Below are 64,821 nucleotides of genomic sequence, written 5' to 3'. Positions count from 1 at the left end.
TGTGTGTGTGTGTGTGTGTGTGTGTGTGTGTGTGTGTGTGTGTGTGTATTCTGAGAAAATAAAGGGCTTCCCAGGTGGCACTAGTGGTAAAGAACCTGCCTGCCAATGCAGGAGACATAAAAGAGGTGAGTTTAATCCCTAGCTCCCCTGGAGAAGGGCATGGAAACCCACTCCAACATTTTTGCCTGGTTAATTCCATGGACAGAGGAGTCTGGCGGACTCCAGTCCACGGGATTGCAAAGTCGGACATGACTGAAGCGACAGCGTGCACGCGTGAGGAGATAAAGTACAGCAGAGATGCTATGTGGAGTGAAAGTCATTCTGTTACTTTCTAGTCTGGAATTTGAACTGCCTCAAATATTCTCTTTCTCTCTCCATGCTGGATTGTCTGTAGTTATTTAGGGATATGTGACTCACATGAAGGCAGTGGAGAAAGGACATCAGAAGTTAGGATGACGTATTGGTCTACTTCTGTACCCTGGTCAAGACTCCAGAAATCCCTTTGTATCACTCAGGCTAGCTAAAGAACCCCCCACTCAAAATGACCCCCAACCGTTTTAACATTGGATGGTCTGAGTAAGCAATTAAGTCAGAGATTTGGCTAGCATGATTGGAAACCTGATTTCTGGCTCTCCTGAGTGGCACCATTAGGCCTGAGAATATTTTGGGAGATTCAGGGAGGAGAGATAACCCTAAGGATCAGTAATTTCTAAGACAATAACTTTATCTTGTTTCTTATCTCCTTTGGGACAGTTCATCACTTTAGGGACATGCTTAAGGGCTACGAACCAAGACTCTCCTCTGGTTAGAAAATCCAGTAACTAAAACAAAGGGAAAGGTGAATATATTGAGCTTGAATAATTTGCCTTAATCCTATCTTCTATTAATTCCTGATACAGTATCCACTTGTGTTCCCAGCGTATGCCAATAAACAGGAGAAAAGCACACACTTTTTTGCATTAGCTGTTTGGAACAGAATACAATATTCTGAATTTATGTCTTTGTACAAATATTTTCCCTCCTTAAAAATACCATTTTTAACTCTAATTTCAGCTAATCATTCAATGACAATATCAATTTCTCCTTCCTCTTGAATTCTATTAGTAATAAAGAATCTCTCCTTATAGATTAGACAATAGCAGAAAAAAGATTTAAAGTTCAAACTCTGCAGTTAAATTGACTATGGTTCTAATCTTTTTTACCAGTTTACAGACTCATACCCATGGGCACATTACTTAATGTTCCTGAACTTCACCTTTTTCATCCGTATGTGGAAATAATAGTAAGTTCCTCACCAAAGAACCATGGTGACAGTTTAAAGAGATTTTTGCTGAGTCCGCTGCTGCTGCTAAGTCACTTCAGTCGTGTCCGACTCTGTGCGACCCCAGAGACGGCAGCCCACCAGGCTCCTCTGTCCCTGGGATTCTCCAGGCAAGAATACTGGAGTGGGTTGCCATTTCCTTCTCCAATGCATGAAAGTGAAAAGTGAAAGTTAAGTTGCTCAGTCGTGCTGAGTCTAGTTTATAGTAAATGCTCAAAATATGTTAGCTATTTTTCATAGTGAATTTTGTTTCTTCACCTTCCTCAAGGTGAAGCAAGGATAGGGCTTCCTTGGTGGCTCAGACGGTAAAGAATCTACCTGCACAGCAGGAGACCCGGGTTCGATCCCTGGGTCAGGAAGATCCCCTGGAGAAGGGAATGGCTATCCACTCCAGTATTCTGGTCTGCACAATCCCTTGACCTGATGAGGTTGGCAGGCTACAGTTCATGGGGTCCTAAAGAGTTGGATATGACTGAACTACTAACACTTTCACTTTCATTTTCATTAAGAATAGGACCAGAACAATAAATGTGTGCTGGATTGTGTGGATCCAAGTAAGGGACCTTGTAGGTACACAGATATTTGAAATAGTGTGGAAGGAAAGCATCAAGATGCAACTAAGCCAGTACACTTAAACAACGTGTTTTATTTAAAGATGTGTCCCTAGGGAAGCCTCACATATTCAACTCTTCATGGTGAAGTGTCTTCACTTCTCACTGCTCCCCAGACTAGCTCCCTCTCTTCCTCTGCAGTAGTTTCCGTGGATTCTTATGAAATCTGAGTGTTTGCCTTTTCTGTATACATTTGCTAACTTTTCTTTGAATACAGCCCATTCTCTTTTGCTTGTCTTCCATTCAATTGACAGAATAATCCATAGAACTTTGTAGCTCAACTATGATATCTTTTTAATACTTTATTTTTATCATCAGTTATTAGAATAAAGAATGGTGATTGTGGATTTCACAAGCTTTATTCTCTAATTTCTAGAAAGAAAGCAACCAGGAAATAATAGAAAATTTCCTTAGAATCACCCTGCTGCTCAGAATCCACACTGGCTACATGCTTTTGTGTTCCCTCTTCTTGGGGGGTGAGGAGCTTTATTAGCCATTGTCAATTGCCTTATTCTATTCAGCAGACTAGCAGCTTTATAAATTAACATACAGAATTCTAAAGGAGAGAGGGAGAGGAAGAGAGCAAGAGAGATCCAATAAACTTTTATTTCTGCATTTCATCTATGTTGGAAGCTTATTTTATTTGGATTTCAGTTGCACCAGTGTTCATTTTTAATTGCTTTGTTGAATAGAGTCCATATTTTTTCATGGTCCAGCTGATAAATCTTCACAGTATGTTAGGTTTTGCGAAGTTGTAAATGGCTAATTTATTTTACATTCATTTTTCTGCCAGGGTTGAAAGGACATATCTGAGTCTTGACATGAACTTTTAGCACCTTTTCAGCTATAGCATTTATTCTCCTCAATGATGTTGACTCCGTCGGAAAGCTCATGAATCGTATAAGGTAGACAGCATTTGGTAGTTGAGTTTATCCTCCATTGAGGTAGTGTGTGCAGGGGTACACCTCCCCAGCCATCTCTCAGAACAAAAGAGTTTGCCTCAGCTGCCAAGAATACTGATGACTAACAGCAAATAGCAGAATCCCTTTCTGGGTGATGCTCTCAGCCAAAGAGTTGCTTCAAAGCCCAAGGACAAGCCCCTCTCTAGGGCCTGAATGCACCCTACCCTAATCAATATATGGTTATGAAACCTGGGCCCCTTGCCTTAAAGGGAACCACATGGAAGGATCATCCCACTTCTTCCCATTTCTGTGGAGTTGACTCAGGCCTTTCTTGGGACTCAATCATAGGTAAATCCTCTCTCTTTCCAACTTTATTTCTATCTCTTCATCAAATGTGTTTATCTTGAGAGCATTTCTCAAAGAACTGCTGTGGGGTTTTTCGTTTAATTGTTTGGGCACACCTCGCAGCTTGTAGGATCTCAGTTCCCCAACCAGGGATTGAACCCAAGGGCACAGCAATGAAAGCCTGGAATCCTAACCACTAGGCTACCAGGGAACTCCCAAATAACTGCTGTTTTCATAGAGATTTTATTATGATTTAGGTATGGTAGGGCCAACAGTCAGGAATTGATTGCCATTAAGAAGATAGTTTGTTACCTACAGGCTTAGTATTGGCTGTCTTGTGAAAATTTTAGCGGGTTCTGGGTCATAGAGGCTGCCCTTTATTGCCTGGTACCTGACCCTGGTGGTTAGAACAAGTAGTCAGAGGTATGGGTTCTGGATTGTTAGGTTTGCACTTTTTATTGTCTTTAGAAACTGGGTAGCCCTTCCAGTGTTGGCAAGGCCAGAGATATAAAAGCATTAAACTACAGAAAATAAAAGATGTGGTTAATACAACATCCTATAAAAATCTTCACCTCAGGGTCTGTGCCCCCAGAGACCAGATCAAATTCTGTCTCAACATCCACAGCTCATAGTGTTTTAGACTCACAGTACTCCAAATATAGTGGTAAATATTCAATAGCTGATTTTCCAAAGGAAAAAAAAATCCCTGATCTATAACATTTGCCAATTTCCATGGTATATGATGGGTATGCTCCCATCACAGCTGATTTCAAGCTGTCAATATGATGTCACTGAAACTGAAGTTGGGAAGAATGCACACACATCAGTATACCACCACCTCCTGCTTAAGGAGAATAAAGTCATTTTTGTGAAGTGTATTTGCCAACTAGAGTATAGCCAAATGCTCCATAACTAGAATTCAATCAGTGAGCATGCCCTACTAGGCCCTTTCCAAACATTTCCCACATGTTACTGGTTTGTAATCTGATTTTCTCTGGACTTCCAGAATAGGAATTAGACTGGCAATAATAATCTGTACTCCAATAGTCTTGCCAATACTTCTTTAGGATCCTTAGCAGAAAACTACAGTTTCCTTAAGTATTTTTAGAGACTCTATGTGGTGAATTAGAGCTGCTTAAGAACATCGGCTCTTAGAGGATAATGTCAGTGAGATGAGAGAATAAATGAGTCTTAGAGTTTCCTTCCACCCATAAACATGCTGATTCAACAACCATCCAGAGAAAAATTCCCTTGGTGGGAAATCCAGAAGCTAGTTGAGAGGTTCCTACATCTTGGGAAAGTGTAAAATCAGACCCATTGAAACCAGAAGAGAAATCCAAGACACCTTCTTGCCAAATCCCTACCTCTGGTACAGTGCCAGCTGACCAGAGGGAAACACTGCAGCTCTTAGCTTCTCACTGGAGAAGGAAAGAGTTGGATTATAGCCTATTGCTTCAACTTTTCCAGGAGATCCTGAAGGACTAGCTTGTGTTTTGCTGGTCATGTAACCCTTAGGGGACCTGGGATGCTCTAGCTGCAAGAACGGGAACACAGATGGTGATTTGGGCTAGCACTCTGCATAACCTCTCTTTCTGGCGTAGCACAGAGTAAGGGCATGCAAAAGCCCAACTCATAGCTTTTCCCTGGGAAGGGAAAAAGAGTTGGACCACATGGCAGCTGCACCAACTTTTAGAGGAGCTGCTTAAGGGCTGGCTTTTGTCTTGTTTGTCTCAGTATGCCAAACATAGTCTAAAAAGAACCAAACACAGTCTAGCCACCGGAAGGTTGGTAAGAACAGAGATGGTGGTTTGATGTAGCATGTAGCTCATTACTGCAGCCCTTCTAGCACACACACAAAAAAAGTGAAAGGCCTCAATTCCTGGCTTCTCCCTGGAGAGGGAAAGAATTGGCAGGAATATCCAGTGGTCCAACCTTCCTGGGGACTGCCTGGTCTCACTTGTTTCAGTGCACTTTCAGGATCTCACATACTCTAAGTGCCTGGAGGCTACTAAGAATGAACAGGTGTGAGCAAGGCCCTTCTTCCCTGAAACATGGAGGAGAATCTCTGCTTGCTTGTCCCTACCTTCTGATGGGTTTCTGTCCATCCTTGACATTCACTGGCTTGTGGATACATCACCCCAGTTCTCTGTATCACATCCTTTCTGTATGTCTCCACAGTGTCTTCCCTCTGCGCCTTCCTGTCTGTGTGTCCACATTTCTACTTTTGATAAAGATATCATACTTGATTAGAGCCCACTCTAATGACCTTATTTTAATGATTACCTCTATAAAGACCTTATTTCCAAATACGGTCACATTCTGAGTTACTTAGTGTTAGGACTTCAATGTGTCTATTCTTGTAGGGCAAAATTTTACTTATAGCAATGAAAATAATCACTAATGATGCGAAATACTTGTAACAAGAAATATGAAAGAACCTAAACCAAGGTGCATTGTAATCAAGTTGTTTGAAACTAGTGAAGAAAGACAATCTTCTGATGCAAATAGACATGTTATATCCAGAAGAGCAAAAATAGGTTTTTTCATATTTCCTTTTAAATTTTTTATTTACTTATTTATTTATAATTGGGGTATAGTTGCTTTACAATGCTGTGCTAGTTTCTGCAGTGCAAAAAAAAAAAAAGGAATCAGCTAAAAGTATACATATATACCTCCTACCCACCTAGGTCATCACAGAGCACCAAGCTGAGCTCCCTGTGCTATCCAGCAGGTTCTCACCAGCTATCTATTTTACACATGGCAGTGCCCATACATCATGCTTAGGTTTTGTTGAGCTTCTCGAATCTGCGGGTATACATTTTCTATCAACTCTGCAAGATTTTGAGCTATTTTTTTCTAATACATGTTTCTTTTTTCCTTTTTTTTTACTCTCTTCTCTGTGGAGACTAATTCTAAATGTTTATATACAAAGGTACATGAAGTTGTCCCACTGCTCACTGATGCTTTTTATTTTTTCCAGTACTTTTTCTCTATTTTATTTGAAATAATTCATATTGCTATATCTTCAAGCTTAGTAATCTGTTTTTAAATTTAATATCCAATTTAAGTTTTAGAAACCTTAATGAGAAATATAACAGGATCAAAACATTTAAAACAAGTACACTTACTAATCATTCCAGTAATTCATTGTAGTCATGTTGACTATAGAATATGAAAAATAAATACAGAAGTTCAATTACTTTAAAACACACTGCTTCTACTGTTGCCAAATTTTACATTTATGTATATAATCCATAGTGGAAGCAGAATTTCTCTCTAAAAAACATTATCTCTTAAAACTCTTGGCATATTAGAGCCATAAGCAATTTCTATCATATAAAATTGCATTCCAAATTTGATGTCTCAGTGGTAGGATATCACAGCCAGCATATATAATCACTATGTAGTGACTTGGCTTTCTAGTCACAGCCATTATTTTCTTTAATGTAGAAAGATTAATATGCATTCTACAAGAGGCATCGAGGTTAGTAATTCTATTGGATATGTCCTGACATAATTTTCAAACTGTGCATGACACAGTTTTGTTAAGGCCATATTTTATTTGCTGGCTAACGGGCAAAAGGCAATAATTTAGTTTCATTATTTTCTTAAAAGTTTGTATTCCTAAAAATCATGAAAAAGTTGGAAAGATTGCTAAAACATTGAAACTTTAAATATATCTTATAAAATCTTGCTTGTACAAAAATATAAGTTAAATATAAACATGAAGCAGTTGTGATAATTTTATGCAAGTCTATTTTATAGTCTTCAGTTATATACAGAAATTTTTCAGCTCTGTTACTTGTAAAAAGATCAATACTGGATTGAATTACTATTTATTGGCAAAGGCCAAAAAGCTTACTTTAGCATTAATCTTTTACATGATTAAATGTAGAACTTCCTGATTTGAGATCACCTAAACATTGAAGGGAAAATGAAAGGGCAATATATCCATAAACTAATGAATAATTTCACTGCAATGTATCACAAAATACAAAGAAACCACACAGATCCACGCATGTGTATGTGTATCTGTATTCACACACATATATATCCAGTCTTAAAGCCTAATTAGATGCTGTTTCTAATTCCATATTGAGCTTTGCATTTTTTCTTACTCCACCAAATGGATAGCTTTTTGTTGTCATTTTATTCTTGAAGACAATATGGAGAAAATCTTGACCTCATTCTTCAGGGTAGCCTTTACTTATTTTGGAAATGCAACAAAATGCCCTGCTGGTGTCCTTTGCAAAGATAATTTGGGTCATTTATTGGAATCAGCAACTGGATCCTTAGAGACATTAATCCTAAGCCCAAGTAATTAAAAATGACTATACTTGAAGGAAAAATTCAAGTATTTTACCTTGCTATTTTCTGTAGCAAAGCTTCCACCAAAACCAAAGAAAGCATTTTCAATACTCCATTTTTTTTTTAATTCCACCTTCCTTTATTTCACCTTCCATAGTCTCTTTTAAGCTACTATATTTGTACCATCCCATTGGCCCTGATGTGGGAAAGATTGAGGGCAGGAAGAATAGGGGGTGACAGAGGATGAGATGGTTGAATGGCATCATTGACTCAATGGACATGAGTTTAAGCAAACTCCAGGAGGTAGTGAAGGACAGAGAAGCCTGGCATGCTGTAGCTAGTTCATGGGATTGCAAAGAGCTGGACATGACTTAGTGACTGAACAAAAACAAAACAACAGATTGACTAATTCTAAGATGAGGTTGGAAGCAACCTACAGCTCTTGGAGTTCTCAGTAGTGGAACTTCCTACCTAAAATATCCTAGTCTTTAGTACCAGGGTCAAGAAGATTTCAAGAACCAGTTATGATTGTTAATGGTGCTGCTGCACACTTCGGTAAAATTAAATGTCTTAGATTCTTAACTATTATTTTCTTTCACACATTATAAATGTTACAGCTATTGCAGACCACAGATCTAGGTACTGATAAAAACTCTTTCTCTATGTTCAAAGCATCCTTTTATGATCTTCACCTCAAGCTGTTACAGTACTGTGTTCTACCACTAGAACAGAATAGCCTGTAACAGAATCTTTTGTTCCATAATATTTTTAATTAAAGCAATTCCTGCTACTCCGTCTATTCCTTTGACATTAACGAAGTGAGCAGAAGCTCCAGTGCTGGCAGTCCTTTAAAAAGAGACTCCTCTGTAGCCAAAGTCACATAACTCGTATACCATACCTTCTAGATTATCAGAAGTTTACAATAAATATTTGGCCCATATTTTTTTCTGCTCTCTAGCATTTGTAGCCACTGTGATTAGATTTCAGGACTGAACAAGAATCGTTTCAATCTAGTTCTTTAGCCAGTAACACTCTGAATCTGTGTTTTCTCCTGTGAAGAGAACTCTTCCTCTGGGAATGACAAAGTCTGCAGGAACAGTTTTTACCTCTATTGGAAGATGTCCATCATATTTCTCAAGAGTGTAGTTCCATCCCTTTCATCATCTAGAAAGTTCATCTCTTTTTACTCTGCAATGTCTATTCTACTGTTCATCCTATCTAGTGAATTTTTTATTTAAGACCTTAATTTTCATCTTTATAAATTTGATTTATAAATCAAACTCTGAACAACAGTGAATGACAGGGAAGCTTGGTTTGCTGCAGTCCATGGGATCGCAAAGAGTTGGACACAACTGAGTCACTGAACAACAACAACAAAGTTTGATTTGGGTCTCTTTTATATTTCCCTTGCTTCTACTCAGCACATGCAGTCTTTCTCCCAGTGTGCTAACTATACAGAATGTCTAGAGTGCTGGTAATGTTGTGTTTATTAACTTAGGTGGGGGATACCTGATGTTTACATATTTGGTAGATGTTACATTTATGTTTTACATACATGTATATTATATTCCAAAATGAAAATTAGGTGATTCAAGAAATCGTATTAGCTCTGCATGTAAAGCATCCGAAATCCAACCATTTCCCACCAGCTTCATCACTGCCACCCAAATCCATGCCTCCATCACTCATAGACTTGTTAATAGCAACACCCATCCCACTGGACTTCCTTCTTCTGCCCTTTTCTGCCCTAGTCTACTTTCAGCTCAATGGCTAATGTCTTTCTTTTAAAATAAAAGTTCAATGATATCACCTTTTCCTCAAATTCCTGTGGCTTCCCATCTCACTCAGAGTCAAAGTCAAAGACTTTTTTTTTATGGTTTATAAAACCTTACATGATTGGGCATACTCTTATTTGACTCCTTTCTTAAAGTTTATTCTATGTTAGCCATAGAAGCCTCCCATCTATTCTTCAAATTTACTGGACATTCTCCTAACACATTGCACTTAACACTTTTCCTTGCCTATAACACTGTTGCCACTGACATCCCCATGGCTCACTTTCTTATCTTTATCAAATCAACATTCTAATTTGTATCTTCCTAGTAGGACTTTCCTGATCTTAAGTCAGTCTCTTTTCTTCTTGGTCCCATCCTTCCTTCCATCCTTTCTTAGTACTCATCACAATCTATCATACTCTACATTTCATATTTATTTAATCTTTGTTTGTCTTCCTCAAACATAAACTCTGCAAGGGAAATGATTTTTAGCACTTAAAAAAAAAAAAAACTTGTTGCTTGAATCTTCAGTGCCTGTATCAGTATCTCACACACATGAAGTATGTACTCAATAAATATTTGTTGAATAAATACTGCTAAGCAATTGTTCTCTACTTTCAGGTAATTTTTCCTCCTTGAAATTAAAACCTGTTATTTATTTCAGTAGCTCGTACATACTGTGCAGTGATAGCTATTTGTTAAATGAATGACTCTGTGCCTCACTAGTGGCAGTGTAGTCCTGTAATCCTAATGGTTACAGATGGGACGTAGGAGTCTGCACTCTGATGGTCTATTCTTGGCTCTTTCTGTGATTGCATTCATCATACCTGAATATTCATTAGTTGTTTATTTGGGGACCTACATATCAAACACATGTTGGTATGGAAAACACTGGACAAGTCACTGCAAGTTAAAATAAAGACTGAGTTTTCTTCCAGGCCCTCAAAATAATGTCTGCAAAATGAAATGTGTCCCAGCGTACTACGGTGTTGCTAAACGTGTATTTGCATATGCAGATGCAAGATTCTGCCAACAGATTAGCTAATTGGCAATACAAAGCAGCCACTGAGGACCTATTTACTTCTCTTATAAAGGCCAGTACAGTTGTGTGAGCCACAAATGAAATGCGTGCTGTTGGATTTGCAGGAATGGTTTCTGAGATTGGAAATGATTACCTTTTAGCTGAAATAGATTAGGGAGCTGTTGCTGTCAGTTCTAAAAGTCCCTGCTTTCTCAGATAGAAAATATCACTTGTCTTCCATGAAATATGCTGCTGGTTAGAAGAATCTACCTCCGTGCTTCAACCATGGCACATTTGGAATGGCAGCCCTCACTCACCCATCTTTAATTATGCCTAGAAGAGTGCTGAAAGCCAGGGAAGGACCCAAGTGCTCTTGACTGGCTGTGGTGCTGACCAACTTTGACTCTATTCCACAGAGTGAAAGTCTCTTTGAAATACAGTAGCCAGCACTGCAAACAATTAGTCTTACTGAACTAATATTGCCTATATTGTGGGGGTCTATTTCAAACACTTGCAAAATGTTACAGTGGGCATCTGATCTAATACCATCTCTTTACAAATGGAATTACATAGACCAAAAAGGTAAAGTAAATTGTCCATTGCAGGGTGGGATTAAAACCCAGGTCACCTGATTTATGACATCACAGTCTTTCTACTGTATTATTCTCAAAATCATGAGCCTACCTGTTAGCCACACCAATTCTCAAATAGTACCATTTTTAAAAAGTCATCTTTGGAGTAAATTAAAAATTAAGATCTTTGGAAATTGCTTTCTTGGTGGCTCAGATGGTAAAGAATCTGCTTGCAATGTAGGAGAACTGGGTTCAATTTTGGGTTGGAAAGATCCTTTGGGGAAAGGACTGGAAGCTACCCCAGTATTCTTGCCTAGAGAATTCCATAGGCAGAGGAGCCTAGTGGGTTACAGTCCATGGGGTCACAAAGAGATGGACATAACTTAGTGACGAACACTTTCACTCACTTTATCTTTTTTATCCCAGAGACTCTAATTTGGAAAGTGAGTAAAAGACTGTAGAAATTGTGCTTTAGCATGTACTCGTGGGTGAGCCTGATATAGATGGCATCAGGCACAATTTGAAAAATTCTGAGATGTGTCAAGGATATGGAGAAAGTATATAGATTACCGTCATCACCATGGAGCCAAAGGATCTGTACATATAATCTCATCTTTGCTATTTACTTCAGTTCAGTTCAGTCGCTCAGTTGTGTCAGACTCTTGGCGACCCCATGAATCGCAGCACGCCAGGCCTCCCTGTCCATCACCAACTACTGGAGTTCACTTAGATTCATGTCCATCAGTCAGTGATGCCATCCAGCAATCTCATCCTCTGTCATCCCCTTCTCCTCCTGCCCCCAATCCCTCCCAGCATCAAAGTCTTTTCCAATGGGTCAACTCTTCGCATGAGGCGGCCAAAGTACTGGAGTTTCAGCTTTAGCATCATTCCTTCCAAAGAAATCCCAGGGCTGATCTCCTTCAGAATGGACTGGTTGGATCTCCTTGTAGTCCAAGGGACTCTCAAGAGTCTTCTCCAACACCACAGTTCAAAAGCATCAATTCTTCGGCACTCAGCCTTCTTCACAGTCCAACTCTCACATCCATACATGACCACAGGAAAAACCATAGCCTTGACTAGACGGACCTTAGTCGGCAGAGTAATGTCTCTGCTTTTCAACATGCTATCTAGGTTGGTCATAACTTTTCTTCCAAGGAGTAAGCGTCTTTTAATTTCATGGCTACAATCACCATCTGCAGTAATCTTGGAGCCCCCCAAAATAAAGTCTGACACTGTTTCCACTGTTTCCCCATCTATTTCCCATGAAGTGATGGGACCAGATGTCATGATCTTCATTTTCTGAATGTTGAGCTTTAAGCCAACTTTTTCACTCTCCTCTTTCACTTTCATCAAGAGGCTTTGTAGGACCTCTTCACTTTCTGCCATAAGGGTGGTGTCATCTGCATATCTGCGGTTATTGATATTTCTCCTGGCAATCTTGATTCCAGCTTGTGTTTCTTCCAGTCCAGCGTTTCTCATGATGTACTCTGCATAGAAGTTAAATAAGCAGGGAGACAATATACAGCCTTGACATAGCTTTTCCTGTTTGGAACCAGTCTGTTGTTCCATATGCAGTTCTAACTGTTGCTTCCTGATCTGCATGCAGGTTTCTCAAGAGGCAGGTCAGGTGGTCAGGTATTCCCATCTCTTTCAGAATTTTCCACAGATTATTGTGATCCACACAGTCAAAGGCTTTGGCATAGTCAATAAAGCAGAAATAGTTGTTTTTCTGGAACTCTCTTGGTTTTTCCATGATCCAGCAGATGCTGGCAATTTGATCTCTGGTTCCTCTGCCTTTTCTAAAACCAACTTGAACGTCAGGAAGTTCACGGTTCACATATTGCTGAAGCCTGGCTTGGAGAATTTTGAGCATTACTTTACTAGCATGTGAGATGAGTGCAATTGTGCAGTAGTTTGAGCATTCTTTGGCAATGCCTTTCTTTGGGATTGGAATGAAAACTGACCTTTTCCAGTCCTGTGGTCACTGCTGAGTTTTCCAAATTTGCTGGCATATTGAGTGCAGCACTTTCACAGAATCATCTTTCAGGATTTGAAACAGCTCAACTGGAATTCCTTCACCTCCACTAGCTTTGTTCGTAGTGATGCTTTCTAAGGCCTCTTGACTTCACATTCCAGGATGTCTGGCTCTAGGTGAGTGATCACACCATCGTGATTATCCGGGTCATGAAGATCTTTTTTGTACAGTTCTTCTGTGTATTCTTGCCACCTCTTCTTAATATCTTCTGCTTCTGTTAGGTCCATACGATTTCTGTCCTTTATTGAGTCCATCTTTGCATGAAATGTTCCCTTGGTATCTCTAATTTTCTTGAAGAGATCTCTAGTCTTTCCCATTCTGTTCTTTTCCTCTATTTCTTTGCCTTGATCACTGAAGAAGGCTTTCTTATCTCTTCTTGCTATTCTTTGGAACTCTGCATTCAGATGCTTGTATCTTTCCTTGTCTCCTTTGCTTTTTGCTTCTCTTCTTTTTGCAGCTGTTTGTAAGGCCTCCGCAGACAGCCATTTTGTTTTTTGCATTTCTTTTCCACAGGGATGGTCTTGATCCCTGTCCCCTGTACAATGTCACGAACCTCATTCCATAGTTCATCAGGCACTCTATATCAGATCTAGGCCCTTAAATCTATTTCTCACTTCCACTGTATAATCATAAGCGATTTGATTTAGGTCATACCTGAATGGTCTAGCGGTTTTCCCTACTTTCTTCAATTTAAGTCTGAATTTGGTAATAAGGAGTTCATGATCTGAGCCACAGTCAGCTCCCGGTCTTGTTTTTGCTGACTGTATAGAGCTTCTCCATCTTTGGCTGCAAAGAATATAATCAGTCTGATTTCTATGTTGACCATCTGGTGATGTCCATGTGTAGAGTCTTCTCTTGTGTTGTTGGAAGAGGGTGTTTGCTATGACCAGTGCATTTTCTTGGCAAAACTCTATTCGTCTTTGCCCTGCTTCATTCTGCATTCCAAGGCCAAATTTGCCTGTTACTCCAGGTGTTTCTTGACTTCCTACTTTTGCATTCCAGTCTCCATAATGAAAAGGACATCTTTTAGGGGTGTTAATTCTAAAAGGTCTTGTAGGTCTTCATAGAACCTTTCAACTTCAGCTTCTTCAGTGTTACTTGTTGGGGCATAGACTTGAATTACCGTGATATTGAATGGTTTGCCTTGGAGATGAACAGAGATCATTCTGTCGGTTTTGAGATTGTATCCAAGTACTGCATTTGGGACTCTTTTGTTGACCATGATGGCTACTCCATTTCTTCTGAGGGATTCCTGCCCGCAGTAGTAGATATAATGGTCATCTGAGTTAAATTCACCCATTCCAGTCCATTTTAGTTCACTGATTCCTAGAATGTCGACGTTCACTCTTGCCATCTCCTGTTTGACCACTTCCAGTTTGCCTTGATTCATGGACCTGACATTACAGGTTCCTATGCAATATTGCTCTTTACAGCATCGGACCTTGCTTCTATCACCAGTCACATCCACAGCTGGGTATTGTTTTTGCTTTGGCTCTATCCCTTCATTTTTTCTAGAGTTATTTCTCCACTGATCTCCAGTAGCATATTGGGCACCTAATGACCTGGGGAGTTCCTCTTTTGGTATCCTATCATTTTTCCTTTTCATACTCTTCATGGGGTTCTCAAGGCAGAATACTGAAGTGGTTTGCCATGCCCTTCTCCAGTAGACCACATTCTGTCAGACCTCTCCACCATGACCCGCCCATCTTGGGTTGCCCCGCGGGCATGGCTTAATTTCATTGAGTTAGACAATGCTGTGGTCCTAGTGTGATTAGATTGACTAGTTTTCTGTGAGTATGGTTTCATTGTGTCTGCCCTCGATGCCGTCTTGCAACACCTACCATCTTACTTGGGTTTCTCTTACCTTGGGTGTGGGGTATCTCTTCACGGCTGGTCCAGCAAAGTACAGCCATTGATCCTTACCTTGCATGAGGGGTATCTCCTCACCACCGCCCTTGTACATTTGAATGATTTCCTTATTTAGGCTCTCTCAGTGTCAATTATCCTCCCTGGGAAATGGAAACTCACTGAGCTGAGTTCAGTTCAGTCCCTTAGTCATGTCCAACTCTTCATGACCCAATGGACTGCAGCATGCCAAGCTTACCTATCGATCACCAACTCCCAGAGCCTGATCAAACTCATGCCCATCAAGTTGGTGATGCCATCCAACCATCTCATCCTCTGCCATCCCCTTCTCCTCCTGCTTTCATTCTTTCCCAGCATCTGGGTCTTTTCCAGTGAGTAAGTTCTTTGCATCATGTGGCCAAAGTATTGGCTTTTCAGCTTCAGCATCAGTCCTTCCAGTGAATATTCAGGACTGATTTCCTTTAGGATTGACTGGTTGGATCTCCTTGCAGTCCAAGGGACTCTCAAGAGTCTTCTCCAACACCACAGTTCAAAAACATCTATTCTTCAGCACTCAGCTTTCTTTATAGTCTAACTCTCACATCCATATATGACTACTGGAAAAACCACAGCTTGGTTGACAAAGGAATGTCTGATTTTTAATATGCTGTCTAGGTTGGTCATAGCTTTTCTTCCATGGAGCAAGTGTCTTTTAATTTCATGGCTGCAGTCACCATCTGCAGTGATTTTGAAGCCCAAGGAAGTAAAGTCTGTCACTGTTTCCATTGTTTCCCCATCTATTTGCCATGAAGTGATGTGATCAGAGGGCATGTCTTCATTTTTTGAATGCTGAGTTTTAAGCCAGTCTTTTCACTTTCCTCTTTCATCCTCATCAAGAGGCTCTTTACTTCCTCTTCACCTTCTGCCATTAAGATGGTGTCATAAGCATATATTGGAGAAGGCAACGGGAACCCACTCCAGTACTCTTGCCTGGAAAAATCCCATGGATGGAGGAGCTGGGTAGGTTGTAGTCCATGGGTTTGCTATGAGTCAGACATGACTGAATGACTTCACTTTCACTTTTCACTTTCATTCATTGATAAAGGAATGGCAACCCATTCCAGTGTTCTTGCATGGAAAATCCCAGAAATGGGGGAGCCTGGTGGGCTGCTGTCTATGGAATCGCACAGAGTCAGACACAACTTAAGTGACAGCCGCAGCAGCAGCATAAGCATATATGAGGTTATTAATATTTCTCCTGTCAATCTTGATTCCATTTTAGCTTCATCCAGCCTGGCATTTTTGCATGATGTACTCTTCATATAAGTGAAACAAGCAGGGTGACAATATACAGCCTTGACACTCACTTCCCAATTTTGAACCAGTACATTGTTCCATGTCCAGTTCTAACTGTTGTCTCTTGACCTGCATCCAGTTTTCTTGTGAGGTGGTGGGGGCAGGCAGGTAAGCTTGTCTGGTATTCCCTTCTCTTTGAGAATTTTCCACAGTTTCTTGTGATCCACACAGTCAGAGGCTTTAGTGTAGTCCATGAAGCAGAAGTAGTTAATTTTCTGGAATTCTCTTGCTTTTTCTATGATCCAGTGGATGTTGACAGTTTGATATCTGGTTCCTCTGCCTTTTCTAAATTCAGCTTGTACATCTAGAAGTTCTCGGTTCACGTACTGTTAGATCTTAGCTTGAAGGATTTCGAGCATTACCTTGCTAGCATGTGAAATGAGGACAATTGTATGGTGCATTATTCGGCATTGCCCTTTTTTGGGATTGGAATGAAAACTGACCTTTTCCAGTCCTGTGGCCACTGCTAAGTTTTCCAAAATTTTCTGGCTTATTGAGTGCAGCACTTTCACATCATCTTTTAGGATCTGAAATAGCTCAACTGGAATTCCATCACCTCCAGAAGCTTTGTTTGTAGGAATGCTTCCTAAGATCCACTTGATTTCACACTCCATGATGTCTGGCTCTGGTTGAGTGATCACACCATCATGGTTTTCCTGATCATTAAGACCTATTCTGTACAGTTCTTCTGTGTGTTCTTGCCACCTTTTCTTATATTCTGCTTCTGTTAGGTCTACACTATTTTCTGTACTTTATTGTGCCTATCTTTGCATGAAATGTTCACTTGGTATCTCTAATCTTCTTGAAGAGATCTTTAGTCTTTCCCATTCTTTTTTTTTTCCCCCTCTATCTCTTTGCATTGTTCACTTAGGAAAGCTTTCATATCTCTCCTTGCTATTCTTTGGAGCTCTGCATTCAGATGGATTTATCTTTCCTTTAATATGTATATTATATAACATACTGTGTATAAAAATATAAATATATTTTTCCTTTGGCTATCCCTAGTCTCCTTGTTTTTTCTCTCTCAGTTCTACCAAATTTACAACCGAAAATGCCTGTCTGAGGGTGCAGGTATGAGAGCAATAAGATTATTCATCTAGTCTTTAAAATGTATTTTCCCTTTCCTTTCAATGAGCCTTAACTAAAATGGCCAATTGCATTCAACAAGCCTGGTGAGAACTCACATTTCTGGTTGAGAGGAAATATGATTAAGTAATTTAGACATTTCAGAATGCTTATTTCCACCCAGGCTAGAGGTCTTTTGGTCCAGTGAGCTTGTCAAGTGCAGTGAAAATATACTCAACCCAGGTTGTCATTTATATGTATAGTTTATAGGCTACTGAAAAAGTCTACCAAGAGATAAATAGGTGCCTCAAATTATCCAAAATCCTGACTTGAGTAGTACTTTATCATCAATTGTCTAAAATAACTTGATTGCAAAGATTCTAGGATAGACAGTGGAAATAAAATCAACTGTGAACTGACAGCTATGCCAGGAAAACCGAGAATTCCAAGTGGCTTTGGGGCTATTTGAATGTTTTAGATAACACATATCATCCTGCATCCAGACACCCTGTGATTGACTTCAAGTTTTGTCATTAAAAAACTGTTGGGAGTGACAAACAGCTTGGCAACAGTGATGCATCTTATTGTTGAAAATGTTCCTAAACATCACATTCTAGTTGGTGGTGATAGTGGTGGTGATTCCAGTGAAAATAGTAGTGTGGAGGGTCATTATATTTTTTTCTTCTAAAAATCTGGGTAGATGTTAGAGCACACTGGATGAAAGTAGAATCTTAATGTTGAATAGACCGATGTTTGAATCCAGTTTGATACTTCATAGCTGTGTGAAGTAAGGCAAATTGCTTACAGTCTTTACATTTCAGCTTTGTCATCTGTCAAACAAGAACAAATTATGGACCTCAAAGGAGTGCTTATTCAATTAAATTAATTTATATAAATATATATGAAGTACTTTATAGGTAATTTAATTATAGAAAGTACCTCAATCCTAAGAGATGGTCAACAAATGCTTTCCACTTCACAGTAGTATCAGTAGTATTAAAAGTATTAGAAATAGGGTGTTTTTTAAATGATGTAGCCTAATTCTACTTTAATCTGATGTCTAAACCTAATATGTATATTGTTTGAATGCCATCCTGCTCAAAAATGAATTTTCACAATGTAAATGAATAAAGGATGAACAAGTCTAAGAAGACGGAAGAGACACAATAATCCAGGTTATTTTAAATGTATAATGAAAACAGAATTACGTGCCAGAGCCTAGGCAATATATGAATGTATCTCAGATCTGTATTTACTATTACATTTAAGGTTCAGTTCAGTTCAGTTCAGTCGCTCAGTCGTGTCCGACTCTTTGCAACCCCATGAATCGCAGCACGCCAGGCCTCCCTGTCCATCACCATCTCCCAGAGTTCACTCAGACTCAAGTCCATTGAGTCCGTGATGCCATCCAGCCATCTCATCCTTGGTCATCCCCTTCTCCTCCTGCCCCTAATCCCTCCCAGCATCAGAGTCTTTTCCAATGAGTCAACCTCTTGGAATGAGGTAGCCAAAGTGGAGGTAGCCAAAGTAGTGGGAAGTAAAGTGTCCATCTGAATCTGCATAAAACTAAATAATAACTTACAAACACTTTTATCCATTGATAAAGTTGTTAAATGCCAGGACCTGGAGAAGAGTTGTTACATTACTAAATTGCTTCTCCCTAGACTGGTCAACTTCTCCCTGTTGCTGCTGCTGCTAACTTGCTTCAGTTGTGTCCGACTCTGTGTGACCCCATAGACGGCAGCCCACCAGGCTCCCCCATCCCTGAGATTCTCCAGGCGAGAATACTGGAGTGGGTTGCCATTTCCTTCTCCAATGCATGAAAGTGAAAAGTGAAAGTGAAGGCGCTCAGTTGTGTCCGACTCCATGGACTGCAACCTACCAGGCTCCTCTGTCCATGGATTTTCCAGGCAAGAGTACTGGAGTGAGTTGCCATTGCCTTCTGTGCTCCTTCTCCGCAACTTCTCCCTAGATTGGTAAAATGTGAAAAGTCACAGGTTCCCACGTGCAGAATGAGCGCTGAGTGCGCTGAGTGCGCTGAGTGCACTTCACCTTCCTGATGGGGATTCTGTTGTCCTATGAGGGAGAATCTTTTATAGCCATAAAACTTCTGTTTCTGGAAGGAGTCAGTGAGTTTATTTAAGCTTAAATGAAAACGCTCTTACTGCTTTTTAAATTCTCTTCTCTAGGAAATACTTTTGCAGGGTTGAAGATGAATAAATCTCTAGTTATAGGATGTCAAATATTAGCAAGTAGATGAGGGATAAAGGAATAGCTATCTTTTTGGATAAGGTAATCATAATTTTAGCTTTTTTCTGTATCTGGAAAAAGTCACACTCATTGAGAAACATTTGGAATATACAGAAAGCCACAAAAATGAAAATGTATCACAAGTATATTTAACATTCAGACTTAAAAATAAAATTTTATTAAGTTTAAGAATTCAGTGTAAACTATTTCAAACTTTTTTTTAATAAATAGCCATTTTTCACATGCATGCACAGAAGTGATATTCCATATAATTATTTTTACACTGTCTTTATATCTTGACCATTTCCATTTCATTATATTTCAGTATCCTAATTTTAATAGCTGTGAGTTATTTCATCGTATAGATGGACCTTACCATTTTAACTTATGTTCTCTGGTTCTAAGTTTATGCTTCTCAGAGCCAAATGTAAATGAATATTCTTACAGATTAAACCTTTCAGAGTTTCATGATGAATTTTTTTTTAGGTTCTAGCAATAAAATTGTATTCCATGGTATGCAGATTTTAGTATATAATGGTAGATTAATAAATTTGCATAGAGTTAATATCAAATTTAAAAAGAATCAACATTTTCTTCTAATCTCACTATCACTGGTATCATTATTAACAATAATGAAGTGCACATACAGATTCACAGCACATATTTCACTTGGATGTATGACAATCTGACCCCAGTGATGGAGTAAGTATCACTGCTTACTCTGTTGACTCTTCCAGTCGCCTTTTTGTTTCCAGCTATGCTCATTTCATAGCTAGAGTTAGCAGCTACGAACATCTGCAAGTTTGATAAGAGAAACCTAAAAGGGTGATGAAGTAAGCATGCTCATATTTTCTGTCCATACTAACAAAGAAATAATTTAACAGTTTCTAAGGGCCAATGAAATGGCATAACCCAGTGAGTTTCATTTAAAAAGGAAACAACACATGTGTGTATCTTTCTGCTTTAACAAAGGCAATAAACACTCACAAATAATGTTGTGATGCTGCTAGAATTGGAATGATTCAAGGATAGTGCCTGGACCAAATGTCAATAAGTACAAAAAATCCAATCATCACTATAATCAGATAAGGCCTCTTTTTCCCTATGGGCAATAGATTGTTTTTAAAGATACCTTTGTTGTTGTTGTTGTTGTTGTTAAGCTATGAAAAGCAAAATCAATTCTTGCTTTATTTTTATCTAAAATACTTATGAAAACATTTCTCTCCTTCTGTAATTTGAAGTGGAAAAAAAAAAAACAACTGCAGTTGCTTTTTTTTTTAATGAAAGCATATATGATTAACAATTGCCCAAAGTTGTACTGTAATTTAGAGATCTGTGGTTTCAGAGGCCTCTGTTTTTTTTAAAAAAGCAAATTGTCAGGAGGAATAGGATACAAACTCATATCATTTCATGTGAAATAATAGGAAAATTTTTAAAAAAGACAAGTAAAATTTTTAGTTAGTTAACTTTCCATTCTTGGCCATGGTCTCTTCCTACTTTGTACGCTTTTTCATAGCAATCCCAGTCACATGCAAAGCGCCAATCCCTATCTGTTTGCTAATGACCCTCAAATTTATGTATCTAACCCAGAGTTCACTTTTTGAGCTCCATGTGTATTCAGTTGTCTTCTTGATTTCTCAACTTGCAGCTCCCCAGTGCCCATAAAACATGAGAAGTCCATAAGCATCTCCCTCAAAATGAGTCTTCTAATAGCAACTCTGAGTGATGGTACAGAGAAATAGCCACATTCATCTCTGATTCCCCCATCAGCAAATCTTATGCTTTTATCTTCCTAAATATGTCACACAGCACAGGTAGCTTTTTCTGTCTCCCTGACCCTTTTCTGGATTCAGCTGGCCTTCTCTCCCTTCTCTCCCTACCTGCAGGCCATTGCACTCCATCTTCTTGAGTCCAGATCTTCCTTCCCTGTCCCCGGCCCAAGCACTTTCCAACATGTTCTTTCCAAAATAAGTATTTTTACAACTCAAATATGATCATACCTCCTCCAACTTATAACTCTTTGAGGCAGGGGTCCCCAGGCTCTGGGATCTAATGCCTGATGATCTAAAATGGAACTGGTGCAGCAATAACATAAATCAAATGCACAATAAATGTAATGCACTTGAATAATCCTGACCCCAACCCTCCACCCAGTCTGTGGAAAAATTGTCTTCCGTGAAACCAGTCTCTGGTACCGAAAAGTTGGGGACCACTGCTTTAAGGGGTTCTCAGTGATCTGTAAAACTAAAAGATGTCTTTAATGAGGTCTGCAAAGGCGTGGCTATTCTTCCTAGTTTACCAGTCTTATTTTACATTTTGCCCCTCCCATTCCCCTTGTTAAAGCCACACTTCCTTTGTTTTGGTATATCTCAGTTGCATCCTGTGTCAGTTAACAAAGGCCTCCGAAGGTGCTGTTACCACATCACCAGCTCCCCCAACCTGTGACATGCTCGTCTTGCTTTTTCTCTGTTTCCTCCTCATCGCTCTTCATCTTCCACCTCAGCATCATTTCCTCATGAAAACTTTATCTGATCCACCAGCCTCAGAAAGATTCGTCTAGTGCTCTCATTGAATTGCATTTCTTTGTTTCATATTTCTGAGTTCAATTTTGTAATTATATGCTTCTTATTTTTAATTATTTGATTAATGTCTGGCTGATAAGCTTATGAATTAGGACTATAGTCATTCACTGTGCATGCTGAGTTACTTCAGTTTTGTCTGACTCTTTGCAGCCCCTATAGACTGTACCCCGCCAGACTTCTTGGTCCATGGGGTTCTCCAGGCAAGAATACTGGAGTGGGTTGCCATGCCCTCCTCCAGAGGCTCTTGCCTTGATCTCCCAGGGGTCAAACTCGTGTCTCCTGTCTCTTGCATTGGCAGATGTGTTCCTTACCACTAGCACCACCTGGGAAGCCCATACTAGGGCACCATAAAAATGAATGGTGTAAACAACAGAAACGTGTTGTATCACTGATCTGGAGGCTGGAAGTCTGAGATTAAGGTGTTGGCAGGGTTGGTTCCTTTAGATGACTGCGAGTGAAGAATCTTTTCCAGGCCTCTCTCCTTGGTTTGGAGTCAGCCATCTTCTCCATGTGTCTCTTCACATCATCTTCTTTCTGTGCATAGGTGTCTGTGTCCACATTTTCTCTCTTTATAGGGATACCTGTCATCTTGGATTAAAGCTCATCCTTATGACCTCATCTTAACTAATTATGTATGCATTGACCCTAGTTTGAGATAAAGTCACCTTCTGGTGGGCTGGAGACTAGGACTTCACCATATTAATTTGGGGTGGAGACAGAAATCAGCCTACAACATGGACCTGTTTTGTCCCCCTGTTGTTTCCAGTACAGGTAGTGCTAGGGGGTTTAGTTACTAAGCTGTGTCCCACTCTTGTGACCCCATGGATTGTAGCCTGCCAGGCTCCTCTGTCCATGGGATTCTCCAGGCAAGAATACTGTGGTGAGTTGTTATTTCTTTCTCCAGGGGATCTTCCCGACCCAGGAATTAAACCCAGGTGTCCTGCATTTCAGGCAGATTATTTACTGATGTAGCTACATAGTAGCCCTAGGTAGTATAAGAGCTGTCAATAAATAAATGGTTGCTTCTTATCATTCATTAACCAAAATTACCAGAAGTAGGGACTAACTCCTTAACATGGCAGGGTTGTTCCTGTATTATTTATTCTATTCCATATTAACCACAATTGTTTTCCTTCTTCTAAAAAAAAGAGTAACTATCTGTTAAAAGAGAACATTTTAGTACAACATGGTGTTCAGTTCAGTTCAGTTCAGTCTCTCAGTCATGTCTGACTCTTTGCAACCCCATGAATCTCAGCACGCCAGGCCTCCCTGTCCATCACCATCTCCTGGAATTCACTCAAATTCAAGTCCATCGAGTCGGTGATGCCATCCAGCCATCTCATCCTCTGTCGTCCCCTTCTCCTCCTGCCCCCAATCCCTCCCAACATCAGAGTCTTTTCCAATGAGTCAACTCTTCACATGAGGTGGTCAAAGTACTGGAGTTTCAGCTTTAGCATCATTCCTTCCAAAGAACACCGCGGCTGATCTTCTTCAGAACGGACTAGTTGGATCTCCTTTACAGTCCAAGGGACTCTCAAGAGTCTTCTCCAACACCACAGTTCAAAAGCATCAATTCTCCGGGGCTCAGCTTTCCTCACAGTCCAACTCTCACATCCATACATGACCACAGAAAAAACTATAGCCTTGACTAAACGGACCTTTGTTGGCAAAGTAATATCTCTGCTTTTCAATATGCTATCTAGGTTGGTCATAACTTTTCTTCCAAGGAGTAAGCGTCTTTTAATTTCATGGCTGCAGTCACCATCTGCAGTGATTTTGGAGCCAAAACAGATAAAGTCTGACACTGTTTCCACTGTTTCCCCATCTATTTCCCATGAAGTGATGGGACCAGATGCCATGCTCTTCGTTTTCTGAATGTTGAGCTTTAAGCCAACTTTTTCACTCTCCTCTTTCACTTTCATCAAGAGGCTTTTGAGTTCCTCTTCACTTTCTGCCATAAGGGTGATGTCATCTGCATATCTGAGGTTTATTGATATTTCTCCTGGCAATCTTGATTCCAGCTTGTGCTTCTTCCAGTCCAGCGTTTCTCATGATGTACTCTGCATATAAGTTAAATAAGCAGGGTGACAATATACAGCCTTGATGTACTCCTTTTCCTATTTGGAACCATTCTGTTGTTCCATGTCTTGTTATAACTCTTGCTTTGTGACCTGCATATAGGTTTCTCAAGAGGCAGGTCAGATGGTCTGGTATTCCCATCTCTTTCAGAATTTTCCACAGTTTATTGTGATCCACACAGTCAAAGGCTTTGGCATAGTCTATAAAGCAGAAATAGATGTTTTTCTGGAACTCTCCTGTTTTTTCCATGATCCAGCAGATTTTGGCAATTTGATCTCTGGTTCCTCTGCCTTTTCTAAAACCAGCTTGAACATTTGGAATTTCATGGTTCACATATTGCTGAAGTCTGGCTTGGAGAATTTTGAGCATTACTTTACTAGTGTGAAGTAGAGATGAATGCAATTGTGTGGTAATTTGAGCATTCTTTGGCATTGCCTTTCTTTGGGATTGGAATGAAAACTGACCGTTTCCAGTCTTGTGGCCATGCTGAGTTTTCCAAATTTGCTGGCATATTGAGTACAGCACTTTCACAGCATCATCTTTCAGAATTTGAAATAGCTCAACTGGAATTCCATCATCTTCGCTAGCTTTGTTCAACTAGCCCCATTATCTGAATTCAAGGATGTGACTATTACAGAGAGGCTACCCATTTGTAGGCACTCAATCAAGTTTGGTGGAAGAGAAACCGGGAGGGGGAATTATAGAAACAGAGAAGAAATACTATACCTGAAGACTTTAAGGATTTGAAATGCAATCTGGAATGTAAATAGAGAGTAGGAATGCACCCTCCATCCATGAGACAGCAAATGGGACATATTGTGTTTTCTGAAGATAGTTGTCATATTGCTTGTTCCAGCACTCTTCTGCAATGTGGTTTTGTCACTCCTCCACAAAAATAAGAGTCTCACTTTGTACCCTGAAATCTGAGCTGGCCCTGGGACTCCTTAGAATGTTATAATACAGCTGAATAGATGTTGTGCCAGTTTTGAGGGGAGACTGGCCCCAGCACTGATGCTTTTGAATTCTGGTACTGGAAAAGACTCTCATTGAGAGTCCCTTGAACTACAAGATCAAACCAGTCAATCCTAAAGGAAATCAACCTGAATATTCATCAGAAGGACTGATATTGAAGCTAAAGCTCTAATACTTTGGCCACCTGATGTGAAGACCCAACTCATCAGAGAAGACACTGATGCTGGGAAAGATTGAAGGCAAAAGGAGAAGAGGGGAGCAGAGGATGAGATGGTTAGGTAGCATCATCGACTCAAAGGACATGAATTTGAGCAAACTCTGAGAGATAGTGGAGTCCAGGGAAGCCTGATGTGCTGCAGTCAGTGGGGTCATGGAGTCAGGCATGACTTCTTGAAGTAACAACAAATTCAGCTGGCCCAGCAGCTTCATTCTTCTCTCTTGTAAGTCAAGCACCATGGAAGAAGTGTGACTATTTGCTTTCTTAAGCCTACAATCGTGTCAGAAGACCATACGTATGGAGAGGCCCACAGAAGAGTTGAGATTGTGTAGAGAGAAGGAAAGAGGAAACCCTGGGAAGCCAGATCTGTGAGGGAGGAAGCCTTCTTGGCTTTGAACCAAGATGAGCCTCAAGGTGACTCCAGTGCTCACTGCCATCTGACTGCAGTGTCATGAGAGACCTTTAGTGAGAACTGTCCAAGTGAGCTTAGTCAACCCTCGGGACTGAAAGGGACAATAATGCATTATTGTTTTCAGATATTCAGTTTTAGGGTGGTTTTGTATACAACAGTAAGTAACTAGAACCACCCCATCAAAGTTTTTTTTAAATATAAATTTATTTATTTTAATTGGAGGTTAATTACTTTGCAATATTGTGTTGGTTTTGCCATACATCAACATGAATCCGCCACAGGTATACATGTGTTCCCCATCCTGAACCCCCCTCCCTGCTCCCTCTCCGTACCATGCCTCTGGGTCATCCCAGTGCACCAGCCCCAGGCGAAGCATATAGCAGGTAAGAAATGTCTTGTTGTTGAATGGACACATTTATCTTCCAGGTCCAACAGGAATGAACATAAAGAATTCAGAGAAATGGGCCTTATGAGAAAGATATGAAAAGTCCCCTCTTACAAGTTGCTGTCAGAATACTTTTTCTGGAAAGCCTCCACTGGAAGGCTTGCAAAACACCACAAAGTTGACCAAAATGTGAGGTCAGGCAACCAGCTCAGACCTCAGGAACTGAGGAGGTTTGAGACAGGGAGTTCTTGATACTGACTGGAGGTGTGAAATGACTCCTTGCTTGGCAGCTGGTAGCTGAGAATTTTACTCTTAGAAAGTGTTAAGATTTGAAGAGAAGACATTTAGTCACTTCTGTTCAACAGCTCGTTAAAGTGTTACCATCTTCATTTTGTCCCCCTCTCCCAAACCAAACCTCAGTCTGAATTATTTGACTAAACGCAGTGCTTTGTACAACTGATTTGAACGTGAACAAACTTTAGTTGGAAATTGACTACTGGCAAATTAGTCAGCCTTTAGTTGCCTTTAGTCTCTTTAGTTTAAGAGACTAGGGTAATAAAGAGAGACAGTTATTTCTTTATTGATCAACTTTGCATAGGATTAAAGGAGCTTCATGTATCAAAATAAATTGTGGCTGTAAAAGTAAGCAGATCTCAGATCTTTAAAACATTAAACACTTCTCATACCTTAATGCCTAGTTTTCTAGGTATAAGATCCATCCTTATGTTGAAGCTCTCAGAAGTGTATTTCTGATGCTTATGTGTGTATAGACACACATACATCTACACTTTGATTAAATACCCAGAGCTTACTCACATACTGTTCATGTACACACAAATACAAACATGCACACACATACAAAGAAGTGCACGTATACACAACTGCTCAGAGGTTAGACTTCAGATTTTCTAACAACCATTACATTGTCCAATTTCAATCTCTTATTTCTTTAAAAAATTAAACTGATGTGCTTTCAAGAGCCATGTAAGTTACACACTATTTATTTCCACTCTGGGTAGTTTTCAAACAAGTGCACCAAACTTGTATTTATAAGATTATCTCCTGAGAAGTGCTGAATAGCTTATAATTTCTACACAAGCATTTTTTTTTTCAAAATTGTTAGACTGAGCATAAACTACAAAACTTAAATAGCTATAATCAAAGTCTCATTGTCATCTAGACCATTTTATTATTGTTGTTTGCATCTTAGAAACCATCAATGTGCAAGTGTCTAACTTAGGAAAGTATTTAGAATTGTCTCATGTTGCTTCAGTACAAACATGTAATGCTTTAATCTTTTGAGACCATTGGATCACTGAGGCCCAAGAGGAGGAGTTTTGTCATACCATACTTAAACAAACAAACAGAAACTAGGCTTATTTAAAACAAATGATGAGAATTAGTGGACAAAGGAATGGAACTTTCAGAAGCAGATATTCTGCAAATTTCTAAGTGCATCTCTGTATGGATGAATGCATTTTTAACTAGATAAAGAATTTCTTTTTTTTTTTTTTTTGCTTTTTATTTTTTTTTTTTTTGAAAAATAAAGTTTGCTTTATTTCTGAGGCCGACAACTTGGGGGGTAGGGGGCACACTTCTAATCAGAAAGGCCAGCCATTGTCAAGTTTAGCTCATCATCCTTGGGATATAGTCAGCAAAATAACCAAAGGAAAGTTATAAAGAGCCCGTAAAGTCTGACTTTGAATCTAAACTAACCAGTCAATATGGACTCCACTTATACATAAAGCATTATATGATACTGAATTCCTTATTTCTCTCTCTGCTGAAGGCATTCAGAAGAGTGGCAATGAATGTGATTTTTAGAGAGTAACTATACAGGGGTAGTTTTTTGGACTACTCACATGGAGAGTATTCTCTTTACTATAAACAATATATTGGTGAAAGCATGTTACTGTCAGAATGCAGCTGTCATTACAGCATATTCTTGGCAGTTTTAGACACTGCTCAAAATCAAACCTTTCTTTAGAGACTCCCAACCAGTTACAGAAAATGCACTTCTTAAGGACTTTTGTTGTTATTTAGTAGCTGAGTCTTATCTGACCCTTTTGCAACCAACCCCATGGACTAGAGTCTGCCAGGCTCCTCTGACCATGGAAATTCCTAGGCAAGAACACCAGGGTGGATTGCCATTTCCCTCTCCAGGGGATCTTCTCAGCCCAGGATCTGAACCCAGCTCTCCTTCATTGTAGGTGATTCTTTACCAATGAGCTTTCTTGAAAGCCCTCCTAAGGGTTTAGGTGTTCCTAAGGAGAGTAAAGCTGAAACTCTAATACTTTGGCCTCCTGATGCAAAGAACTGACTCATTTGAAAAGACTCTGATGCTGGGAAAGATTGAAGGTGGGAGGAGAAGGGGATGACAGAGGATGAGATGGTTGTATGGCATCACCGACTCAATGGACATGAGTTTGAGCAAACTCCAGGAGCTGGTGATGGACAGGGAGGCCTGGCGTGCTGCAGTCGATGGGGACGCAAAGAGTTGACACGACTGAGCAACTGAACTGAACTGAACTGAACTGAGAGTGAGGGTGAAAGTGTGGACTGGCCTGAGAATGGGACACTGCAGTATAGCACAGCATCCCCAGGCTTCTGGGAGGAGAATGGGATGCCTTACATAGATATTATGCTATGCAGCTTCATCATTTTCATTAAGAAAATAGATCTGACAGCTGTAGACCTGAGCAAACAAGAATTGTTGTCCCTTCTCTATTAAGCACTCTTTTCATGCTTACTATTTGGTGACTCTACCAACTCTATCCAAAAGAAGTACAAGAAATTTATGGGCTTGAATTCTGGAAAATGTCTATTGGTTTTGCACTCGTTTACTTGATTTGGGACATGGTTTAATATGATAGTGAATATGAGGCCATGAGCTTTGACAGCAAAGAGAGTAAGGTTTGACTCTCAGATGTGCCCTATCTGTAAAATATGGATAATAAAATTTTCCCTAAAGTAATGTGCTTTGGATTGAATATAATATACAGAGGGCTTAGCATATACTAAGTCAATCAAATATTACAATTGTTGATTTTCATTGCCATTACCACTGTTGTAGACTTGTAATGTTCTTCTATTAGAAGAAAATATTTTTGTGCTGTCAAAAATACCAAATTACCTATGCAAACATAGAACAACATCAGTAGTAAGATGCTTACAAAATAATCTAAATGCAGTATTTGCCCAAAGTAGAAAAAGTCAATTAATGTTTTCTAATTATAAGGTTAATATATGCTTGTGGTAAAATATAGGAGAAAAAGTTAATATGATAGAAAGTATATCCTTCTCATAATTTTATACCTCTATGATTTGGCATTATTCTTTTAGACTTATTTAAATTTTTACCTACCTCTGTGTATATAGGTATGTAAATATGTATTTTTAATTTTATCTGATTCAGCTTAGCTCAACAATATGACCTAGAGATTTTTACATGTCATTACACAGAGAACTCATTATTCTTTAAAATTCTACACAGTGTTCCATTACTTTAATAAACTATACTTTTATATATTATAATGTTGGACATTAAGATTATTTCAAATTTCCAGCAAACACAAATAAACAGATGCTACATACCAGAAAATGGTTGCCAAAATTTTTTTTCTAATCTTCAGACAGAATTAATAATGGATATTTAGCTGGTTTGGTATTATAATTCTTTTTATATTAATAATGAACCATATAGCATTTTGAACTTCTTAAAGCCACTTAAATGCTAGTACATATCTTAAAGGCCAGAGTGTTCTTTGCCCACATCACAGCAAAAGCTTAAGCACATATTTGCAGGATGTACCTTGAAAAGGAGAAATGTGTCAAAATGAGATAAATGAAGATATTTCAATGACATTTATCATCAGATGAAGTAGACATTACAGTGGATGTAGGAAAAATTGGAAGCACTCAAGGCGTATAATTTAGGAATTTAAGGCAAAATAAAGTGACTCTAGTCAGCCTTTGGGGGTTTCCTTCTTAGCTCAGTGGGTAAAGAACCAGCCTGCAATGCAGGCACCCGGGTTCAAGTCCTGGGTCACGAAGATCCCCTGGAGAAGGACACAGCAACCCACTCCATTCTTGCCTGGAGAATCCCATGGATAGAGGAGCTGTCGAGCTACAGTCCATGGGGTTGCAAGAGTCAGAAAGGAGAAGAGACTAAACTACCAGTCAGTCTTCATGATACTCTTAAGAAGAATATAGTAGGAGAAGTTCTCAAAGGAAAATGAATTCTATTTTGGTAGATGGTTTTGTCTTCTTTTAATTCTTACATATAGCGAAATACAATTCAGAATGTGTGAAGAGCATTCCAAAATAGACAAGTTATCAGAACTTGAATATAAATTAGTTTTGTGCCAGTTTTCTTAGAAAAAAATATAATTTCAAAATTTAAAGACCAACAAACCTAATCTTGATCACAAAAGAAAAGTTACAAGTTGCTATTTACTGCTCGGCTTGTGAGTGTACAGGAAAGACCCCAGTACCTGCTAGATACCCATGGAGATCTACTATGGACAAATCATACTTATTAACAGTCTAATTTTCAAGTTGTTTTTCCAAACTTGCAAATGATATTTCATCAACATGGTTTAACAGAAAAAAAAAGCAGTCAATAATTTTGACAAATTCATTTTTGCTGTGTCTGTGGGTAAGGTGATGTGTACTTTAAAAAGTACCAGTTTTTTTAAGTTCTTTTGAAAAATGTCTCTAAAGTCATTCCTTAGTGGTTTGTGTTTATAAAGTTTTTATCAGTTACTTGGACAAAAGCTATGTTTTTCAGATGACTCAGCACTAGGGAGGACAAATGAGTATACAATCAAAGCCTTTTTGATGTGAATGTGAAACATTAATAGAAATTTAAAAATTTACAAACTTGGAATCTTACAGAAGTTCTCATGAAGAATAGCCTCACTTGGCTCCCATCATACAGTCGCATTCAATGAAAGAAACAGTTCCTTTCCAGGGAATTGTACATAATTTGAAATAACTGGAGTTTTAAACCCATCAAAAATAAACTATTTAGGACTTCCCTGGTGGTCCAGTAGTTAAGAATTTGCCTTCCAGTGCAAGGAACACTAGTTCAATCCCTGGTTGGGAAACTAAAATCCCACATGCCACAGAGCAACTAAGCCTGTGCCACAACTAGAAAGTCGGTGCTCTGCAAGGAAAGCTCCCCCATCCTGCAACTAAAACCTGACACAGCCAAATAAATATTTTAAAAATATATGAGTAAAACTGTTTAACCTTGGGCAAACTCAATGAATTTTTACTGATAGGGTTTGTATAAGTGTATTGTAAGATACTCTCTGTTCTTTTTCATTTTTTTCTCTCCCTCATTCCTCTCATGAAGTGTTTATGAAAAGCCAGTTAGATGCTATATAAATTTTTTAAAAATAAATTTTAAAAGTGTCCTGCCGGGAGAAAGCTTATAATTATGTAATTGTGGTCATGTAGTATAGTGTACTGAGTAAAGACTTCAGGACAAAATGGATTCAAGGTCAAATTTCTATTTTTCAATTCCAAACTGATACCTTTACTAAGTTAATAAAAGTTTTTGAGCCCCCTTTCTTTCATCTGTGAAATAGAGATAATAATGTGTATTGCATAGTGTTGTGTGAGAATTAAATACAATAATATATGGAATCATTAACAGGAAGTCTTTAATAAAGAGTAACTATTTACATAAGAGCTTTGGATAAAAATATTTATAAGAAAATGGAGTGAACAGTGAACTCTACAAGAAAGGTGAAGTTGTATTATTGTTGATGCTAAGTGATTATTTTTAATTTATTGATCTACTCTTTTATTTATAACTTTATATCATGGAAACTTCTGAACATATACATAAATAGACAATCAACACAACAAACCCTTATGTACCCACTTATGCCTTCAACAATTATCAATATGTTCTGCTCATAATTCTAGCTTTTCTTAGTTTGCTTATATTATCATTATTTTTTCCTCTCAGTACTATTGTGCCCTTAATTCAATCTTTAACCCTAAAACTACTTTGGAGAGACAGAATATCAAAATGGTTACACACACACACACACACACACACACACACACACACACGGGCTCACACTGTAATTAGGCTGCTCATTTTAAATCCTTCATATATAAGCTGCTAGCTGAATAACTTGGCTCATTTTACATAATCTCTCTCTTGTCATAAGCTTATTCACTTGCAAAATGATAATAATAACAGTATCTACTTAATAAAGATTTTATGTGGATTAAATGAGCTGATTGAGGCAAATCTCAGCATTCTGAAAGTATGTAGTAAACATCCAGAAATGTGAGCTATTATTATTCTAATTTCCAAGTTATTTGAATTGATCTGTTTATGCTGATGTTATTAATTTGTAGCTTTATGACATTGATTATGGAGAATGTGGACTGTAACATTACTTGGCTCTTGATTTATTGATTAGAATTATGGTTCTGGAATAATACAAGGCAAAATTTTGCAGATATTCAGTGGTTCCTTAAAAGAAAGGTTTATTCTTAGTTTGTAGCTAGAGAAATTCAATATATAACTATTTAGTTCAGTTCAGTTCAGTCGCTCAGTCGTGTCCGACTCTTTGCGACCCCATGAATCGCAGCATGCCAGGCCTCCCTGTCCATCACCATCTCCCAGAGTTCACTCAGACTCATGTCTATTGAGTCCAAGATGCCATCCAGCCATTTCACCCTCGGTCGTCCCTTTCTCCTCCTGCCCCCAATCCCTCCCAGCATCAGAGTCTTTTCCAATGAGTCAACTCTTCAAATCAACCTAATTAATTGTTTTCCCTGTTTTTAAATCATTTATGGACTATTTGATCTTTTAAAAATTGAAAGGACTTTTGAATTCTCTTCCTAATATTGTGTTTCCTATACTTCTTGACAGCTGTTTTCTTTTTTCACATAATCAACTAAAGTACCTCAAAGGGGAAGACAACATTGTATTCTACTTGTATTCTCAGTTCTTACATCCTGTCCGGACTCTCGGTAAAAGTGTCAGGGATTTACCAGTACCATCCCATGCATCTGTAGTCTGCCTTTTCACTTTCTTTCCCCTGGCTGAAAGCTATCATCCTTAAGGTCTTAAATTCCCTAACTTCCTCATAGATTAGGTCTTGTTTTTATGTGCTCATCATCGAATCCTATGCTTTTGCTTCCTATGCTTTCTATCCAATTGCATTTTATAGTTATTTGATTTCTTGTGGAAGTCTAGCTACATCCAGACTGTAAGCTCATGAATGATGGGCCCTGTCTGTTTTGTTCATGCATCTATGCTAAGCGCTCTGCACAGAATCTGGCCACAGGAGTTTAGGACCCTAGTTTCCCCACTGAGTGTGAGAGTCAGAATTCCCCGGTTCAAATACTAGCTTTGCCACTTACTAGCTGTGTAACTTAGGGCAAGGCGCTTAACTTCTCTGGCTTTAGTTTTCTTTTGTATAAAGACAGGATGGTTAATAGTACCTACCTTATAGGATTATTATGGAGGTTAAAAGAGATGCATTTATAAACCGGAGCACTGGCAGCTCTGTGCCATGCATGTTTCTAAATACTGGGATAGATATGGCTATAAACAAGACAGAGATCCTTGCTCTTATAAATTTATACTCCAAGGAGAAGATGAACAAAGGGCAATGAGAGACAAATACCCAAAAGAAGTTAAGAAGTGATAAGTGAAATTGAGAGGAAAAAGAGGAGAAGGAAGAAGAAGAAGAAAAAGGTTAATGTGTGAAGAGTAGGTAGGTTTGGGTAGATGGGTAATGCATATTGAGTGTTCTTGGATGGCCTCTCTGTAGACCAAATACGTAAGCTGATATTTGAAGGAGAAAAAGGAAGTATCTATGTGAAAAGCTGAGGATAGAATGTTCTAGTCATAGGGTTCAGGAAGTCTCTGTCATAGAAAAGAGCTTTGGTCACCAGGGGACAGCAAGAGTTTATATTATAGGCAATAAAATGGTAGACAGAGGAAGGGGTTCAAAGGTAATTAACATCCTGACTGACAGGGACTTCCCTTAGGTGGTCCAGTGGTTAAGAATCTGCCTTCCAATGCAGGGGATGCAGGATTGACCCCTGGTCTGGGAATTCAGATTCCACACGCTGTGGGGCAACTAAGCCCATGTGCCCAAACTAGAGAGTCTGTGTGTTGCAACTAAGACCCGATGCATGCAAGTTAAAAAAAAAAAAAATGAAAAAATCCTGATTGACACATAGTAACCATGTGATAAATGTTAGTTGCTGATGATGCCTTGGTTGTCATTTTAGTTATTATAAAGAATAAATATTTTTAAATGAGTAAATCAATGTTTGAATAGAAATGAATATGATTACTCTCAGGGAGGATGAAAAAATTGGGACATAGGAAGACAAAGAAACTTATCAAGGTCCATTTACCCTTTGCCTATGGCAGACTTGTCATAGGGATTGGAGATGAAAAGATAAACCTTATTTTGCTTTGAGGAAATCATGATAAATTGTAATATGAAGACAGAGACAAAACGACTTCCTTGTTTTGAAGGAAGTTCCGTTAAAATGATTGAAGGTACCGAACATTTTGTTCATCCGTGGAGCTGACTGTAACCATTTGCAGTGGAAATTTGTTGATGTAGCTTGATTAGTATAGTTCCCATTTCTTCTTTTTTGGGCAGCATACCCTGCTTTTCTTCTGAAAGAATGCTCTTCCTGGCTGTTAATGGTTGCGACTTTAATAGGATAGCGTCTGACTCAGGCCATTTCCAACAATTCCATTCCTCATTGACAAGGTCACAGCAGATCATATGATGCAAGTTTGTTTAATTATAAGCCAATTCTAGATCTTTGGATGAAACTACATGAGAAAAGTGCTCTTACCCACTGCATAGTCTCTAATCCTAAAGTGGGCCAGTACAGGAGAAAAAGGGGATGACAGAGGATGAGATGCTGGATGGTATCACCGACTCGATGGACGTGAGTTTGGGTGAACTCCGGGAGATGGTGATGGACAGGGAGGCCTGGTGTGCTGCGATTCATGGGGTCGCAAAGAGTTGGACATGACTGAGAGACTGAACTGAACTTCGTAACCTCAAAGGAAGCTCAAATTTAAAAATGAAGGCCGGGAGGAGGAAGTCAGGGCTTAAAGAGAGAGAACAACCACTGAAGATACTGTTGAGAACCTGACCTGAATACTCGTAAACTTTTAAATTATTGATACAGCAAACTACTTTTATGCTTAAGCCCGTTTGAATTAGCTCCTCTGTCACTTTTAAAGAACAAATCTTAATTGAAAGAGAGACTTGGACAGTCAAACAGAGTTTGGGAAATGCAAAAATACCTAAATAAAATTACATGCTAAATAAATATAAAATGTAATTTTTATATAACCTGCCAGAATTGGCTGTAATATATGTTTCAGAAAGTTTGTTTGTTTTCTTAACATGACAGGAACGAGGGGCTGCTGCCTTCTATACATTAAACAAACTCTTCTACCCTTTTCTCTTAACCTCTTTTCCTTGATATATCTCTGAGCTTCCCCCAATCACTTGAAAAATACAAAATAGATCATGTCAAAGCAAAAACTGCACCAAACTTAAACACCTAAGTACAGGTTTTTTCCAAGGTGATTGCCATAGGGGTGAGAGACCAGAACTGGGTCTAAAATCAACTCTACTGAAGCAATGGACTAGAGAGTTTTTAAGAGCTGGGGGAGGCAGTGGGTGAAGGAGAGATGGGAGTTAGTTACAGGCCATGTGTGTTTGCTAACTGGTCTTACCAGAAGAAGAAGTCAACTTTCTTGTATCTTCATGACAAGAGGTAGTTTTACAACTTGGAACATTTAGGACACCAAAGTTAGGCTCCTTCCCTACCATGGAAACTAGGAGACTGGGGTGATATCTCCCTTAATGTTTATATCTCAGAGGCTCCCAAGTCCTTGAGAAAGACAGTTCCAAGGGACAGAAGGCTTTTAAAAAGATTTGTATCTTGAAGGAGCGGGGAAATAATTTATAATTACAACTTTCTATTTAAAATTTTCTTCAAGAAAAGGAGGTCCTTGAAAAGAAAAAGCCTGTCTGAGTTTAATGGCCCTGAGGGGAGTGTTAAGTCCATCTTGGTCAACCAGTAAGAGATGCACCTAACATTTCCCCCAGGCACTGTCTTTGTGTGCACAGCAAAAACAGCCACATAAATGCTATGATGTCTAAATTTGCTCAGTTGTAAACTGGTTAAACTGGACCCTCTTCCCTGGAAATAGAAACTCAGCCCCACTCTGGCTGAGACTATTTCAAGATTAGACTGGTGACATAGACAGCTTGTCTTTTGTAAACAGAAATTCCCAAACCATCTCTACCTTTAACATTGAAAAAGTATAATAACTATATTGCATGCTTTCTGCCAGTACGATATATATATATATTTAAAACACTAGACATAGTAATCTATACCTAATAGATTTTCAGAAATATTATATTTATTGCTTAGTATTATTCACTTTAAAAAGGTACATTTTGAATTAAAGAACATATAAGATCTGAATAATTATTGAAGCAGAGGTTGTGTGTTGAGGGTCCTTGGGCTGAATTTTGCCTATAGCCACATTTTGTTTGATCTGTACAGTAATTTGCTTATTATTTGCATGTATGTTTATTTGTTTTTAATACATTTAGTTTACAATATTGTTAAGTTGGAGGATTTCATACAAATATCCAAATTGAACTATTCCCTTGTTGGTGGATATTTAATTTGCTTCCAAGTTTTTGCTAATATAAACACTGCTTGATCATGCCTTCTCTTAAAGACCAATGAGTGTCTCTAAAGTAGATACTAGGATGTGAAACTGTTAGATCATGGAAGATAGACACTTAACATTAATTCAGCTGTGACAGAATTGCCTCCAAAGTGCTGAACTAATCAACGGTCTATCAGAACGTGTGGTGACAACTATTTCCTCCCAACTTCTCATATGTTTTATTGTGTGTCCTCCAGTTAAATAAATGACATTATATTTTATTTTGTACTTTCTTGAAGATTTGTGAGGCGAATCTCTTTGCTCACAATTTTTGGTGATTTGTGTCTATTTCCATGAATTCCCTGAAGTAAAACCACTGCAATATTGTAAAGTAATTAGCCCCCAATTAAAATAAATAAATTTATATTAAAAAAAAGAAAAAAGAACATGAAACTTTTGAAGTATTCTTCTCCTGTGAAATATTCCTTTTTCTCCCACCTAGATTTTCCCCATTATAGTCCTCATTAATGATTCACATCATTGTTTTAATCAGTTCCTTCTTTGAATCCACAAGGTAGAATTTGTTTAATCCTTAGCACCTTTATCAGATAACTGTCATGACTGTCAGATGAGTCCCTGGCAGCACAAGAATGCCAGAGGACTTACTGTGTTTAAAGTTCTAGAAACAGAATGGGAGAGGTGGGGGCATGCAGGAAACAACCTTGGCTAGTCTTTCAGTTTTTAGGAGAATAACTCTGATGCATAGTAAATGTTTGTTTAGTGAATGAATATGGTACCACTTTTGGATAACGGATTATTACAAATGTAATCAGTTCACATTCCCGTATTCCTCTAATCAAATTTGCCCTTTATGACAATGAGCTAATTCCAGGGGCCTGCTTGCTCTCATTATGTTAATCCTCTAGGAGAGCATGTGTTTGCTGTAGCACTTCAAAGTGTTTTTGTAAGCTTTTTCCTTGGTTACCCTTAATACCTTGGCTAATGAGATGGGACAGGGTGGTGGGGATGGGGGGCTTCCTTGCTTTAGGTTTGTTTGTTTTCCTCACTCATTCCCAAGCCAAGCCAGTTATCTTCATTTACCCATTTTGCACTTTCCTATTCAAAGAAAAGAAAGGAAAAAATAGAATATTGAGTTGTCAGCAAACACTATGTCTTAAATAATTGAATAACAAGCACTATTATCCCAAAATACCTCCAAAAATATGTGTAGCAGATCAGGAGGAAAACAAAAATCTCTTCCTTCTATAGGGCAAACTGAGTGACAGCCTGAAACCTTGCATTCATAACAGTGTACAAAACAGTGTGTCTGCATTCATTTTTTGTGCATGAGCATTGAACACACATTGCTAGTGGAAAATAGATCATTGTTTTAGAGGTGTCTTAACCATCTGCATTAAACTAAAAGGCCTGAGGAATGCATGTGAGTGTAACAAATATTATGTCTCCCAGCCCCATCCTAGGTTGTGATCTTTTTTCATTATTTATTTTATTTTTAAATATAAATTTGTTTATTTTAATTGGAGGCTAATTACTTTACAATATTGTATTGGTTTTGCCATACATTGACATGAATCCACCACAGGCATACATGTGTTCCCCATCCTGAACACCCCTCCCACCTCCCTCCCCATCCCATCCCATCCCTCTAGGTCATCCAAGTGCACCAGCCCCAAGCACCCTTGGGTATCATGCATTGAACCTGGACTGGTGATTCATTTCATATATGATAATATACATGTTTCAATGCCATTCTCCCAAATCATCCCACCCTCGCCCTCTCACACAGAGTCCAAGTCTGTTCTATACATCTGTGTCTCTTTTGCTGTCTCACATACAGGGTAATCATTATCATCTTTCTAAATTCCATATATATGCGTTAGTATACTGTATCGGTGTTTTTCTTTTTGTCTTACTTCACTCTGTATAATCAGCTCCAGTTTCATCCATCTCATTAGAACTGATTCAAATGTATTCTTTTTAATGGCTGAGTAATATTCCATTGTGTATATGTACCACAGCTTTCTTATCCATTCATCTGCTGATGGACATCTAGGTTGCTTCCATGTCCTGGCTATTATAAACAGTGCTGTGATGAACATTGGGGTGCATGTGTCTCTTTCAGTTCTGGTTTCCTCAGTGTGCATGCCCAGCAGTGGGATTGTTGGGTCATATGGCAGCTCTATTTCCATTTTTTTAAGGAATCTCCACACTGTTCTCCATAGTGGCTGTACTAGTTTGCATTCCCACCAACAGTGTAAGAGGGTTCCCTTTTCTCCACACCCTCTCCAGCATTTATTGCTTGTAGACTTTTGAATAGCAGCCATTCTGACTGGCATGAAATGGTACCTCATTGTGGTTTTGATTTACATTTCTCTGATAATAAGTGATGTTGAGCATCTTTTCATGTTAGCCATCTGTATGTCTTCTTTGTTTTTTTTTTTTAATTTATTTATTTATTTTTAATTTTTTACTTTACAATTCTGTATTGGTTTTGGCATAGATTGACATGAATCCACCACAGGTGTACATGCGTTCCCAAACATGAGCCCCCCTCCCACCCCCCTCCCCACAACATCTCTCTGGGTCATCCCCGCGTGTCAGCCCCAAGCGTGTCATATCCTGCATCAGACATAGACTGGCATTTCGATTCTTACATGATAGTATACATGTTTCAATGCCATTCTCCCAAATCATCACACCCTCTCCCTCTCCCTCTGAGTCCAAATGGAGAAATTTCTGTTTAGTTCTTTGGCTCATTTTTTGATTGGGTCATTTATTTTTCTGGAATTGAGCTGCAGGAGTTGCTTATATATTTTTGAGATTAATTCTTTGTCAGTTGCTTCATTAGCTATTATTTTCTCCCATTCAGAAGGCTGTCTTTTCACCTTGCTTATAGTTTCCTTTGTTGTGCAGAAGCTTTTAAGTTTTATTGGGTCCCATTTGTTTATTTTTGCTTTTATTTCCAATATTCTGGGAGATGGGTCATAGAGGATTCTGCTGTAATTTATGTCGGAGAGTGTTTTGCCTATGTTTTCCTCTAGAAGTTTTATAGTTTTTGGTCTTATGTTTAGATCTTTAATCCATTTTGAGTTTATCTTTGTGTATGGTATTAGAAAGCGTTCTAGTTTCATGCTTTTACAAGTGGTTGACCAGTTTTCCCAGCACCACTTGCTAAAGAGATTGTCTTTTCTCCATTGTATATTCTTGCCTCCTTTGTTGAAGATAAGGTGTCCATATGTGTGTGGATTATCTCTGGGCTTTCCATTTTGTTCCACTGATCTATATTTCTGACTTTGTGCCAGTACCATACTGTCTTGATGACTGTGGCTTTGTAGCAGAGCCTGAAGTCAGGCAGGTTGATTCCTCCAGTTCCATTCTTCTTTCTCAAGATTGCATTGGCTATTCGAGGTTTTTTTGTATTTCTATACAAATTGGGAAATTATTTGTTCTGGTTCTGTGAAAAATACCGTTGGTAGCTTGATAGGGATTGCATTGAATCTGTATACTCATTTTCACTATTTTGATTCTTCCGATCCATGAACACAATATATTTCTCCATCTATTAGTGTCCTCTTTGATTTCTTTCACCAGTGTTTTAGTTTTCTATAAATAGATCTTTTGTGTCTTTAGGTAGAGGAGCCTGGTAGGCTACAGTCCATGGGGTCACAAAGAGTCAGACACAACTGAGTGAAAAAAAAAAAAAAACCTAAGTATTTTATTCTTTTCGTTGCAATAGTGAGTGGAATTGTTTCCTTAATTTCTCCTTCTGTTTTTTCATTGTTATTGTATAGGAATGCTAGGGATTTCTCTGTGTTAATTTTATATCCTGTAACTTTACTATATTCATTGATTAGCTCTATTAATTTTCTGGTGGAGTCTTTAGGGTTTTCTACATAGAGGATCATGTCATCTGCAAACAGTGAGAGCTTTACTTCTTCTTTTCCAATCTGGTTTCCTTTTATTTCTTTTTCTGCTCTGATTGCTGTGGCCAAAACTTCCAAAACTATGTTGAATGGTAGTGGTGAGAATGGGCACCTTTGTCTTGTTCCTGACTTTAGGGACAAGGATTCTTCAATATCCACAAATCAATCAATACAATACACCACATTAACAAATTGACAAATAAAAACCATGTGATTATCTCAATAGACTCAGGGAAAGCCTTTGACAAAATTCAACATCCATTTATGATAAAAGCCCTTCAGAAAGCAGGAATAGAAGGAACATACCTCAACATAAGAAAAGCTATATATGACAAACCCACAGCAAACATTATTTATCTTAGTTGTAGCCTAAAGCCAACTTAGAAAATGATGGGAAAGAAACATCCTATCCTTGAGTCAATAGCCCTGGTTTAAGTGAGAATTTTGTTTACAGAATTGAAATACTTTGTTCAGCCCTATTTTAAATAACTTTCTGCTACTTCTCCTGGGAAAGCATGCCAGTTTAAAGATTTGCCTATTAGGAAAACCTTCCTGATATTCAGCCCAGTTCAACAATTTATCTTTTTCTCTAATTGGTCCTTTGCTTTTGTGGGCTCCTTTGAGACCCACTGTGCAAGCACCACTCCTGATTGTTCTGTTGGCTTTCAGTTTCCAGAACTTGGTCAGCGTATCTTCATTAGAAAAGCCACTAGTCAGCTCTTGAAATAGATCTCTTTCCTTTCTTTATGAGATATCTTGATATATATCATAGTCTTTGATCTTATGTCTTTAGAATTATGGAATGGTAGGGCAGGGAATTTCCTTAAAGACTTCCAGAGTTCCCCTTTTCTATTTGAAATGAGAAAAATATACCTCAGGTATGTTAAGTGACTTATTTGGAATTTGAGTAGCTGCCAATTGAAAAGTAAGAACTCAATCCTGAAATCCCAAGACAGAAATGAAAAAATGGCCACAGTTGAGGCAAATAATATAAATAAGTGAAGTGGGGTGGATGTGTGATAATAGAGAGAGTGTAGAGGACAAGTCGGGGAGAAGTGAGGATCTGCAGAGATCTGCCCTGTGTAGAGGGGGCTGCTTCTAGTCAGTATCACCATGGCCAAATAATGAGCCCAGAAGAAACATCTGAATTCTGGGTTTTTGTGTGAAATATCCTGATTTAAAAAAAATAATTTCAGCCAATTAAGATTATTTTAAAATTCTCAGCAGATAATCTAAACCATGTCTGAATCCAGCCTGCAGGGCAGTAGTTTATAAATAGTACTATAGAATCTCATGGAATTTCTGCTGCATTTGCAGAATTTGTTAAGAGTTGCAAGTGTCCTGATAGTAATCTACTGTTTTTGATTTATGGCTGTGGAAGCTAAATAAAAGGGAAAGAACATAATAGCTTAAGTTATTGGTCATCCATACCCATATCATGGCCTCATAGTAATGAAGTAGACTCCCCTCCCCCTTCAACTTAAGCTTAGTTTGTGTTTTGTTTTGGCAGATAGACATGACAACAGGACATGAAATGAGCTTGCATGGTTGAACTTGCCCTTTTGCATTCTTGCCTTTAGCCATGGATAGGACGTGCCTTAGGTAATCCTGGCCCAAGGAGGATGAGTGACAAGTGAAGCAGACATGGTCTCAGATGAGAGTTTGGAGCTAAGCCCAGGTGAGGTCAGCCAAGATCAGCCAAACCCCAACCAACCTTCAGGTTCTTAAGAAATAAATCACTTTTTTAAAAAAATCCACTGAAACTGTGTGGTTTTTTATCATACAGTAATAGCTAACTAATAGAAAGAGACTTTTTCAAGATTACACAGTAAGTGTTTGGCAGAATCAGAATTTAGTTAGGGCTATAAACCCCTGGTGCAGTGCATTTTCTTTTCTATGGCGCTCTTAAATGCTGGTGATCTTCAATCTGTCACTTTCTCATTTCATTCAGCCTGCCTACTTGTCAATGTTAAGTTAGCAAAATGGACTTGATCTTTGAGTCTCCTTCACAGGATTTTTTTGCAGAGATGGTATTGGTCTCTGTGTACACCTACCACAGCTTGGAATGCAGCTTCCAGATTTCTGCAAAGACAAATGGGAATAATCTAGCTTGATTTGTTGTTAGACAATTAGGACTTGCACAACCAGAATTTGAATTTACATAAAAATTAAACCAGTCTCTATGCAAGATGAAGTCGTTTAGAATTACCGCTAATTTAATTGAGGTTGCTGAAGTGGCTTATAATCGGTATGATTGTTGCCAATTGCTTACATCTTCAGCAAGGTAATCAGTACCCACTCAGCAATTTCTACCTTCAAATCAATTAAACTGTAAAACAAATTCTCTTTCTTTTAAGCAAGTTATATGGCTTGGATTTTACTTTATTTACAGTGAGGCCTTTATTGCATTCTAATCTATTTGTCAAAAAAAAAAAAATTCAGACAGTTTTCTTCAACTCTTTACTTTTGTTCTCAGTAATAGATTCTATGAAGATCATACCCTCTTTCAGGCTACTGAGAATAATAATAATACTGACCTCCTAGGGATTGTAATCAGATATAAATTATTACATATATACTGTTACATATATACAACAGTGTCAGGCACATAGTAAATCTTATTAGCAAATTTTAAAATTCTTACTGTTATTATAATCTTCTATTAAGCTTACAACTGTTATTCTGTACGTATGTGTATGCATATATATTAATACAGTGTGCATGCATGCATGCTAAGTCTCTTCAGTCGTGTCTGACTCTTTGCGATCCAATATTACTGTAGCCGGCCAGGCACCTTTGTTCACAGCATTCTCCAGGCAAGAATACTGAATTAGGTTGCCATTTCCTACAACAGGGGATCTTCCTAGCACAGGGACTGTGATCACATCTCCTATGGCTTCTGCTTTGCAGGATTCTTTACTGCTGAACCACTTGGGAAACTATATATCTGTAGCTATATATCTATGTCTTAAGGTTATTCTGCTGATGTATTTGGGTACCCGGCAATAGAATAAATTCCCTACTATAAACCCTCAAAATGACATGGGGTTGAAAAGCTCTCTGGCTGTGATTCTAAGTGACATCAATGGCCCACTAGTTTAAGTGCTGTCATTTACCGATCTAGGGGAATTTGAATGACTGAATCATGAAAATCTGAGAATTCTCACTTGAAGAATGTGAAAGAAACATCTTCCCTTGAAAGAGCTTAATACTTCTCAGGACAGTGCTTCTCAAACTGTAATATGGGTGCAAACTCCATAATGATGCTGTAAAAGTGTAGCTTTGGATTCCATCAGTCTGGGATGATGCTTGAGATTCTTCATGTCTAACAAGCTCCCAATGATACCAAAGTACAGATACGTTTGCATTCCTCTTGTGTAAATGTCAAGTATTAGAATGCTGGTTCATATGATAAGTCTGTATTTACTTTTGCTGAAAACTGTAGCCATATAGTTTTCAAAGCGATGGGACCATTTTACATTTTCTACCAGCAATATATGAGAGTTCCAGTTGCTCTGCGTCTTTACCTTTACTCAGTATTATTGCTTCTTTTTTATTATCACTGTCATTTAGCTACTTTAATGGTGTACAGTGGTAGCTCACTGAGGTTTTAATTTGCCTTCCATTTCTTGGTGAAGATGTTGACCATCATTACATGTGCTTAATGAGCATTTGTTTATCTTCTCCTCTGGAACATCAGTTCAAAGGCTTCATCTATTTTTTTTTAATTGGGTTTTTTGTCTTATTGAATGTAAGAGCTATTTAAAACTCTGCATGCAAGTCCTCTATCAAATATATGTATTGTCAATATTTTTCTCCTAGGAAACAGAGAGGGAGAATAACCCATGCTGGGATGACTTTAAGGAAGTGTAAGCTGATTACTAGCGTGTGAGATGAGTGCAATTGTGTGGTAGTTTGAGCGTTCTTTGGCATTGCCTTTCTTTGGAATTGGAATGAAAACTGACCTTTTCCAGTGCTGTGGCCACTGCTGAGTTTTCCAAATTTGCTGGCATAGTGAGTGCAGCACTTTCACAGCATCATCTTTCAGGATTTGAAACAGCTCAACTGGAATGCCATCACCTCCACTAGCTTTGTTCGTAGTGATGCTTTCTAAGGCCCACTTGACTTCACATTCCAGGATGTCTGGCTCTAGATGAGTGATCACACCATCGTGATTATCTTGGTCATGAAGATCTTTTTTGTATAGTCCTTCTGTGTATTCTTGCCACCTGTTCTTAATATCTTCTGCTTCTGTTAGGTCCAGACCATTTCTGTCCTTTATCGAGCCCGTCTTTGCATGAAATGTTCCCTTGGTGTCTCTAATTTTCATGAAGAGATCTCTAGTCTTTCCCATTCTGTTGTTTTCCTCTATTTCTTTGCATTGATCGCTGAGGAAGGCTTTCTTATCTCTTCTTGCTATTCTTTGGAACTCTGCATTCAGATGCTTATATCTTTCCTTCTCTCCTTTGCTTTTCGCCTCTCTTCTTTTCACAGCTATTTGTAAGGCCTCCTCAGACAGCCATTTTGGTTTTTTCATTTCTTTTCCATGGGGATGGTCTTGACCCCTGTCTCCTGTACAGTGTCACAAACCTCATTCCATAGTTCATCAGGCACTCTATCTTTCAGATCTAGGCCCTTAAATCTATTTCTCACTTCCACTGTATAATCATAAGCGATTTGATTTAGATCATACCTGAATGGTCTAGTGGTTTCTCCTACTTTCTTCAATTTAAGTCTGAATTTGGCAATAAGGAGTTCGTGATATGAGCCAGTCAGCTCCTGGTCTTGTTTTTGCTGACTGTATAGAGCTTCTCCATCTTTGGCTGCAAAGAATATAATCAGTCTGATTTCAGTGTTGACCATCTGGTGATGTCCATGTGTAGAGTCTTCTCTTATGTTGTTGGAAGAGGGTGTTTGCTATGACCAGTGCGTTTTCTTCGCAAAACTCTATTAGTCTTTGCCCTGCTTCATTCCATATTCCAAGGCCAAATTTGCTTGTTACTCCAGGTGTTTCTTGACTTCCTACTTTTGCATTCCAGTCCCCTATAATGAAAAGGACATCTTTTTTGGGTGTTAGTTCTAAAAGGTCTTGTAGGTCTTCATAGAACCTTTCAACTTCAGCTTCTTCAGCATTACTGGTTGGGACATAGTCTTGGATTACCGTGATATTGACTGATTTGCCTTGGAGACGAACAGAGATCATTCTGTCGTTTTTGAGACTGCATCCAAATACTGCATTTTGGACTCTTTTGTTGACCATGATGGCTACTCCATTTTGGAAATAGATAGGGAAACAGTGGAAACAGTGTCAGACTTTATTTTGGGGGGCTCCAAAATCACTGCAGATGGTGATTGCAGCCAGGAAATTAAAAGACGCTTACTCCTTGGAAGAAAAGTTATGACCAATCTAGATAGCATATTCCAAAGCAGAGACATTACTTTGCCAACAAAGGTCCATCTAGTCAAGGCTATGGTTTTTATGGATGTGAGAGTTGGACTGTGAAGAAAGCTGAGTGCCAAAGAATTGATGCTTTTGAACTGTGGTGTTGGAGAATATTCTTGAGAGTCCCTTAGACTGCAAGGAGATCCAACCAGTCCATTCTGAAGGAGATCAGCCCTGGGATTTCTTTGGAAGGAATGATGCTGAAGCTGAAACTCCAATACTTTGGCCACGTCATATGAAGAGTTGACTCATTGGAAAAGACTCTGATACTGGGAGGGATTGGGGGCAGGAGGAGAAGGGGACGACAGAAGATGAGATGGCTGGATGGCATCACTGACTCGATGGACGTGAGTCTGAGTGAACTCCAGGAGTTGGTGATGGACAGGGAGGCCTGGCGTGCTGCAGTTCATGAGGTCGCAAAGAGTCAGACACGACTGAGTGACTGAACTGATCTGAACTGAAAACTGGTTATCTTAAACTAAAGCCTTATCATCTTGAAAGCCTTCCTTGAGTGTTGAGGTTTAAAATCCAGTATTTTGTTTCCTTGGCAGAAAGCCTTTGTTTATTTGCTTGTTTTTAACCACTTGATTCCTTTAGTCAGCAAAGCAATTCATCATCATCAGTGTAAACGTGGCAGTGATGGAAGAGCAGAGCAGACCTCCACCTCCTTCAATTCAGCCCACCCTAACCCCCTGTCCTTACTAAGTCTCTCTATTACAGACTGTGTTATCTCAGAGATGAAAAAGGTGTCTCCAAGGGACTGGAATATTGCTCTTTTATGAGATTATAAAATATGGAAGAATTCTGCAGGAAACTGAATCCATTTCATAAAAACAACTCCCATGTTATCTTTTCCAGAGACCTTGGAGATGCTGGCACTGTATGAAGGCTCCAGGTCACTGACAAGTCCCAAAGGACATGATTCTCAACCAAGTGAACATGGATATACACTGTGGCCAAACCATACTGAATCTGTTTCCATACTAGAGTAGCACCGTATATTGATCTATAAATTTAACATCTTGAGTTTAATTGTCAGAGTGAAAAAAGAAAGGAAAGTTACAAGTCAGAGGCTAATGAGAAGATTGTACCTCCTCATAATAACAATGATAACAATAATTAATATAAGGAAGATGCCTGCTGTGTATCACTGTATATTCAAAACTAAAGATAGTGCCAGGTATCTAGTAGGTACATGTCTGACATTAGTTGAATCAGGAAACTAATTCTTCACTAGGTACCATTCACTGTAAGAGCTTAACAGATATTATCCCACTTAGTACTTACCATCCCCCTTCCACAAAAACATCCAATAACTGATGTTATTTCAGTCTTACAAATAATAAAACTAAAGTTCAGACAGATCAGGTTATCAGCCCTAGCTCACACAGCTGTGGGGATTGAACAGAAACTCAGACTTTTTAATGCTTAACCACTATGCAAAACTACCCAAAAAGTAAAAGAGTGAAATTAAACCTCTTTTTTTCTAACTACAGTTAATAACGTAAGGATGCTGCAAACTTAATTTCACACACACACACACACACACACACACACACACCATCCCTTTAAGTTCTTTTCTATATAAAACCTAAAGTTACTAAACCTAAATTAAAAAAAAATTATTGGAGTATAGTTGATTTACAATGTTGTTAGTTTCTGCTGTACAGTAAAATGAATCAGTTATGCACATAAATATATCCTCTTTTTTTTAGATTCTTTTCCCATATAGATCATTATAGAATACTGAATAGAGTTCCCTGTGCTATACAGTAGGCCTTTATTATCTATTTTATATATAATAATAGGTATATGTGACTCTCTTTCTGAGTTTCCTTGTGTATAGTCCAATTGAAAAATAGTAAAAGCATATTCTGAGTCAGGAGTCAGTCAAAAATGTTTACTATGCAGCTATTTTATTATTTGCTTCTAGAATGAGTATATATCCCCACACAAAGATATATTAAAGTCTGTTACATAAAAAATGATGACAGTCATCTTTACATCTTTAGGGTCTGGCTTCCTCTGGCACACTGTAGTGCTCAGTAATTTCTAACTGAGCTACCACAGCTATCACAATTGTATTACTTTGGTATACATTTTGTTGCAGATTATTACTGACAACACTAACTTAAATCATTAGCATGTGTATTTGTGTACATGAATATGTGTGTGCATTTGTCTGTGTGCACAAAATAGTTAAAAGCTCCTTACCTCTAGGAACTTAAATTATATTTCAGGGAAGAAGACAATAAAAATAAGATATCATATAGTATGTTAGAAGGTAATAAATTATATTGTTGTTGTTCAGTCTGTCAGTTATGTCTGACTCTTTGTGACCCAATGGACTGCAGCATGCCAGGCTTCCTTGTCCCTCTCCAACTCCTGAAGCTTGCTCACACTCATGTCCATTGAATCGGTGATGCCATCCAACCATCTCGTCCTCTGTTGTCCCCTTCTTCTCCTGCCTTCACTCTTTCCCAGCATCAGAGTCTTTCCTAACAAGTCAGCTCTTTTCATCAGGTGGTCAAAGTATTGGAGCTTCAGCTTCAGCATCAGTCATTCCAGTGCATAGTCAGGATTGATTTCCTTTAGGATTGACTGGTTTGATCTTCTTGCAATCTAAGGGACTCTCAAGAGTCTTCTCCAACACCACAGTTCAAAGAAATTTTATAGGTAAAAATAAAAGCAGCCAAAACATATAGGGAGTAATGAAGAGGTTTCCATTTTAAACTGGGAAATAAGAGAAAACCTCACTAAGAAGGTGACATTTTAACAAAGATTTAAAAGAGGTGAAAGAAGAAATTATATGAATTTATTGTAGGAACATTCTAGGCAGAGAACCAGTTAATGTGATATATGTAAGGCAAATCTAGAATTCAAAGAGATCCCTCTGGTGATAAATATGAGGAATTGTCAGCATATAAATGGTATTTAAAACCAAGGAATGAAACGAGATAAACTAAGTAAGAAGTGAAATGGAGAAATCAAACATCCAAGGTATGGGGGAAGAGGTAAGGTTCCAATGTTAAGAGGAAGATGAGGAGAAATCAGCACGAGTTGCAACTCAGATAGGAGGAAGGTCAGTAATAATGATGACCTGAAATACAAAAAACAACATGCTTCATGGAAAAAGCAATAATGTAAAACGGTTATTCTGTCTATAATCTTCTCATACCAACCCATTTTCCATAATATAGCCAGAACAGTCTTCTTAAGCAAAAGTTCAATCATATTATATTCCTCCTTAAAATATCCAGATTGCATATAAAATAAAATTCAGTCTTCCTAGCATGGTTTATCAGGAGTGTCAGTGCACTGAATTCCAGTCATTTCTCCAATCTCATCTCTTAGTACACCCTTCATAGTTAATTCATTCAGAAAACTTGTTTAACACCTCTTGCATTCTAAGCACTGTCCTAGATACTGAGCAGAGGATATTGTAGAGGACATGGGAGGCCCCTGTCTTCATGGAATGCACAGTTTATTGGATTTGCAGGAAATATATGATTAGATACATAAGTAAATGAAGTGGATACTAAGCTCCATGGGAATATGATCTGTCCTGTTCTCTGCTCTATCCCCAGCAACAAGAATGAGATCTTAAACATAGGTGAGGTGGCCAGTTGATGTTTGCTGATTGAATGACTGAATAAAGGAATTTCAGATGGCAATATGTAAAATAAAGGATATGACATGAGAGTTCACTGGTGGTTGACAGCTGGTTATTTGGTTAGTGTGATCATGAAAGCCCAAGACCTCCCATTCTAAATTCCAGCCATTTGGAACTTCTTTCTGTTTGTCAAAGATAACACGTTCTGCATGGTCCCTGGTGTTTGGAATATCCTATTCTTTTTTTCCAAGGAGTATTCTTTTTCCCTAGCTGTAACATCAATTCTTTGCCTAGCCAATTCTGACCTTACAGTTGAATATTAAGCTTAGCTTTCAACTCCTCTGAAAAGCCTTCCCGTGTCCATTCACTCCTTAAACTAAGTTAGGTGCTTCTTGTAATTGCTCGAACATTCTGTGCTTAGTCTGATAGTAGCTCTTGTCTTGTATTTTCAGTGATACCTGTATATAAAAGGAAATAGTAGAGAAGGAAGGAACCAGCTGTGATTAATTACAGCAAAAGTGTTTGTAGGTGATGCTCTTCCATGGCCTTTGATAGCACAGAACGTAGACGTTCTATGGATGTAGATATAGGCAGCCCTATTGTTTTCACAATAGTTTGTGGGTTTCAGGAATTTTTTCTCCTTAATTGTCTATCACAAGCACCTAACTTGTTTGTTTTTCTCTTTATTTATGTATCACCTTGTTTTACATGAAGTCTGACAGGAACAAGCACCAATATCCATCAGTAGCTGTAAAACCAGAACTGCAGCATCAGCTCATTGGAATTAATATCTTAATTTTAGAGAAAGAAAAGACTTCATCAATCCTCTTTCTTGGTTGTTTTTAAGCTACTATAGGTCACACGACATTTTTGTCTGTCTGTTTTATTTTGGCTTGGTTTTATTTTTGGCTTTTAATGTCTGATGAATTCTTCTCCCTGATAAACGTGTACTTTCCCCTTATACACATAAAATTTTACATACAATTTCAAGAGAACCCTGAGGCTGCTTATGGCTGAGATCCCCTGATAGATCTCAACCTTTAACTATAAAAGGCAAGGAAGCTTGGTTGTGCAACTCAGGGGTCTTTAAAGGAGGAAGGAACTTTTGGAGTGAAAGGTCGTGCTGTCATTCTAGTTTATGAGAGGAGAGGGACACCCAGCCCTTACCCAGATGGTAGGAACAGTGAAGGATATGTGTGCAGTCTTTGCCAATCCTCACACCCTCCAGGGCTTCCCAAGTGGCTCGGTGGTGAAGAACCTGCCTGCCAATGCAGGAGACAAGTATTCAGTCCCTGGGTTGGGAAGATTCCCTGGAGAAGAAAATCGCAATCCACTCCAGTATTCTTGCCTGGAGAATCCCATGGACAGAGGATCCTGGCAGGCTACAGTCCATGGGGTCGCCAAGAGTGGGACATGACTGACTGACTAAGCATGCATGTACAACCTCCAATAGTAAAATAACCTTTAACAGATAAAATGAGTTTTCTGTTGAGTAAGAAAAGGGGTCCCTTCAATCCAGCCATTGGGGAAACAAGTAAGGTGATGCAGCCTGGAACTGTAAGGCAAGCCTCCAAGATGCTCTTGAGAGTTCGGCCAGTCATGACAAGTTGATTTGACTCCTGACGCACCTGCTATATCAAACCACCAGGATCCATTCAATCATAGTATGAAATAATAAAATGGGTGTATGAAATATATGAGAATACACCGTTCTCATAGAATGAAACATATGAGAACCGGACACTGCATTTACTAATACAGATGGTTTATGGTGTCACATTTAGCATTGTTTGGGTCCTGACAGCACCATTTGCATTCATCATCTTAGCATAGGAAGATCAGAGATGAGGTGTATTACCACAACCTCAAGTACTCTGAATCGCTGCATTTGACTCTGTTTGGGATTTTTAAAGCAGCTTGCCTCTGAAAAGCATGAAGAGAAATGTGCTTTTTATTAAGAATTTTTGGCAAATAATTGCATTATTGGAGCACAATCTTTTAGAGTCAGCACTTTGTACCCAATTACCAGTGAACGTAATGGATGGTTCCTCTGGCTTGTCATTTCTGCTCTGCAGGCACTTAAGATAATCCTCTGTAACTTTTCCGATTAAAGTGAATTTATTACTGGCAAAAATATTCCTGGAATTGGATGCTCTCTTCAAATGAAGAACATGGTAAACATGCCAACTGGAAATGGGCTTTTCCCAAACTGCTTGTTCTCTCAAGCAGATGGGGCCCTTAAAAAAAGAGAAAGTGTAATCAGCATAACCTGAATCTTTTGCCTAATTAGTGACAAATTGACTGGATTGAATTTGAGACTTGTGTTTTCCAGATATGTTTCTGCTACTGCCTTTCTGAATTTCCCATGGCAAGTCACCTAAACCTCTCAGGCTTTCTTGTTTTAGTTCAAATGTCCACTCTGTCTCTTACTATGGCATTCAAGTCACTCTAAACTTCAATTCTATTATTTGTAAGAAGAGAATAACACCTCTCTCAAAATGCCATGCAAATTTAATGAATCATGGATTAAAACACTTAAAACTGAAGCTAGCACAGAGCAGGTACTCGGATGATTATTGTTATTCTATCTCAAATAAGTGAAAGTATGGAGAAGCAGACAGATGGATCAAACAAGTCAGTTGAAATATTACTCTGTTTTCTACATTAGCACTGGCATTGTAATATATTTCATCTCAAAATACTATTTTTCCTTTATTTGATTTGTTTTTTTAAACAAAGATATTCCCATGAAATACGGTTTAAATGTCAATGTTCTTTTTATGATAAAATATTCTCCTTTGTTCTTGCTGTTTTATTTTGTAAATATATAATATCAAATGTTAGTTTCAAATTAAATCAGAGGAGTGAAGAAATAATTATCAATATTTTAGTACTGGACAAGGTAAAGCTCTGATTACTGTGGTAGTCAGAAAAATCTATGTCCTCATCTACAGAAATGAGTTTGATCAAGCTCCAGGAGTTGGTGATGGACAGGGAAGCCTGGCGTACTGCAGTCCATGGGGTTGCAAAGAGCTGGACACGACTGAGTGACTGAACTGACTCACCACTCTAGTATTCTTGCCTGAAGAATTCCATGGACAGAAGAGCCTGGCAGACTACAGTCCATGGGGTTGCAAAGAGTTGGACACGACTGAGCGACTAACACACTCATGAAATTAAGATTGTGAATCAGTTGGTAAGGTACTTTTCCCGGGTCATCTAGGCAACCCCAGTGTAACTGCAAGGGTCCTGAAACGTAGAGAAATGAAATGGAAGTGGAGGTTAGAGAGATGGGATATATGAAAGACTAGACTCACCACTGCTGGCTTTGAAAATGGAAGAAGGAAATCACAGACCAAGGAAAATAGAATGCCTCCAGATTCTGGAAAAAAATAAGAAACAAATTCTCTCTTAAAGTCTCCAATAAGGCATGTAGCCCTGTGAACACCTTGATTTTAGTCCAGTGAGGTCTGTGTTGGTTTTCTGACTCACAGAGTTATAAGAAAGTAAATTTGTGTTGTGTAAAGCACTTGGTTTATAGGAATTTGTTATACTAGTTGTTGGCTGAAGTAAAATGCACAACTTGAAAATTGCTATGTAAGTTTTATTTAGAGACCTTTCTGAAAACTATAGCCCTGGAGACAGCTTTTCAAATATCTCTGAGGAACTGTTCCAAAGAGGTAAGGGAGAAGCGAGGATATACAGGAATTTTTTTTTTTTTTTTGCTGGAAAAAAATGGAGTTGAACATCAAAAGATTACTCCTAATCATAGAAACAGACTCTCAAGTTAATGCTTTTAGTGCTTTTCTATGTACAGGAAGTTATGAGAGTCTGGGTTCATTCAAATTATTCTTTAGGTATGCATCTTAGCTAATCATAACCATAATGTTTTGAATATTTCTCTACCCTGAATCTCCTTCACGGTGTACTGTTGGGCTGTGTATATTTGTGTGTATGGGGGGGGGTGGCAACTGGAGTGGCTGATGGTTTGATCCTTGTTTACTGGGATGGCAGGCACACAGTAAATGGAAACTAATACAACTAGCAGTAATAATTGTGTCTTATTTGTATAAAACATATTTGCATATGACTTATTTCTATAAGTTGACAAACATGTTTTCATATGTTTTTGAACACTGAGAGATACTCAGTCCTCCTGACGTGAATAGACAAGCCAGTGTTTCAAAGCAGTGAGGAGGCTATTTCAGTAAGCTTGGCTTGAAACTGGATGTTTTGAATTAAATGTTTGTGTTCCTTCCAAATCTACATTTTGAAATCCTACCTCTGAATGTGATACTGTTAGAAGATGGGTCCTTTGAGTGGTGATTATATCATGAGGTAGATCCTTCATGAATGGAATGTGTGCTTTATGAAAGAGATGCCGCAGAGCTCCCTATCCCCTCTCACCATGTGAAGATATAATGAAAAGTGTGCAACCCAGAAGAGGGGTCTCACCTGACCAGACTGGCATTCTGATCTCAGACTTCTTGCTTCTAGAACTAGGGGAATAAATTCCTATTGCTTGTAAGCTACCCAGACTGCCTACAACTCCTTGTTGTAGCAACTCAAATGGACTAAGACACTGGGTCGGTGGAAATAACAGGATTTGATCATATTCTAGATGTATTTTGAAGTTAAAGTCATTGATTTTTGCTGGCACATGGACTGTGGACATGAGAAAAAGAAAGATAAAATATGACTGTGATGTTTTGGACCTTACCATTAACTGAGTGACTGGATGGAGCAGATCTGGGACGTAGGAGAGAATTAGAAGTTTAATTTTAGACATATTATATTTGAAATGTCTAATAGGTATAAACAGAGAATTCAACTGGACAGTTTGATGTATAAGTCTGGAGGTCTAATCTGAAATGGTATGAATTTAGGAATCATTAACATGTCAGTGGTGTTGAAAGTCACAAGACTGGACGAGACCAACTGGGAGAGAATATATACAGTAAAAAGATTTAGAATTGAGCTCTGAAGTATGACAGCTTTGAGGGCTGGGAGATAAAAAGAAACAGCCAAGAAGCCTCAGAAAATTTGCTGAAAGAGATAAAAGAACAAGAGGGAAGTGAAATCAAGTGAAGATACTGGCAATTCATTCTGTTATGTTGCTTTTAAGTCACATGATATGAGTAAAACTTGTAGACCTAAAGATATCATTCTTCTATATCAGCATTTCCCAACTGAACCACAGCCGGTATTTTGGACCAGATAATTTTTTGTTGTGGGGCATTGCAGGATGTTTAGCAACATTGCTGGTCAACACATACTAGATGTCAGTAACATGGCCCCGGTTGCGACAACCAGAAAGTCTTCAGACATTGGCAGATTTACTTTTGGAGACAGAATGATCTGAAAGTTGAGGACCACTGTTCTAAATATATTCTAATGTACCTTCTTCTTGTTTATTAGCTCCTGCTAAGATGAGAGCTCAGCAAGTTGGGAGAAGAAAACTTTTGGTGTTCATAATAATCCTCTATTATGAAGGTAGGGACTCATCAACAGAATGTCAGCAGCCTTCCCTCTAGACAGAAGGGCAGACCATCCATTTCATGGCTGAATTATCTTTCAATGATAGCTTGATTAGCATAATTTTCTACCAGGGCATCTCTGATCACTTCTCACAAAAACTGATTCTACTAACCTCTAGGGTAAAATGGAGGTCCTCTGGCTTGATTTTGTCAAGCAGTTGTCTAGACTCTGAAGTGCCTAATTAACTTTGTTTTCTTGATGTCTCTGTGCCTGGAGGACCAGAAACAGTTCCATGCCCTAGAGAAATAATTTTCTAGTGAGGTAATTAGAAGTACTGCCATCATACCATTGACCACTGGAGTTGAAAAAGTGAGGACACAGAAGTGCTTAAGGATTTTTGTCAATCTATTTATGAAAAGGATAAAATGGAAAATAAAAAGAAGCAGATATATAAATAAGGAAGAAGGCACCACGCAGTTCGAACTCAAAAGAAAATGCCTACATGCCTGGGAGATATAGAAGATGATAATCATGACAATGATAATTATGTCTCATTCGCACAACAGCTGTTTATTTACTGTCTCCTTGAGTGGTTCTTGTTGAGTGGTTCTGTTCCTAGTGCTTGAGAATATGATAGTAACAAAACAGAAATAAATTCTGCCCTCAAGATGGTTTCATTCTAGTGGGAGCTATAATAAACAAGATAAGTTATTGTCTTAGTCTGTTTTGGCTGCTGTTTAAGAATCCCATAGACTGGTGGCTCATAAACAACAGAAATTTATTTCTCACCATTCTGGAGGATGGAAAGTTTAAGAAGAAGATGCTGGTAAATTCAGTGCCTGGTGAGAGCCTGTTTCCTAGTTCACCAATGACTAACTTCTCATCTTGTCTTCACATGGCAAAAAGAGCAAGGGATCTCTCTGCATTTTCTTTTATAAGGGCACTTATCTCATCATGAGGACTCCACCCTCATGACCTGAAAGTGAAAGTGAAGTTGCTCAGTCGTGTCTGACTCTTTGCGACCCCATAGACTGTGGCCTACCAGCTTCCTCTGTCCATGGGATTTTCCAGGCAATAGTACTGGAGTGGATTGCCATTTCCTTCTCCACGGGATCTTCCCAACCCAGTCTTCAACCCAGGACTCGAACCCGGGTCTCCCACATTGTAGACAGATGCTTTGCCATCCGAGCCCAAAGACCCCGCCTCCTAATGCCATTACATTGAACTTTAGGTTTCAAATTATGAATTTCAGGAGGACACAGATTTTTCAGTTTAAAGCAGTTACCAAGTGATAATGCTAGAGAGCAAAAAAAAAAAAAAAAAGAAAGAAAGAAAAATGGTTGTGGAAGGAAGATGTAAAATACTGAAGAAGTTGATCATACACACAGAGGAAACCAGAATTGAAAGAAACACATGTACCCCAATGTTCATTGCAGCACTGTTTATAATAGCCAGGACATGGAAACAACCTAGATGTCCATCAGTAGATGAATGGATAAGAAAGCTGTGGTACATATACACAATGGAGTATTACTCAGCCATTAAAAAGAATACATTTGAATCAGTTCTGATGAGATGGATGAAACTGGAGCCAATTATACAGAGTGAAGTGAGCCAGAAAGAAAAACACCAATACAGTATACTAACACATATATATGGAATTTAGGAAGATGGCAATGATGACCCTGTATGCAGGACAGCAAAAAAGACACAGATGTGTATAGCGGACTTTTGGACTCAGAGGGAGAGGGAGAGGGTGTGATGATTTGAGAGAATGGCATTGAAACATGTATAATAACATGTAAGAATCGAAATGCCAGTCTATGTCTGATGCAGGATATGACACGCTTGGGGCTGACGCGCGGGGATGACCCAGAGAGATGTTGTGGGGAGGGGGGTGGGAGGGGGGTTCATGTTTGGGAACGCATGTACACCTGTGGTGGATTCATGTCAATCTATGCCAAAACCAATACAGAATTGTAAAGTAAAAATTAAAAATAAATAAATAAATTTAAAAAAAAATTAAAAAATAAAAAAAAAAGAAGTTGATATTTTAGTGAGGATTACCAATAAAGGAGTTAAGAAATAGCATTCCAGAAATAGAGAATAGCAAGTTCATAAAGAAACATGCCTGGCATGTTGAAGGAACAGCAGGAAAAGCAGTATAGCTCAGAAATTAAATGGACAAAAAGCAGTAGAATGTAATATAAGGTCAGAAAGTTAATGGGAAACCAGGTAAGATAAGATTTGTAGTTCTTGGTTTGTTGTTTTTCAGTCGCCAAGTCATACTCGACTCTTTAGAGCCCCATGGACTGCAGCACACCAGGCTCCTCTGCCTTCCACTGTCTCCTGGAGTTTGCTTAGATTCATGTCGATTGAGTAAGTGATGCTATCTTATTGCACTTTACTTTCAATAACAAATACACCCACAACTGAGAGTTGTTTCTGCTTTGGCTCAGCTGCCTCATTCTTACTGGGGCTCTTAGTGATTGCCCTCTGTTCTTCCCCAGTAGCATACTGGATACCTTCCAACCTCAGTTCAGTTCAGTCGCTCAGTCATGTCTGACTCTTTGCAACCCCATGGGCTGAAGCATGCCAGGCTTTTTCACTCTCCTTTAATTTTCATCAAGAGGTTCTTTAGTTCCTCTTTGCTTTCTGCCATTAGGGTAGTACCATCTGCAAATCTGAGATAATTGATATTTCTCCCTGCAGTCTTGATTCCAGCTTGTGCTTCATCCAATCTGGCATTTCCAATGATGTACTCTGCATATCCATAACCTCATATATGCAGATGACACCACCCTTATGGCCTAAAGCAAAGAGGAACTAAAGAGCCTCTTGATGAAAATTAAAGAGGAAAGTGAAAAAGTTGGCTGAAAACTCAACATTCAGAAAACTAAGATTATGGCATCTGGTCCCATCATTTCATGGCAAATAGATGGAGAGAAACAATGCAAACAGTGAGAGACTTTATTTGCTTGGGTTCCAAAATACTGAAGATGGTGACTGCAACCATGACATTAAAGGACACTTGCTCCTTGGAAGAAAAGCTACGGCCAACCTAGACAGCATATTAAAAAGCAGAGCTGTTACTTTGCCAACAAAGGTCTGTCTAGTCAAAATTATGATTTTTCCTGTAGTCATGTATGGATGTAAGAGTTGGACTATAAAGAAAGCTGAGCACTGAAGAATTGATGCTTTTGAACTGTGGTGTTGGAGAAAAGTCTTGAGAGTCCCTTGGACTGAAAGGATGTCCAACCAGTCTATCCTAAAGGAAATCAGTCCTGAATAGTCATTGGAAGGACTGTTGCTGAAGCTGAAATTCCAATACTTTGGCTACCTGATGCGAAGAGCTGATTTATTTGAAAAGACCCTGATGCTGGGAAAGATTGAAGGCAGAAGGAGAAGGGGATGACTGAGGATGAGATGGTTGGATGGCATCACTGACTTAATGGACATGAGTTTGAGTAAGTTCCAGGAGTTGGTGATAGACAGGGAATCCTGGCGTGCTGCATTTCATGGGGTTGCAAAGAGTCAGCTATGATTGAGTGACTGAACTGAACTCTGCATATAATTTAAATAAGTAGGGTGAGAATACACAGCTTTGAGGTAGTCCTTTCTCAATTTGGAACCAGTCTGTTGTTCCATGTCCAGTTCCAACTGTTGTTTCTTGACCTGCCTACAGATTTCTCAGGAGGCAGGTAAAAAGGTCTAGTATTCCCATCTCTTTAAGAATTTTCCACAGTTCATTGTGATCCACACAGTCAAAGACTTTGGCATAGTCAATGAAGCAGAATTAGATGTTTTTTTCTGAAATTCTCTTGCTCTTTCTGTGATCCAACAAATGTTGACAGTTTGATCTCTGGTTCCTCTGCCTTTTCTAAATACAGCTTAAACATCTGGAAGTTCATAGTTTATGAACTTTTGAAGCCTGGCTTGGAGAATTGGTAGCTTGAACATTATTTGGCATTGTCTTTCTTTGGGGTTGAAATGAAAACTGTCCTTTTTCAATCCTGTGGCCACTGCTGAGTTTTCCAAATTTGCTGGCATATTGAGTGCAGCACTTTCACAGCATCATCTTTCAGGATTTGAAATAGCTCAGCTGGAATTCCATCACCTCCACTAGCTTTGTTCATAGTGATGCTTCCTAAGGCCCATTTGACTTCCCACTCCAGGATGTCTGGCTCTAGATTAGTGATCACATCATCGTGGTTATCTGCATTATGAAGATCTTTTTTGTACAGTTCTTCTGTGTATTCTTTCCACCTCTTCTTAATATCTTCTCTTTGTGTTAGGTCCACACCGTTTCTGTCCTTTATTGTGCCCATCTTTGCATGAAATGTTCCCTTGGTATCTCTAATTTTCTTGAAGATAACTCTAGTCTTTCCTATTCTATTTTTACCTCTATTTCTTTGCACTGATCACTGAAGAAGACTTTCTTATCTCTCCTTGCTATTCTTTGGAACTCTGCATTCAGATGGGTATATCTTTCCTTTTCTCCGTATATTTTGCTTGTCTCCTTTTCTCAGTATTTGTAAGGCCTCCTCAGACAATCATTTTACCTTTTTGCTTTTCTTCTTCTTGGTGATGGTTTTGATCACCACTCCTATACAGTATCAGGAACCTCCATGCATAGTTCTTCAGGTACTCTATGTATCAGATATAATCCCTTGAATCTATTTGTTATATCCACTGTATAATCGTAAGGGATTTGATTTAGGTCATACCTGAATGGTCTAGTGGTGGCTTTTATTCTGAATAATACAGGAAGCCAGTGCAAGGTATTAAACACAATGACGTGATTATATTTTTAAAAGCTAATTCTTACTGCTGTGTTGAGAATAGACACTCGAGGGGTAAGAGCAGAAGCAAGACTAGTTGGAACTATTCCAGTAATCCAGGAGATAAAGGGTGGAGTATGAATCATACTGATGGCAGTGAGGATGGTATGAACTATACACACAGAAACACATACAAAAGGCAAATAGGATATTGGGGCAAGCAAAATTTACAGATGTAATGAATGATGCCTGAGATTAGTTTTTAAATATTTTAGGGAAAAAAACATGAGGGATATAAGAATGAAAATTAGAAAATGTTGATAAATATTGAGCTTGAACACTTTGTATATCAGAGATCATTATGCTTTTCCTTTTATTCTAGTGTAATTTTTAAAATGTCACAATAAAAGAAAATCTTTGCTAGAATATAATCTCTATGTTAACAGATATCTTAGTTGCTTTGTTCATGGAAATATACCAAGTATAATGAACATGACATTGCATATGCTTAATAAATTTTTGTAAATGACAAAATAAATTAAGGCACTGTTTAGGAGAAAAGTTTGCTGAATGCCTAGCACTTTGTATATCGGAATTAATTGGCAAAATGACCAGGAGCAGCTATTATCCATGTGACAATTTTTATTGAAGTATGATTGATTTACAATATTGTATTATTTTCAGATGTACAGCAGAGTGAGTCAAAATTTTTGCTGTTTACACTCCACTAAAAGTTATTATAAGATAATGGCTATAATTCCCTGTGCTATACAATATATCCTTGTTGCTTATTTATTTTAAACAGTAATTAGTATCACTTAATCAAATAGCCTAGTTTGCCAACCTCACTCCTCTCCCCTTTAGTAACTACTAGTTTATTTTCTATATCTGTGATTCTGTTTATGTTTTGAATATATATCCACTTGTGTCATTTTTTAGATTCCACATGCAAGTTTTAACATACAGTATTTGTCTTTCTCTGTCTACTTATTCATTAAGCATAATATTCTCTAGGTCCATCCACAAATGGCAGAATTTCCTTCTCTTTTAGCCTGAGTAATATTCCATTGTACATGTGTACAATAGCATCTTTATCCATTTGTCTGCTAATGGGAATTTGGGTTGCTTCCATATCTTAGCTATTGTAAGTAATCCTACTATGAACATTGGTACATGTATCTGTTCAAATCAGTGTTTTTATTTTTTCTGGATATATACCCATGGGTGGAGTTCCTGGATTATATGGTAGTTCTGTTTTTAGTTGTTTGAGGATTGTTTTTCATAGTCACTCTACAAATTAAGACTCCTGCAAATAGCCATTCTGAAGACAGTTGTGGAGTAATATCCCATTGTTATTTTAATTTTCATTCTCTAATAATAGTGATGTTGAGCATCTTTTTATGTGCTTGTTAACCATCTGCATGTCTTCTCTGGAAAAATGTGTATTTAGATCTTCTGTCCATTTTTTTGTTTGGGATTTTTAAAAAATATTGAATTGTATGTGCTACTTATATATTTTGATATTATCCCTCTTTAGACATATCATTTGCAAAGATTTTCTCCCATTTCATAAGTTGTCTTTTCATTTTATAGATGGTTTCCTTTGCTGTGTTAAAGCTTTTAAGTTTAATTACGTCCAAATTGTTTATTTTTGCTTTAATTTCATTTGCCGTGAGAGAGATATCTATAAAAATATCACTACAATTTTTGTGAATGTTCTGCCCTTGTTCTCTCTTAGGAGGTTTTTTAGTTTCAGGTCTTTCATAGGTACTTAAGTCACTTTGAGTTTATTTTTGAATATTGTTTGAGGTAATGTTCTAATCTCACTTTACATAAACTTGTCCAGTTTTTCCAGTACCACTTGCTGAAGAGACTATCCTTTCTCCACTGGATATTCTTGCCTCCTTTGTCATATATTAATTAACCATAGGTGTGGTTTCTGGTCTCTCTATTCTGTTTCATTGAACCAATGTCTATTTTTGCACCAATACAATGCTAATTTATTATGGTAGCTCTGTAGCATAGTTTGAATCTGGGAGTATTCTACCTCCAGCTTTGTTCTTCTTTCTCAACATTACTTTGGAAATTCAGGATCTTTTGTGGTTTCATGTGAATTTTAGGATTATTTTTTCTAGTTCTGTTAAAAATATAATGAGTATTTTGGTGGGGATTGCATTTAACCTGTAATTTGGGTAGTATGACCATTTTAACAATACTAATTCTGCTAATCTAAGTGCATATGATATATTTCCCTTTTAGTGAATCATTATCAATTTCCTTCATTAGAGTCTTATAGTTTCCAGAGTATGGGTCTTTCATATCCTTGGTTAAGTTTATTCATAAGTATTTTTTATGTGATTTTAAGTGGGATTGTTTTTTAACTTCCCTTTATGTTAATTCCTTATTGGAGTATAGGAATGCAAAATTTCTGATCATGTGTCCTGCAACCTTGCTGAATTAATATATTCTAATATTTTTTATCTGGAGACCTTAGAATATATAGAGTACTGTGTCATCTACAAGTAGTGACAGTTTTAACACTTTCCCTCCAATTAGGGATCCCCTGGTAGCTGAGCTGGTAAAGAATCTGCCTGCAATGCAGGAGACTCGGTTCAATTCCTGGGTTGGGAAGATCCCCTGGAAAAGGGATAGGCTACCCACTCCAGTATTCTTGGGCTTCCCTGGTGGCTCAGCTGATAAAGAATCCACCTAAAATGTGGGAGACCTGGGTTCGATCCCTGGGTTAGGAAGATCCCCTGAAGAAGGGAATGGCTACCCACACTAGTATTCTGGCCTGGAAAATTCCATGGACTGTATTGTCCAAGGGATTGCAAAGTGTCAGACACAACTGAGTGACTTTCATTTTCACTCTAATTAGGATCCATTATATTTATTTTTCTTGTTTTATTATTGTGTCTTAGACTTCCAATACTATGTTACATAGAAGCAGCAAAAGTTGATATCCTTATTTCTGAATTTAGCAGGGAGGCTTTTGCTTTTCACCATTGAGTCTTATGTTGGCTGTGGGTCTGTCATAGATGGCCTTTATTGCACTGAGATATATTTGCTCGGTACCCATGGTGGGTAGAGTTATTATCATGAATGGATTTTGAATTTTGTCAAATGCTTTTCTTTCATCTATTGAAATGATCATGTGATTTTTATCTTTTTAAAAAATGTGGTGCATCACATTGATTGATTTGTGTATATTGAACAATCCTTGCGACACTGGCATGAATCAAACTGGATCATGATGGATGGTCCTTTATATGTATTGCTGGATTTGGTTTGCTTATATTTTGTTGAAGATTTTTGCATCTATACTCATCAAAGATAGTAGTCTATAATTTTCTTTTCTTGCTTTTTCTTTGTCCATTTTTGATATCAGGAAAATGGGGCTTAGTCAAATGAATTTGAGTGTGCTCCCTACTCTTCAACTTTTTGAAATAGTTTAGGGAAGATTTGGAGAAGGCAATGGCACCCCACTCCAGTACTCTTGCCTGGAAAAATCCCATGGATGGAGGAGCCTGGTAGGCTGCAGTCCATGGGGTCGCGAAGAGTCAGACATGACTGAGCGACTTCACTTTGACTTTTCACTTTCATGCATTGGAGAAGGAAATGGCAACCCACTCCAGTGTTCTTGCCTGGAGAATCCCAGGGACGGGGGAGCCTGGTGGGCTGCTGTCTATGGGGTCGCACAGAGTCTGACACAACTGACGCGACTTAGCAGCAGCAAGGAAGATTGGTATTAATTCCTTTTATCTTTGATAGAATTACTCTGTGAAAACATCTAGTTCTGCACATGGCTTGGTGGGGGTTTTTTAATTCCAAATTCAATTTCACTACTAGTTATCAAGTCTGTTCAGATTGTCTGTTTCTTCCTCATTCGGTTTGTAAGATTGTGTATCTCTAGAAATTTGGCCATTGCTTTTAAGTTGTCTACATTTTTTAGTATATAACTGTTCACAGGATTCTGTTATGGTCTTTTTGTATATCTGGCATTGGTTATTACTTCTGTGCTTTTATTACTTATTTTGTTTATTTGGGTCCTCTTTCTTTGCTGCTGCTGCTGCTAAGTCGCTTCAGTCGTGTATGACTCTGTGCAACCACATAGACAGCAGCCCACTAGGCCCCGCCGTCCCTGGAATTCTCCAGGCAAGAACACTGGAGTGGGTTGCCATTTCCTTCTCCAATGCATGAAAGTGAAAAGTGAAAGTGAAGTCACTGAGTCGTGTCCAACTGTCAGCGACCCCATGGACTGCAGCCTATCAGGCTCCTCCGTCCACGGGATTTTCCAGGCTAGTTCAGTTCAATTCAGTCACTCAGTTGTGTCTGACTCTTTGCAACCTCATGGACCACAGCACACCAGGCCTCCCTGTCCATCACAAACTCCTAGAGTTTACTCAAACTCATGTCCATTGTGTTGATGATGCCATCCAACCATCTCATCCTCGGTCGTCCCCTTCTCCTTTTGCCTTCAATCTTTCCCAGCATCAGGGTCTTCTCAAATGAGTCAGGTCTTCACATCACGTGGCCAAAGTATTGCAGTTTCAGCTTCAACATCAGACCTTCCAATGAACACCCAGGACTGATTTCCTTTAGGATGGACTGTTTGGATCTCCTTGCAGTCCAAGGGACTCTCAAGAGTCTTCTCCAACACCACAGTTCAAAAGCATCAATTCTTTGGCACTCAGCTTTCTTTATAGTCCAACTTTCACATTCATACATGACTCCTGGAAAAACCATAGCCTTGACTAGATGGACCTTTATTGGCAAAATAATGCCTATGCTTTTCAAT

General features: G+C 38.5%; 1 pseudogene; it reads right to left on the bottom strand.

Moving 5' to 3' along the window:
* Positions 1 to 4,539: 4,539 nt before the first annotated feature.
* On the bottom strand, positions 4,540 to 21,361 carry LOC120864471 (annotated as a pseudogene).
* Between the last annotated feature and the right edge of the window lie 43,460 nt (positions 21,362 to 64,821).

The sequence above is a fragment of the Oryx dammah genome, unplaced genomic scaffold, assembly GCF_014754425.2.
Source record: "Oryx dammah isolate SB20612 unplaced genomic scaffold, SCBI_Odam_1.1 HiC_scaffold_5, whole genome shotgun sequence".
In the NCBI taxonomy this organism is placed as follows: Eukaryota; Metazoa; Chordata; class Mammalia; order Artiodactyla; family Bovidae; genus Oryx; species Oryx dammah.
The sequence above is the reverse complement of the archived record's forward strand: the minus strand, read 5'-3'. Positions and strand labels throughout refer to the sequence as shown.